Source organism: Leptidea sinapis, chromosome 7 (genome assembly GCF_905404315.1).
Source record: "Leptidea sinapis chromosome 7, ilLepSina1.1, whole genome shotgun sequence".
Taxonomy (NCBI): domain Eukaryota; kingdom Metazoa; phylum Arthropoda; class Insecta; order Lepidoptera; family Pieridae; genus Leptidea; species Leptidea sinapis.
This window is the reverse complement of record NC_066271.1, coordinates 15,852,474-15,908,271: the sequence shown is the minus strand read 5'-3', so window position 1 is coordinate 15,908,271 and position 55,798 is coordinate 15,852,474. Positions and strand designations below refer to the sequence as shown.

Here is a 55,798-nt window from a genome sequence, read left to right as displayed (position 1 = left end):
ACAAAACTTCACACACACACACACACGCGCGGAATGTGATGGTTTACTTTATGGCAAGGAGGCCAGATTCGTCTTTTCACAGAATGATGAAATCAAATCTATCAAAACTAAAGCTACCAACGCAATTCATAAGAAACAATTCAAAATTTATAAATTTTATTTCAAAGAAGGACATAATACAATATTATACGACTCATTGTGGTTACTGTTATAATTCACGAAGAAATCAAACGGCCTTACAAATAAAATTGGCATTAAGTTATAACTAATCATAAACCAAGAATATGTAAAATGTTTACAAATAGACATTTTGCTGACGAATGGTTTGTTCGGACGCATAATGTTTCCCGCGTTTATTTGCAAGGCAGCTTGTCATTAGGAGAACTTCAGAATTATTGTATTGACGGTGTTCTCAACGATAATGTAAACATTTTGCATTTTCTTTGTTTATCATCAGTAATTATAACTTTATAACAAGTATATTTGTAAGGCCGTAAGAGTTGTACAAAAACATTACCTCTGTATTTCGCAAATCGCCTATTGTTCTCAGGAGGAAACTTATAACTCAATACGAGAAGAATCTTATTATCCGAAGGTTTCCCAGCTCTGTTTACTAATAATTGACTAGGATTTAAAATTATTTATAAATCACAGAGATGCTGATCACTCTACTGGGGCTGAAGAATATATTTAACACTAGCTGACGCGGAAAGTTGTTTTATCATATAAATTATATTTACAGTTAAACCGTTTCTTGGACATTGCAACATTACTTTACTGTATCTAAAATAAAAGATTTTTTCTAAAATAAACGTAGATACCTAAGTTACATCATTATTATTACATCAGCTACCTGCCAATAAAAGTCCCGTCAAAATAGGTCCAGCCATTTCAGAGATTAGCCGGAACAAACAGACAGACAGAGAAAATTGTAAAAAAAAAGATTTTGTTGTATGTACATATTTATATACACGTAGTCAAAAGACGGTTATTTCAATATTACAAACAGACACTCCAATTTTATTTATTTGTATAGATATTGAATGAATTTAACAAAAGTACTTACACATTTAATTCTTTTACAATTTACAAACAGAAATATATGTAGATATGGTGTGGTATAATATGTTATGATACCATAATTTTGTTTAATATGTCTGTACTCGTGTTGTAGTCGGCCGCTACTAATTTCATTTATTTTCTTAGTTCGGCAACAAATCCAATTTTTTGTGTCTTGGAATTCTTTGACTTTTTTCTTTATTCATTCAGATTTCTCCATACGGTACTCTAAAAAGGCATAAAAGGCATTTATTTCGTCAAAATTGATTTCTTTACAATTCTTTCTGATGTCATTTCTAATATATGTAGGTACTAGATACTACTACCGCTTCGGAAACAAATGGCGCTCTGAGAAAGAAGAAGCGGCGCGAGAAACTCTCCCAGCATTCTTTTTTACGCTACTTTTTACTAAAATATATTGCTATTGCCATAAAATAATCATAATCTAGTCCCAGGATGTCCGATCACTTAGATATTCAGCTGTGGAGTAATAGGACTTACGATTTATAATCTTGGGTCTCATTTCTTTGTCTATGTTTTATTACGTATGTGTAATTTTTGTGTTTTACTTTGTAATAATTTTTTTAAATAACAGACTAAGAGTAATTTTTTCCTAGTCGTCACACCAAGGGTTTTACTACACCCCGTGGTAATTGATATTATAAGTGATGTGTCAATTTCTATTCTCATGATTTCTCGAAATTCTCGATAGTTTAGATAACGAATGACTATGGACGGAAAATGTTTTTTTCCTCGTCTTCACACCACGGGCTTAACTGCACCTTAATTAAAGTAGTATTTCCGTAAAATGGCCTTAACATATATAATTATTAATAAGTTTCATTTGCGTATTAATAATAAATTTATGTTTTTAAATTTTCTCTATTTCCTTTTTTTTATGGAATAGGAGGACAAACGAGCGTACGGGTCACCTGTTGTTAAGTGATCACCGCCGCCCACAATCTCCCGCAACACCAGAGGAATCACAGGAGCGTTGCCGGCCTTTAAGGAAGGTGTACCCCCTTTTTTTGAAGGTACCCATGTCGTATCGTCCCGGAAACACCTTGGACTTTTTCCAATGTCAATGACCACGTCCTCTTTTAAGACTAGTTAGTTAATAATTTAATAACTATCACACAATTTTTGTTAATAATATTGTTTAGTGGGGAGTGCCTGCAATGAAACTTTCATGTTTGAGCCAGTATTTATTCATGTACGTTGAAATAGTAGATTGTTAACCTAGGGTCGAAATAATCAATTCCCGAGGTATTTAGACGGCTATAGTCCGAGTAGGAATTGATTCTTTTACCCGTGTTAAGCACTTTACTTTTCATTTCGAATATGAGGAAAATAAAACTAGTTGTTTATCTAAACTATTTATGATATTAAATCATAATATTAGTAGTACCTATTTAAAATTAATTGTCAAAATAGGACAATTTATGACGACTTTTTAAATTTTAAATATGGAACTCTCCGCGTAATTGTTGCGGCTTATTCCGCTCAAAGAGGTTTGCGCTAAGTTCACACTGGCTGTTTAGAAAGTCACATGGCCGCAGCTTTTTTTTAATTCGTTTTTTTTTTTTTTACATAAAACTCTTTACAGCTGAAAGCAGTTCTATTTTGGAAGTTCATTCCGGCCCTTAGGTGGAAAGTAATTTGTATGAGTTTTTCCCTCTCTATGGAGGGAAGCAGCATTTTCCACCCAATAATCAGATCAAGACAACATTACTTTCCAAGTATGAGAAATGAAAAATCTTTTACTTGTGTGACAAACTGGTGTGACCACGAGCCGGGAATGGTGATAATTACGATTCTTACATTTGTTAACCGTTTGCTAACATTACATCATTTAACATTACATCACTCGTTAACAATTATGTAATTCCAAAGACAAAGAACCAGGATAAGGTTTTATCAGTCTTATATGAATGGAACGTCATTGGTCACGCTGTATTCATTATATTATCGATATACTTATGTTTTTTTTTTGTTTTTTTTTTTTATGGAATAGGAGGATAAACGAGCGTACGGGTCACCTGCTGTTAAGTGATCACAATCTCTTGCAACACCAGAGGTCACAGGAGCGTTGCCGGCCTTTAAGGAAGGTGTACGCGCTTTTTTTGATGGTACCCATGTCGTATCGTCCCGGAAACAAGGAAGTTCATTCCACAGTGGAAGAAAGTTCCTTGAAAACCGCACTGTGGAGGACCGCCACACATCCAGTGGTGGGGATGATATCCTAACTTGTGGCGTGTCGAGCGAAGTTGGAATTCGGCGGCAGGTTAAACAGCTTTTCGGACTCCCCGTGATAAATGCGGTAGAAGACACACAATGAAGCGACATCTCTACGCAACGCCAAGTGATCCAGCCGTTCACAGAGCACTGGGTCCCCGACATTCGAGCTGCTCTACGTTGCACGCGGTCAAATGGATCGAGCTGATACTGGGGTGCGCCAGACCAGAGATGCCAGCAATACTCCATGTGTGGCCGGACCTGCGGTTTGTAGAGCGCTAGAATGTGGACCGGCGTGAAGTATTGCCGTGCTCTATTAATGACGCCCAGTTGCTTCTTATGTATATTTTTAATAATACTCAATATACAAAATAAAGATGCTAGGATTATCTTAGTCTCTGTCGATAAGTCCGTCCCAACTTAGAAAATGTTAAAATAATTGTACTCATATAATTTGGTAGTTAGTTAAGTATTTTTATTTTTTTATTTGGAAACAAATATAGGTACACATAATATCTACTATTTAAATTTACGTAACACCTAAAAGCAAAAAACCACTTAACAAAATTCAATTAATTTAAGAATGAATTTACTATTGAGCGTAATAAATATTAATTTTTATTATGTTAATTCGTTTGAAGGTTAGGAAATTTTAATATTTACAATTAACATGACGTGTCATTTTAATTTGCCATTCTTCATTTGCGAAATTTAACATTGGTACTATTCTTCATAAATTATAAAATAAAAATATTTCATAAATTCTCTTTTCTAAATATTTATTAGAAAAAAATAATAACTAAATTATTTCTAATGTTCACAGAAACCATTAAATTTAGAGAACAGATTAGTAGTTAATTAGTTTGCGAAAGAAGTTTCACTTCTAATTTGTACTCACGCCATTTTTTTAGATCATATTTACTTTATAATATAATTTTAATTTTAATTATTCTCAATAGATTCGCGGATATTAAGTCACAGGCCTGCTAAAAATCAATTTTTATTGAAACGGGGTTATAAATTGTTATGATAATGAGTATTACAAAATATTGTAAAAAGTTTCACATCATTTGATTTTTGCAATTCAAATTCAAATATTTTTATTCAAAATAGGATTCAAAATCACTTATTATCAAAAACTACCACCCATGCAATACCTATAGATTGCCTTAGACCTGAGAAGAATGGGCGCAAGAAACTCAGCGGGTTTTTATTAAATAAAAAATATGGATTAGAATGTAATATCGTACAATAAATATTTATAATTAAAGAGCCTGAGGGTGCCCGCTTCATTCCGTCTGTGGTATCATTAAGAAAATGGTTTATGTTATAATAACCTTTCCTACACAAACGATTTTTTAACAATTCTTTTAAATTTCGCAACACATTTGTTTTGTACATTTTCTGGGATTTCTGGGATAATATCAGCATTCTCTTGAAAGTAAGATTATCATTATCTATGGAATGTTGGCTTCCCTGTCCGAAACTCTTCTATAAAGATTTAATAATTTACTATGCTTAGCTGATTAAAGGATTTTCTAATAATTATGCGCTGAACAATTTCTCAGATTGCGGTGGGGAACAGATTTTGTCTGAAGGTCCAAACATTCTGGCAAAAGCTGTGTGTTCTGAACCACGATCCAAACGCAAACCAACGAGCTTGGCTTATTACTACGACCCCTAAGCAGGCGATATTGTTAAAGAATTAAACCTTTATTAGGGCCTCTGTAAGGAAAGTCAATATAAATGGACCAGTGGGAGGCTCCTTTGCAAGGATGCCGCCTAGATTATGGGTACCACATGGCACCTATTTCTGCCGTGAAGCATTATTGTGTTTCGGTTTTAAGGGCGCAGTTGCTAGTGAAATTACTGGGTAAATGAGACTTAACATCTTATGTCTCAAGGTGACAAGCGCATTTGTACATAGTGCCGCTCAGAATTTTTTGGGTTTTTCAAGAATCCTGAGCGGCACTGCATTGTAATGGGCAGGGCGTATCAATTATCATCAGCTCTCTCTAGAGGGACTTGCTCGTTTCGTTCCTTGCTCTTATGAAATAAATAAAAAAACCAATACCTAATAATCAGTGTGAATTCTTTCCTACGGCATTGGGCCTACAGGAAACGGTAATTCGAATGACTGGCACAACTATTGTTAGGCCAACAAGCCTTAATCGTTGCCCAACCTAATCTGGGCCCAACAAATAGACTATTCAAATTCCTACTAGGTCACTGAATTCGACAATAATTACGAAAAAAGAAACCTTAAATAAAGAAAAAGCTACCAAATATGTCTGTTTCGGTGCGCTAGGGATGTAACCTCTGGAACGATATTTCCATATACTGAGATCTGCTGAATGTTTAGACTAAGGATGGGTATTCGCTGAGCTCTACCTAGGTACCGTACTACCTAAGAACAATAGCTTTTCTATTGGATCAACTATTAGATGCTTGTGTGCGTGGCATCATGACACTCAATGGCGTCTTTCAAATTTTGTAACATACGCTTCGTGTTATATTATATCGAAATTAATAATATACGAAATATTTACTGATGATACGTGATCCCAGTGTTTCTTGTAGTTTTATTATTACAAAGTTTTTAGTTACTTTTTTTTGTTTTAGAAACCAATTTCAAACAACAATTCTTAAGAATGTACAAAACATGAACAAAAAACTAATAGGACATCTGGATTTGAACCGGGGTCTTCTGCTTTCCGGATCTACCCATCTGAGCTATTATAGTATATATATATACATACAAACGTAATTTCACCACTATATAATATATATATATATATATAAAACGTATGCTAATGTTATTGTAGTTGTTTCTCATTAAAACAAGGATAAAACTACATTTTTTTCAATTTGAAACCTAAAACTACCTGTATGCGAAATTTCATTAAAATCGTTTGAGCCGTTTCCGAGATTCAGAATATACAACAAAAACATAAACATGTATCCAACAATTGCTCGTTTAAAGGTACACAAATTAAATAAATTTGATTTTCAATATAATATTTTATTCACAATCATTATTCGGCAATATCGTCATATTTTACAACGGACTTTAACTTTTTGCTTACTATAAAAACCACAGAACAGAAAAAAACTAGTTTTCTGTTCCGTGATAAAAACTAATAATTTTTGTTCGATTTTTTGAATTTCTGTCAAATTCAAATGCAAGACGTCAAAGAGGACTAAGTACAAAAAAAAGGTAGTAGGCAAGTTTTTCATACAAATACGTCAAAGACTTGTCAATGTCAACAGTGACGCGAACTTATAAGTTTTTCTCTTACCAAAAAGAGCTCAGCGCGGCCACAGTAGGTATACTAATAGAGTAGGTACTAAATAAGTAGATATATCATATAACCACCTTGTTAGAAGCCCGACGAAATAGCCCTTGTCCACGCCTTTCACAGTCGCACACACTTGCAAGCTCACTACACAAAATAATCACATACACACACATACATACATTCACACATAATCACTAATATACCTACACACATCCATACATGCATACATCACCGCACTAGCGGGCAAGTGGGATGTGTTTTCAAAACTAGAGTCCAACGAACTAATAGATATATTAGATAGTTAGTGATTTTCTCTCCATCAAGCCTAGCGAGCAGGCGGTCCGAGGTTCGAACTTATGGGCCTATGAACATACATTATAAAGAATATATTGAGAAGCAACAGTCAAAATGTTAATTTCAATTAATTTTGCTCTCAATTATTCTTTAAGACCTAGGTTATTATAAATAGCGCGAATAACCCTCTTCTGCAGCACAAATATTGTATTAATATCGGCAGCGTTGCCCCATAGCAATATACCATAGCACATAATACTATGGAAATAACTATAGTCGCGCCGCATCTATGTCAGTTAATTGTCTATAACAGCGTACATGCTGCAGAACTAAGCCTGTTCGCCAATCCTTAAATATGGGGGCCCCATTGTAATTTGGGATCCAGTTCACCTCTCCGTTCAACTAAACACTTGCGGTACGGATACCATCGTCTGCGTATCGGAATAGCATTTGACGGCTTTTAAAGAGTAGATACTTATTATTAGATATTTAGTTATTATGTAATATCAGTTTGTATGAACCGAGACGAAGCCATTAAATTTACTAATGTGCCTTAGCTATAACTGTTATAATATTACGCAGTCTTTTGTCAAGGCCGGTTGGTTGAATGTACTCACTACTCTGTGGTTGTATTGTGAGAACGAATACACTTCCAGCTGGCCAGTGCTCAATGTGTATTGTTACCAACTTACCAGTATTGTTAAGGAGATTGTGATAATGTCGGGCCAACAAGATAAGGATTCGGAGTTCGATGAGGTATTTTATTTTTCCATAATTACATTTATGTATTGGAGGAAATTACTGACCTGCAATAATTCGGTATAATTTATTAATTGATATATTAATAATTGAGAAATAATTAATATCGTTAGAAATTCATTAATTACACCTATCTCAACCAAGTGATCTACTGAACACAAAACAAATATCTACAAATACTATGATCAAGAATCGGGTTTCGCGTTGGATTTTATGTTATGTGGCGGCACTTAAATTATTTTAGATTTTATAATAGACTATAGATTTATAGACGACTAGAAAAAACGCTTTGGCATGTCACAATGTTTACACTAATTCTTTGCTATGAAGGGCTGCAGAAGAATCATGTTCATAAGCACATCGAGGAATTTTCTAGAAACTGTGACATTCATCATTTTAACACGAGGAACAAACATCAACTTGCTGTGCCTACTACTCGGTTGGGTCGAGTTAGTAAGTCGTTTGTTGGGCAATGTATATCCTTCTACAATATGATCCCAGAAAATGTACAAAACAAATGTGTTACGAAATTTAAAAGAATTGTTAAAAAAAGTTTGTGTGGGAATTGCATAAACGATTTTCTTAATGACACCACTGACTGGGAATAAAGCGAACACCCTGAGGCTCTTTAATTATAAATATTTATTGTACGATATCACATTGTAATCCATATTTTTATATAAAAAAAAGCCCGCTGAGTTTATTGCGCCCATTCTTATGAGGCAGTCTCTTTTGAATGGGTGGTAGTTTTTGACGTTCAATAAGTGATTTTATATATTTTTTATATTTTGAATAAAAATATTTGAATTTAAATCAGCATATAAGGGGATCACCAAAATCGACCTAAATCATTTATTTATTTATTTATTTCACACACATAGCAACTATCATTACAAGTATTACCTAATGCGACAGTTACAAACAAACAAGAATTACAAACACAACAAACAACAATCATATCAAACTTAAACTAATCATACAATCAAAGTACATTACAAATAATATATCACACCAGAAAATAGAAAAAACTTAAACATACTACTATTTACCATAACATACTAGATGTAACAATACCCTTGTGAGTTCACTCCACGTACACTCAAAAATGTCCACTTTGTTGTGGAGTTCGTTTATATGATGAAGGGCTCTAGTTAGAGACGACTTTGCCAACACATTTATTCTCGCCATCGAAATGGATAGTAGTGGCGGATGGAGGCGCCTCCACACGTACCGGTCCGGCACACGAAGACTCAAGCAGCACAGAACTCCCGGGTTGTGCTGCTTCCCGCGCAACAACTCCACCACATACGCTGCTAGAAAAAAATCCCTACGGACGCTCAACCCAGTATACCCAACCATACCCAGCACAAACAGTGTCTGATACATAAGTGGGTAAAATGGGTATACTCCATATAACTTGAAGTATAGCCTAACGAATTTGTTTTGGACACGCTCTAACATCAACCTGTACTGTCGTCATAAGGGCCCCATATCGCCGAGTTGTACTCCAGACGACTCCTTACCAGTGCATTATTTATTTATTTATTTATTATAAAGTAAAGTAGTACCTTGACTGTTGTGATACTAGTGAACTCTTTAGAGTGCCTATCTTGTAGTTATACAATATAGGTTTACTAGCTCGGGTAAAACTTAAGACACAAATCTTAGCACGATTGAAGTTCAATTTATTCTCCCTGCTCTAGTCTATCAATTTTGAGATGTCGTCTTGCAGGTGGTCGCAATCCGATTTTTCTCTTATTTGGAGCATTAACTTTACGTCATCTGCAAAAAGGAGACATTTGCTGTGCCTTAGGACCTCCGGCAGATCGTTTATCGTTATGATAAATTCGAGAGGTCCAAGGTTACTGCCTTGACTTACTCCAGATCATGTTCCTATTGAGGTACTTACCTACTTTATAAAAAAAACGGACAAGTGCAAGTCGTTAGTAATTTTCATTTCACATGTTAATTATTTTTAATTCCAGAATAATAATTAAAAACAAATCACGAACTTTTTTACGAAAGAATTATGGCTTCATTAAATTTGTTCAGTATCTATACAAATATGCCAAAAGACATTGTTTTAAAGTGTATAAAATTAAAAATGTATTCAGAAGAAATAATAAAATGCTAACGACAATAAAGATGGCGTGGGCTAACTCAATGGATCAGTAGAATATTTTAATGTCACGGCCAAAAACATTGTGATTCTCAATGTATCAATCAACCTTGTAGCTAAAAATTCTCATTAAAATACATAATTACAGATGTAATTAATATCATAAAGGCGCCTCTTCACAATCGGCGATTACACGCGAGCACGATCGTGTGGACGGCTTATTCGCTTCTAGTCGCCGTTCATCGTCTATAATCGTCGTACTGATCGCGGCGATCGGTGACTTGTCGGTTTTTCGGGCATACATCAAAGGGAATTCGCGTGTAGTTGAGTGCGCGTGCCCACTCGATCACCGGGCATTCATTCACTGGAGGACACTGGACAGTGAGCGAAGCCGTACCTACTTCACCTCGCGGTATTGTTTTGTTTTCCTTTTATTTACATAGCGCGAATACGATACAATGACTACTAGGTGTATATTCATATAACTTTATCAGATCTACTCGGAAATATGGAACCCTTAACATAAATATTGTATACTGAAATTAAATGAATAGTAGCAGCAGCTATAAAGTCCACATCCATCTTGAAAGACTGTCGCTAAATAAATGATCACGGACGTTCGTGTGGAATATGGATGCTTACACTATGTTCAACGATTAACTGATGACAGACAGACGATGACAGGCGATCATACAAGTAACGATCATCGCCGATAGTGGGAAGGAGGCTTAAGAATTTTTTTCTGCAATATTAAAGGAAATTGTTTTTAATGTCGCATTGGCAAATCATCATATTTTGTTGTTGTTTAATTTACTGAATTTAATACAAAATAAATATTTTGATAGTTGATGTACCAAGATATTCAATAAATATTATTATACCCAATGATATACTTAAGAATGGAAGGAGCAGATCTTATGTCATTATGGATGGTGAGTCAGATGTCAGCGAAAATGAAATATTTATATATTACTAGCTGACCCGACAGACGTTGTTCTGTATATAATAAATAAAATAATGTTTTTATATGAATTTGTCAATAATATATCATAACATCAAAAATTACTTCGTAAAATATGCACCCTGCTGTCGTAATAAAATTGTTTCACAACAGAACTGTCAAACCGTGCGTCAATAAATTCTCTCATAGAAATTATGTATAGACACATCAAAGGAAAAACAAATATGTTGTTTTTATTTAATTTAGCAGCATTTTCCTATTTATTCACCTTTTAAACCTTCTCTGGACTTCCACAAATAATGCAAGACCAAAATTAGCCAAATCGGTCCAGCCGTTCTCGAGTTTTAGCGAGACTAACGAACAGCAATTCATATAGATAGCTAGCATAGGTATGCTGAAAATACTTGAGACACTTACTACCATCGCCTTAGAATATACTAGTGTACCTATAGACGGCCTCACAGTCTGACAACGCGTGATACATTTTGATTACTCAATGTGTGCGTTAGCTACTGGCCTGAGGCTATGGTCTCCTATTCTATGCCGTACGCGGCGTCTGGTGTTAGCGTCAACGTTCAAATCCGTGGCTTCCACCGTCTGGCGTGACGCAGGTGGCTCAGTGGCTACTCGCGAATCGCGAGCGGTCACATGCGGTACTGTTTTTGCCTTGGATTTGGTGAAACTTTTAATGGTATATTTGTTACTAGAAGAAGAGGCAGAAGACGACCGTATAAGGACAAAATTACGGGAAGAAAGAAGGATGTTTCAAACTCTTGATAAACAAACACTTATTAAAAGACAACGACTCCAAATTTACTGAATATCTTCGTGTTAATCAAGAGCAATTTAAATATTATATTGTAAGTTTAGTGCAAGGAGATATGATAAAAAAAACAATGGTGTTATGCTTCTTGTCATTTTTATCATACACTGCATTATATGATTTTACTGATTTAATCAAAAACTCGTCTTTTCCTTTATCAAACCTCATCATTTTGTGTGACGCGAGCGACGACCTTCACGCTGCAATAGTCCGAAATGACAAGAGACGTGGCGCACGGTGTTCGGATGCCGCGTACGGCGTCCACAGTCCACACGCCAGCGTCGACGTGTGAAAGAGACCGCAACAGTACATATTTATATAGTTAGCATTATGACGCAGCGTACGACGTAACAAGACGCCGTACGGAGTTAAATAGGAGACCATAGCCTAATATGCAAAATATTTAGGAACTAATTCCAAGCGTGGCGTGTTTACGACTTTTCAATCAAAATCAGCTGAATCAATAGATTAGCATTCATTTTCTATCGTGCTGTATCCCTAGTATTAGTAGTAGTACACATGAGATAGATAATATGATAATACCTACAGTAAGAGTCATAATTTAATTTTTAACACACAAATTTTAGTAAATATTATATCACAAACACATATTCTTAATATTTTTTACACAGAATACTAAATTAACGCGGATATACATTAAGTATTGATTATTAGCAAATTTACCAAATATCACCACCAATTCTTTGAATATCAGTTTACCACACCACCACAGAACAGAAAAAACTAGTAGAAGTGGCATCATGTCATTTTACTATGGAAACCGATGACGCCAAACTCACACATTTATCTATTAAATATGTAATACACACACTTAAGTTCGGCTTTATGATACGCCTAAAATCACAATCATGAAAAGACATAACTACAAATTTATTTACATCCATTTCGAACTTAATACAATTGGTTACGCTAATCTCATATTCTTAAAGTGATTATGACAACCTCAGAACTTTTTCTTAAGAACTTGACGTAATAGGAACTCTGTAAATGGTTACAGTTAGAATTGACTTCTGTTAAAATACCTACTGCTGTACGAAATTGAATAAACATATCGATAAGTTAATGAAAACTGTAAATGAGGTAATCAGGGTTAGTCGTCACGTACGTCGTAAGCTAAAATAATAATAGGCCAATATTTTTTCTAAGGTATAGTTTTATTTAAAAGGATGGACAATATTTTGCTCAATTTAAATAAAATCAAGGCAGCGTATACGAGTAGTCTTGGAAAGATAAAATATCAATATTATATTATTGATATTGTAACGTATCGTCATCAAATTTTGTATGCTTTGTTCGACTCTCAGCTTGTGGCTTCATCATCAATACGTCACTCGAACGGTTAGCTCAGTTGGCAGAGCACTCGCACGGAACGAGAGAGGTCGTGGGTTTGGGTCCCACAACGTTCATAGAATTTTGTTTTCAAATTTTATTTATGTATTAATCCTAGAAGAGAGTGTTTTAAAAACATAACAAATTGTTTAGATTTACAAGAGCGATACCTCAAATCAATATCCTAATATGCCAATATTGGTTGAGCAGGTTATCAACATTCAAGTAGATTCTGTTGACGAAGCCACAACCTGAGAGTTGAACATCATAACATAAGGTACATCGATTAAACGTAAAAGTAAATGAACCATACATCATTATATTATGGTTTATTTTTAATTGTATATTTTGCAGAACACAAAAAATAATAATTGTATTTAAATCGCAAAATTATCCCTTCGTTGGATATATTTTAAGCATTCTGGGAGCAAAGCATGTTAAGTCCTTTTAAAGTGAAACTTTTATGACATCGTCTCAAACTTTTTCGTCTGTGTGTTGCATGTCGCATCACGGTCGGGTGTATAGACTATTACTCATTTGTGCCAGTGCTACACGCTATTTTGTTTGTTTTTGTCAGTGTTTAATGTAAATGTTTTATTTATTAATATGTGTATACAATCTAAATAATTGTTAGTATTATGTATGTCGAACTCTCCCTGATTAAAAATATTGATTGAACAGTATTGGGAATCAGTCAACCCATGTAAACTGTATATCTATATATACATGAAGAAGAATTGAAAGTATTCACTAAATTAATTAAAATCATGGAGAGCATAATTAGCCGCCAGCTCTTGGTATACCTAGAGGGTCACCAGTTGATCAACGACCGATAGTACGGGTTTCGCCATGGTCGGTCGGCAGGTGATTTTCTGGTATACCTAACACATAGATGGGCTGCGGCTATTGAAAGCAAGGGGGAAGGCCTGGCAGTTAGCCTGGATATAGCGAAGGCCTTTGATCGTGTATGGCACAAGGCGCTCCTCTCTAAACTTCCATCATTTGGGCTTCCCGAGAGCTTGTGCAAGTGGACCTCCAGCTTCCTCACTGGGCGCAGCATACAGGTCGTTGTCGACGGACATTGCTCGAACCCGAAGCCCGTGAATGCTGGAGTGCCCCAAGGCTGTGTGCTATCTCCTACGCTGTTTCTTCTGCATATCAATGATATGTTGGACACCTCCAACATTCATTGCTATGCAGATGACAGCACTGGTGATGCCGTATACACGGGCCATGCACGTCTCTCTCGGGAAATCGTCGACCAGTGCCGGGAGAAACTTGTGTCTTCTATCGAGTCCTCTCTTGAGAAGGTCGCGGAATGGGGTAAATTGAACCTTGTCCAATTTAACCCCCAGAAGACTCAAGTTTGCGCGTTTACCACTAAAAAACCCCATTTGTCGCATCACCGCTCTTCGACAACACTTCCCTAAAAGCCTCGCCTAGTATCGGAATACTGGGTCTTGAAATCTCGAGCGATTGCCAATTCCGTGGCCATCTGGAGGGCAAAGCCAAATTGGCTTCAAAGAAACTGGGCGTCATTAATAGAGCACGGCAATACTTAAAGCCGGCCCACATTCTAGCGCTGTAAAAAGCGCAGGTCCGGCCACACATGGAGTATTGCTGTCATCTCTGGTCTGGCGCATCCCAGTATCAGCTCGATCCATTTGACCGCGTGCAACGCAGAGCAGCTCGAATTGTCGGGGACCCAGTACTCAATGAACGGCTGGATCACTTGGCGTTGCGTAGAGACGTCGCTTCATTGTGTGTCTTCTACCGCAATTATCACGGGGAGTGTTCCGAAGAGCTGTTTGACCTAATTCCTGCCGCCGAATTCCACCTTCGCACGACACGCCACAAATTAGGATATCATCCTCACCATCTGGATGTGTGGCGGTCCTCCACAGTGCGGTTTACAAGGAGCTTTCTTCCACGTACTACAAAGCTGTGGAATGAACTTCCTTGTGCGGTGTTTCCGGGACGATACGACATGGGTACCTTCAAAAAAAGCGCGTACACCTTCCTTAAAGGCCGGCAACGCTCCTGTGATTCCTCTGGTATTGCAAGAGAGTGTGAGCGGCGGTGATCACTTAACAACAGGTGACCCGTACGCTCGTTTGTCCTCCGATTCCATAAAAAAAAATCACATTTCATCATTTTTAATCCTTTTCAATCAATATTTTTAGCCAGGGCTAAGACACAGAGTTCAATAAAAATATTAGTTAGAGACTTAGTCTACTTTTATTATTTCCCACTATCATTCCAATTTTCCAAGCATAAAATTAAGATTAATAAAGCGATTTTTATACCCTTAATGGAATATTATTCCAAAATGTTTAATTAAATGTCTATAATGTGAAATAAAGTGTCACTTTTACCGTGTATTTATAAAACCGCACAATCCTTTTTTATTAGTATTTTAGGGATCTGGTGTCATATAACCCTGTTGCTTAATATAACCGTAGTGCTAATTTTAAATTATTTATAATATCTATGTTTGTAGCAACTCCTACTACCGTTCACCTACGTGTATCAGATGCCAGGTAAGGCGATGCGTAAACGCATCGGAGAGTCGTTCAACCATTGGCTACACGTGCCTCAGGATAAGTTGGAAGAAGTAATCGAAATTGTTGGAATGTATCACCACTGCACCCTTATGTGAGTATAAAGCGACTTTATTGTTAGTAACACAAGGTTCACATTAATGAGAAAAAGCGACGCCTATTACAATGCAGTGCCGCTCAGAATACCTACTTGTAAAACTCCAATTGCTGACGGGCTTGCACTGCCATTACGCTCGTTGCTGTGAGACATGTATTAGTCCCAATTTCACCAATGAAGTAGAAGGCGATTTGATTTTATTTGAATGTAACGCCTTTAATCGAGTTTACAGATTCAATTCGGATTTCACCAACACAAGCTAAACGTAGCTATACGCGGCCCAAACGCGTTCAAATGCTGACTGCAAAGAGTATGTAAATACTACATAATAAGAGGCGGGACTGCCTGAGTAATAATCGAAATTTAATTTAGTATGAAACGTGCAGTAATTTCACATAAGTTTGAAATAGTAGTAATTACAGTATGGCGATTGACGACGAAGCAAAATCCGGCTTAGTTTGAAAGCGAGCAGTTGCATAAAACGTAGTGGATTTCGGCTATCTCCGTTTTTTACAAGATTATAGCCGTCATCTGTCAATCTATCACTGACTGCAAGTTTTATGCAATCGAGTGATGATCGCTTTTTTCTGAGAGTTTCGTTATGATGGCTGACCGATGAATTTTGACAGAGCTGTCACTGTCGTTATCTTTATAGAAACATTGACATTTAAAAATTTTGATTTTGTTCATACTTATAGAATACAGTTTTGACAGATATTTGATACATTCTATTGAGATTACATATACAGTGTCACGAACTTATCTGTGAACTGATAGGTGTCACCATCGTCGTTTCAGTGTTGCTAATTAATTCCAGTGTGCACAAAAGTCGGGTATATTTAACGCTTAAAATTCAGAACAATCGCAATAAAACACACGGAACACTTGAAAGTAGTAGACACTGACAGTCGAATGACATTTCAACATGGCGACCGTAGTTCCATATATAACATGTAATCTCAAGACAACACGCTCTAAAGTTGTTGTTGAAATCGCTTTGTGTTTAATCGAGATCAAGACTAGCATTTGAACTCGTTCACGCAAAACTGAGTAGTTTGAAGTGTCATTGATGATCGGGGCAAAGGAATTAAGACATAGGAATTCATTAGCTACGGAGTCCTTCAAACCGAAACACAAATAGTTGCACATTAATGCTTGGTGACAGAGATAAGTACCATTTGCCATAACAATGACAATACGATCTTTGTCGCAAAGTATTCTTTATCAACTGATCAACATTGCTCTTTACCCTGAAGTAAAATCTCTTATGAGCCCTTGGGTATTTGACACTGGTGCCCATGATATACTTGGATTATTTTGAATCTGGGCAAATATTCCTGTGGCTAAGTAATCATGGCTATGCATCCAACACCTAAGAGACGACTTATTGCTTTTACGCAACACCGTTTCCAAGTATTGTTGTGAAAACTGTGAAACAACGCTAGTAAATTATGCAAGCTGAAGAGTTTTATGAAAATCTTTCTCTGTGTGTTTTTATATTTGGATAGGTATTGCGTACTTTAACAGACTTCGATGCGGTCGAATTACAATTTATACACAAACCATGTGTTCTTCAGAATTCATTATTTTAAAAAAGGCTTTCAAATTACGCATGCTTATAATTTCCGCACTTGCGGAAAGGGCGATTCTACAAGTTGCATCGTAGTTGACGTAACGTTATCATAGAGTTAATCACTGACTATTTTCCGCACACAATATCATTTGACTATTTTGCTCGAAATGTACCTACTAGTATACAGCGTGGAGCTGTAATGGTGACTTTAAATGAATGCACTACGGGGAGACTAGCGGTACTTAACCGTCATCATAAAAAAACTAACTCTGCCTTCATATCCTGCCCTATATCAAAAGGATCGTATGGTGTCTGTCCCAAGCCCGGATAAAGGAGGATGGAAATCCAAGCTAAGTTGTGAGATTGAGTGACAGTGTTGTGAATGCGACTTTAACAACCTCCGATACCTGGGCACCGAGGAGTGTTATTTATGCCCTTCGGCCTGTAAGCGGGGCTCTGCTGGTTTGTGGCCTTTATTTCCCTTGTTTATCGTGGGAATAAAGTTAAAAAGAATATTTTAGACTCAATTTTGACCAATATAGGTGAAAACCTAATTACCATTTCGGAACCCGAGGGAGGTCGGCTAGACACAAAGGAACTGAAACTTTTACTCAGATTGAGAGGTTAATTCCAAGCGATATGGTAACCGTTAAGGAAACCGCAACTTTTGGCTTCGGAAACAAACTCGAGACTGAGCAGTGATAAGACGAAGCCCAAGAACCTATCCAAGGCAGCCCGGAAATGATTAAAAAAGCTTCTTCAAATTGATCTGCCTGTAGAGTAAGCCAAGGCGTTAGCTAAAATGCTTTAGCATGACTTACACAAAGCAAGTCACCGCCCACCATCTGAATTTCGCTTCACGTGGTGGCTTAAAAACGTTGCAGGTTTTTCCGAAGACCCAGCCTGAGTAAAATACCAATTTTTTACTTTCATATTTTATAGATTAACTTTTTTAAGATTACGTAAGGTTACCGTGTGTTATTTAATGTCGCCATTTGATCTTCAAGTCGATATGTGAGGGAAATGGTACTCAATTAACTAAAACCTAAGGTTCTCTCTAAATGAATGTTCATACATTTACAGTGCGGATGATGTTCAAGATAACACCAAGCATCGTCGAGGTATACCTGCAGCTCACACCGTGTATGGCATGCCAATAACTGTGAACGCAGCAAATCATGTCATGATGTTAGTTTTGGAAAAATGTATGCAACTACATGAAAAGGTTATAACCACAATCATCACTATTATTACACCAAAGTACCAAACATTTAAATAAAACAATTTTTAAAGGATTAAAACGCGTGTAATTGTAACCTTGTTTTTACATTAGATTTTTGCGTAAAAGTTATATTTTTATTATTAATTTAGTTAACCCGACGTTTCAAGACCATTCCAGATTTCGTTTTCAGGGGGACTGCCAAAGAGAATTTAAACACTAGGTACGTTGGGACTGCAGAGTGCAGATGAAATGGGTCAAGACAGTTGTTAATTAAGTTTAGCACCATTTATTGCCTCGGAGGTAGTATTTGCTGTAGACAGATGCTTTTTGACAATATCAGAAGCAGTTATAATTACACACGTTTTTATCCTTTAAAAAGTGTTTTATTTAAATGTGTAACACTCGCGTTAATCAAAGGAAATACTACCTATATACCAAACCATTTTCTATTTCTTTTTTTATTTATTTCGTAGCTATTTACTATCGCCAGTAGGTGACTACGTCTTCCAGCGGAATTGGGTCAATAAACCATAATTCATTTGTTGAAGACACTGTGTTATTGCAATATAGTAACTTAAAAACAATAAGGTCTATCTTCAATAGATTTCTCGATCTCGATTTGTATACAAATAAATCAATTATTAAAATATATTGTCATTAATGATCAAGAACTCTTAAATATTTTTTTTTATATCATTTTTTCGGGAAGTGGCTGCAATTGATGTGATAACTTGAGAAACAACTGGGACGAAAATTTATGTAAAACTTTCGTTTCGTTGGCAGAAAATCCAAAATTTTAATTTCTATTTCTAACTAATAAGTAGGTACCTAATAAATAAATAAATGACAAATAAGTGACAAAAGTTAAACTTAAGCCGTAAGCCAATGACTTTTGTATGTGTAGAACGTCCTTGCCGAAATCAGACGATTTTATTCATTGCTTAGGCCTTAGAGTATAGAGACAAAGTTACTTGAAAAAGTTGCAGAAACCTAGCTACTACTACTAACTACAATATTCGCTTATAATTTTTAATTTGATGGGTTCTATTTGACCCAATAATTTATCTTAATGATTTGTAACATTTCAGGAGCCGTGTATCTTTTAAATAACGAGTGATATACAACACTGCTGACCAAATTATTTTTAAGTTTTATTTTTCCAAACTTTTAGGGGGCGTTAATATTTCGCGAGCAAACAATACAAATGCTCAGAGGTCAAGGCAAAGAGATATATTGGCGAGACAATTTTATATGCCCTACCGAAGATCAGTACATGACACATTTGACACAGAGTAAGCATATCTACTACACATTTCTATTAATAAACGAAATCTATCTCGTAGTTAATAGTGTAATGGGAAAAAAAAATTGAATATCGTTAGCTTGTTTTGACCCGACGATATGCAGGTGGAAAAGACCAGTAATCTGAAATATAATTTTTCAGTATTTTGAATAAAATTAATAATATGATGTATGTTATAGCTTTAGATATTTAAGAGAATTAAACAAGTGATTCTACTCTAGTAAACATATTATCATCCTTACCATCTTACTCCAAGACAACTCTCACAAAATCAACGAAATTTCTTAGGAGTTAGGTGTGCCAGTTTTGTTGATTTGTTGCCTTATCTCACTTTCCTAAGCTAATAATTTGACTTTTAATGAGATGGTGATCTGATATCCATGTGGTAATAGATGTTTCAGACATCACATTACGATATTATGAACAATTAAGTATATCAATCATACAGCAAGCAACTTATCGGATGTAGTTATAAAACTTTGGTTTCCTTTTGTTAATATATGAATACTTAATAAAATATTCTCTTCATAGAAACTGGTGACATGTTCCTCTTCTGCTTCCGTTTGCTACAACTCTTCAGTGATTCGACGATAGATTACTCTGGCTTCGTGCGAAAACTCGGGATGTATTTTCAACTCAGAGATGACTACTGTAATATTTGTCAGCCTAAGGTATTTTTAGTTTTGGTAAATACATGCTAAAGAGGGGTGAATACAGTTTTTTTATGGAATAGGGGATAAACAAGTGTACGGGTGACCTGATGGAACCTAATTAGTGACCACCGCTGCACACACTCCCTTGCAATTCCAGAAGAATCTCAGGAATGAATGAAGTGGAATGAGCTTAATTGTGCGGTGTTTCCGGGACGATACGACATGGGTACCTTCAAAAAAAGCACGTACGCCATCCTTAAAGGCCGGCAACGCTCTTGTGATTCCTCTGGTGTTGCATCTATCCAAAAAAAGGAACGTTTCTGGCATTTTAAGTGGTAGTGCGCACTTCTTTTGAAGGCATCCAAATTTGCGGGCAAAAGAAATGTAAAGTTTCTCAGTCAAACCAAGCAGCTCAAGAAATTAAAGCGAAAGGTCAACAGGACGAGAAGGCGAATCCTATACCGCGCCAGTTCATCGTGCAAGTGGTAAAGGAATACCTAAAAGCCGAGAAGACACACCACATCCCACAGAAATGTCGAGCCTCAAATTCGGATGGTGGGCAGTTCACAAGTCTTGTTTTGTACAGATGGCAGCAAAACAAATGTTGGCGCAAGAGAAATAATGGTGTGGACTGAAGAATGAATGGTCATGGAAGTTTAAATAAGGAGATTTCTGCTACGTGTACCAGGTTGAACATTGAGCTATAACTAAACTGGGGAATTTACTCGGATTCTAGAGCTGGACCCGAGTCAGTAGTACTTATATAATTTTACACGCAATTTTGTCACTCGTACCGACGCGGACGGGTGCAATCTTAAAATAATGAAGTTATTTATATAGATCCTTATAATATATATATATATTATAAATAAACGGCTGCCGGCCCGCCATCTATGTAACAAAGCCAATATTTTCAAAATTCTTGGGTGGAAAACAGTCCTATATCCTTAAAATCCTCGTTATTCACTACTAATCTGAATAAATGAACCTACACAAAAAAGTACAAGCTATAAGAATAACTTTTCTGAGAGAAGTACCAAAAAAAATGCGTCACGTCATGCTAAAAAACTTCAAAGAAAAGTGGTAGTTCAAAAAGGCTCGGCAGTGTTAACTATAACCATGAGCAAGCATTAGCAACCTACAAATAAGACTTAAGGATATGTGTAACAGGATTAAGTAGTGTTCATAGCTCGAAATGTTATACTTTCACCACAAAACTTGTCTAAAAACATCATGTTTGCGTGTTTTATGCTTACTCTTCGCCTTAAAACATCCGGTAAATATGCATTGGTTGTGCAGGTGGCTGGCTCTTACACATGAAATCGGACAATATACATAGACTTGCTATAGAAACTGCGTTGGACTCTTCGTTAGTTCGTTGGCCCTCTCATCACCCTCCACCGCAGCGGGAGCGTTTCCCTTTCGGTTCAACTAGTTAAGTTTCACACTAGGGGGTGAAAAGAGGTGCCATTTAGGTACTTAACTCAAAATTCATTCAAGAGAATAAAACTACAAAGGAAAATACAGAGCATTCAATAAACGTTGTAAAAACGAAATTACAACGTTATAAAAAAGGAACAAGGTGAAGTAATCAAGCTATACCTAGATATGATTGAAAAAGAAGAATATTTGTATATTAAAAGTTATAATATAACGATACCTCAGTTCGAAAGAGTAACAAGTCTGAACTCAAGGTAAAAGTACAAAATGTTACTTATTTTTATGGAATAGGAGGACAGATGATCGTGCGGGTCACCTGTTGTTAAGTGATCATCGCCGCTCACATTCTCTTGCAACACCAGAGGAATCACAGGAGCGTTGCTGGCCTTTTTGTAGGTACCCATGTCGTATCATCCCGGAAACACCGCACAAGGAAGCACAGCTTTGTAGTACGTGGAAGAAAGCTCTTTGAAAACCGCACTGTGTGGGGATAATATCCTTACTTGTGGCGTGCCGTGCGAATGTGGAATCGGCGCGGCGGAAGGAATCAGGTTAAACAGCTCTTCGGAACACTCCTTTTGTACTCGGTCTCCCCTAAGTATAATAAATTGTTCCATTAACGATAACCCACCATTACCAACAAGAAACAAGTCGTTAAGTGACTGCAGTTTAGTTGTTACTTCTAATATTTCTTCATACGTCTAGAATATTTTTATTTCAAACAGTAACAGCTCGTTTATTTCTTATGGAACCCCTTTTCTTGTTTGTTCAATTTGGAACTGAAGTATCAATAAGGTCTATAAAAGTAAAGTAACATATCAAGAAATAAATTAGATAACTAGCGATGCTTGGGAAAATAAGAAAATACCCTGAGCGCTATTTTATGTCATCATCAAGCCGGAAGACGTCCACTGCTGCACAAAGCCTCCTACAAAGATCTCCACGACGATTTGTCCTGCGCTGACCTCGTCCAACCATCTTATGTAGTTGTTACTAATAAATTAGTTACTTAAGTATTTTGAAAACTTTATTTAATCTATTCAATTAACTTTTATTTTTCAGGCTCTGGAAGAATGCTCACCAGTTACAAATGAAGTAAGTTATGCTTGATATCTCAATAAAAGTAGCATAATACCCAGGTAGGTATTACATTTTCGTACCGACATGCTTGATGAGTTGATAATGTATTAGTTTTTCTATTATTTTAATAACCATTCAAGATTTCATTAATTCTAATGTACGTAATATTCAAACGGTGACCACACCACATGGAACAACTAAAGAAGTAGGTATTAACGGAGGGAAAATACTTATACCACGACCCAGAATCACCGTGTGATTGAGCAAAATTATTGGCAGAAAACTAACTTGCCACTCAATATAACTCAAGCTTGTTGCTCTGGGCGACATAGACTTAAGAAAAAGGGTCACTTGCTATGTACCTACGCGCTAGTAACATCTCGTTTGTTATACATACAGGGTTATTGATAACTCAACATATTCCCGTTGAGAGGTGATAGGGTTTACTTTTCGCGATAAATTTAACCCAAGTATGCATTACGCAAAAGCGAAACATTTTTGAGTTATTATGTTTTTTAGCTTTTTCCAAAACAAGTCAAAAATGCAACAATATGAAAGTATTTAAAAAACAGTTAACTGTATCAATTTAAATCTCATTTTTTTTCTGACTTATAAAAACGATTAAACACTGGTTATTTATCAACAATTATCATGTTATCTGTATCTAGATTTTTTTCTATTTAGTAAAGTAGGTAATATGATGACTACTTAGATCAGTCATACGTCTAGATAGACTATGACAGCTGTGAAAACGTGAAAAAATCTAACCTCTATTTTGAGCAATTCACGCACACTAATACAAAGTGTCATTCAAATCGCGATTTTAAGACTTAGCTTAACACACACACTAAAATAATATTCCTGGCCTATTATTATCGAGAGCTATCTAGACGTATAAATTATCTGAGGTTGTCTGCGTGATAACCCCACGTATCCTCTGAGGTCTTATAATGTTAATAGGAACTAAAAACCTTTTAGAACTTACACTTAATGTATAAAGTTAATTTGCGTAGCTACTTTATAATGTCTAGTAAACTAACTAATGTGTATCTATTTAATTTATTGCAGAACGCGGGTGAATTTTACGACGACTTAACTGAGGGTAACTTTACGTTGCCGATTATCCACGCTGCCAATACTGCCGGCGGAAAAATTGTCTTAAGTATCCTTTACTATCACAACGCGAATTGATTCCCACGCAAACTTCCTTTAAAGCGGGTTTGGGACTTATAGCGAAACTCTCTAAAAAAAAGCGACTCACTCGATTGTACAAAAAGTGCAGTCATTGATAGATTGACAGATGACGGCTAAACTCGTAAGAAACGGAGATAGCCGAAATTCATTTTAAGCAACTGTTCGCTTTAAAACTTAGCCGGATTACCTATATTTCGTCGCCAATCGCGATACTGTAATTACTACTATTTCAAACTTATGTCAAATCACTGCACGTTTTATACTAAACTAAATTTCAATATTTACTTATGGCTGTTTTCAATAACCTTACCCCTTAACCTAAGTTTAACTTACGGATACATTGCTGTCACCGTATAATGACAAGATCTTATGTATACCTACATAGATATGTCCAATATAGCTATAGTCCAATGCTATCTGTCAATAGGCTTTTGAAATGTAAGTAAGCGTAAGAGGATAGATTTGTCTACGTCTAGTAAGTTAAGCTAAGGATAGATAAGTTATTGAAAGCGGCCGTTAGGCAGTCCATGATTTCTGAACAAAAAAAATGTTGTGCTATGTTAACAGAACATCCTTTGTTATAAACAAACAAAGCAATTTGGTATTTTTTTTTATTATTTTAAGCTTTTTATATACTCAGCCATTGTACAAGTTAAAAGAATACGTACCTACATGTAAATATAATATTTCAAGATCCCACCGCTTGATTCTGCAGGTATCGGAGTAAGTAGGAAAAGGAGTAAGTATACTATTAGCTATAAATTGCCTATAAAATACTTAGCCTCAAGTACCTGTAATTAATTTTAGTATAGGTAATTAATTTTCTGATGAAATTCCATAGGTTTTTTTTAATTGTACGTCATTTTAAAGGAAGTTATGAATAAAATATAGTTGCCAGCTCTCAGTCAGCCGCAACATAAAGGTTGCCAGGTGTAAACAACTAAATTTTTGGTGATCAATTGTATTCATCTGTTTTTTTTTTATAATGTTAATACAAAATTAATGTTTTATTTTAAGTATTTACTGTGGCCATTGTGGTTCCACACTGTATAGCAATCTTTCAGCACAGTTCAGGTTGCTCAAAATTGTAAGACGGCATTCGATTGTAAGTGAAGAGTTACAGTGATTTTGACAGGTTGCACCACAGTTAGATAATGTTTTGATACCTCCAATTTATATAATTCAGATTCAATGCGAGTGCTACCGAAAAAAGATTAAATACTTGTTTAAAACATATCTACTACAAACATTCAAATATTTTTATTTAAAATAGGATGTGACATCACTTATTGAAAGTCAAAATAAACATCACCCATTCCAAAATGAATGCCTAAGGCCTGAGAAGAACGGGCGCAACAAACTCATTATTTAATGAAATATGTAACCTGAACTCCACTCTCAGATATATTAAGGCAAAAGACTCACGACATTTCACTGAAGAAGTATTGCAAGTCTCTGTTAGAACAAGGTGGCAGTCTGCAGTACACGCGGGATGTCATGAACAACCTCGACTACAGCTTGCGAGATGAGGTACGGAACACAATTTTATCAAACTTCTCTAATGGACGGTCAAGCGCAATTTTCCTACTACCTACTGCTATAGATGTAAGAATGTATATCATAGGTACTTGGTATTGAATCACACAAAGGCAATTGTATAAAATTTAGCCACAATTTTATAGAATGGTTTTGCTATGTATAAATGAATGTTATGCAAGTTTGCTTTAAGTGTTCAGTATTTCTTACACATTTGTATCTGTCCCTGGACTTAATTTTTGAGCCCAAGTAGACGCTGAAAAAAGTAAAAAGGCTCCTATTGCATATCACCAGAAATGGTCCAGATTCTCAGGGAACTAATGCACGCCCGACAGATTGTCTGTTCTGCCATCCTTCATGTTGTATGTTATTCGTATTGATAACTTCATCAGCAATTGCACAGGCAAATCCTTCATTATTATTATTACTCTTATACTTTTATATATTATGGATATGTTCCGATATGCACTGCGACCACTGTACAGTGTGACGTCTATTTAGCATACTGTGAAGCCGTTCCTTTATAGCCAGTTATACTGGTTACTATTTAAAAAGGGACGCAATTCCGTATACTTTCAGCCGCATTTTTTGACGCAGCATTCAAATGAGTGTATTAAAGTTTTCTTGCAAGAGGCTCACGTGACGGGGGGAGTGGTGAGGCAACCGCCCATGGACATCCACAACAACAGGTGTCAAGATATGCGTTGCTAGCCTTTAATTTAGAAGTTTGCTCTAAGCTTGAAGGTCCCTTAGTCGTATCGGTTCTGGATAAATGCAGCTAGTAAATTGATTCCAAAAAAGTAGCTGTGCTAGGCAAGAAGACCTAGGTAATTGTATTATGAAAACAAAAGGGAACCATAGTTACATAGACACTAAAGCATTAAGAATACCTAAAGCTAGTTTTGATTTTGTTTTTTCTGCAGATTGCTCGGTTCGGAGGTAACCCGCCGCTTGTGGCTGTTTTGGATGAAATGCTGAGTTGGCGCGACGCGTGATACCTGCCATTACTTGTTTTTGTCATTTAAGACTTTAATTGGTACCTAAATCAAGGTTCATTAGTGGAGTGTTCATTTCGGTGTGGGGAATGGTGCAATATCCATCTGTGAGAGTCTAATCTTAATCTACAGACATTAAAAGATCTTAAGTAAATTATTTACTGTCCTTATTTCTTAAGTGTGCTTAGACATGTTGTCTAAGAACCGGGTTTGAATCCTGGTACGTGTGCAACATTGTACTAGTGTGTGTTTATATGATGAATACAGATTTTTGTTTCCAAGACATGGATGTTTCTAAATGTATTTATGTGTGTTAAAGTATATATTATATACTATAAAATATTTATATCGTTGTCTTGCACTCATAGTACGGCTATGGCTATGCCTAGTTTGGGGCAAGATAATTTTGTGATTAGTGTGTCAATAAAATATTTTTAACAAAACCGCCGCCCACATTCTCTTGCAACACCAGAGCAATCACAGGAGCGTTGCGGGCCTTTAAGGAAGGTGTAGGCAATTTTTTTAAGGTGCCCATGTCGTATCGTCCCGGAACACAAGGAAGCTCATTCCACAGCATCGTAGTACGTGGAAGAAAGTTCCTTGAAAACCGCACAGTGGAGGATCGCCGCACATCTATATGACGGGGATGATACCCGTGCTAAGGTGGAATTCGGCGGCAGGAATCAGGTGACTCAACTCTTCGGAACATTCCCAGTTATAAATACGGTAGAAGACACACAATGAAGCGACGTCTCTACGCAAAGCAAAGTGATCCAGCTACTCTGCGTTGCAAGCGGTCGAATGGATCGAGCTGATACTGGGGCGCGCCAGACCAGAGATGACAGTAATAGTCCATATGTGGCCGGACCTGCACTTTGTAGAACGCTAGAATGTGGGCCGGCTTGAAATATTGCCGTGCTCTATTTATGATGCCAAGCTTCTTCAAAGCCAATCTTTCTTTGCCCTCCAGATGACTGATTCTAGGCGAGGCTTTAAGGGAAGTGTTGTCGAAGAGGAGTGATACGAAATGTTTTTTTTGTTGTGGTAAACGCGCAAACTTGTCTTTTGGAGGTTAATTTGGACAAAGGTTCAATTTATCCCACTCCGCGACCTTCCCAAGAGAGAACTCGATAAAAGACACAAGTTTCTCCCGGCACTGGTCGACGATTTCTCGAGAGACCTGCATGGTCCGTTTATACGGCATCACTAATGCTGTCGTCTGCATAGAAATGTATATTGGAGGTGTCCAACCTATCAATGATATGCAGAAGAAACAGTGTTGGAGATAGCACACACCTTGGGGCACTCCAGCGTTCACGGCCTCCTTGCTTTCTATAGCCGCCGCCCATCTATGAGTTAGGTATACCAGAAGATCGCCTGCCGACCGACCAAGGCGAAAACCGTACTGTCGGTCGTAGATCAACTGGTCACCTTTTAGGTATACCAAGAGCTGGCTCTTAATAATAATAAATGTTTTTACAAAATTTCAGAGATCCTGTATACATCTCCAAACAAGACTCGTATGCATAACAAGTTTATATTTGTTTATGGTGTCATCACTGATAATGACAATCTTGAAAGATCGCTGTCCCTTTTAGAAATACCGATACTCTCTGCTCTTGTGAGTTCTCCTGGTGTTGTCCTCATATCTTATATCTTTAAACGAGCAATTCTTGTATATATATAATCTGAATCTCGGAAACGGCTCCAACGATTTTCATAAAATTAAGTATGCAGGGGATTTCGGGGGTGATAAATCGATCTAGCTAGGTTTCAATTTAAAACAAATGGTTTTGTCCATGTTTGAATGAGAAACAGCTACAATAACATTAGAATACAAAGGTAAATTTCTCCACTATATACAAGACTATTATAGCTCAGATGGGTGATCCGGAAAGCAGAAGACCCCGGTTCGAATCCAGATGTCCTATTAGTTTTTTTTTGTTCAAGTTTTGTACATTCTTAAAAATCCGAGCAAGGCTCGGTCGTCCGGATATTTTGGAAAAAACACAGACTGGTCTTATTGAAAACACCAGAGGGATTAAATAAATGTAAGAAGTAGAATACTTTATTCTACAAGAATGATGCCATTTTGATGATATTTTGAAATGAAAAATATTTTGAATTCTAAATAGTAAGCATCTATAATTTGAGATTCATTGAGTTTATTTACATAAAACATCCACATTTACTGTATTCTTATACCTTTTTTTTTTTTTTTTTATGGAATAGGAGGACAAACGAGCGTACGGGTCACCTGATGTTAAGTGATCACCGCCGCCCACACTCTCCTGCAACACCAGAGGAATCACATGAGCGTTGCCGGCCTTTAAGGAAGGTGTACGCGCTTTTCTTGAAGGTACCCATGTCGTATCGTCCCGGAAACACCGCACAAGGAAGATCATTCCACAGCTTCGTGGTACGAGGAAGAAAGCTCCTTGAAAACCGCACTGAGGAGGACCGCCACACATCCAGATGGTGGGGATGATATCGTAACTTGTGGCGTGTCGTGCGAAGGTGAAATTCGGCGGCAGGAATCAGGTTGAACAGCTCTTCGGAACACTCCCCGTGATAAATGCGGTAGAAGACACACAATGAAGCGACGTCTCTACGCAACGCCAAGTGATCCAGCCGTTCACAGAGTACTGGGTCCCCGACAATTCGAGCTGCTCTGCGTTGCACGCGGTCAAATGGATCGAGCTGATACTGGGGTGCGCCAGACCAGAGATGACAGCAATACTCCATGTGAGGCCGGACCTGCGCTTTGTAGAGCGCTAGAATGTGGGCCGGCTTGAAGTATTGCCGTGCTCTATTTATGACGCCCAGTTTCTTTGAAGCCAGTTTGGCTTTGCCCTCCAGATGGCCACGGAATTGGCAATTGCTCGAGATTTCGAGACCCAGTATTCCGATACTAGGCGAGGCTTTAAGGGAAGTGTTCTCGAAGAGCGGTGATACGGCAAATGGGGTTTTTTTAGTGGTAAACGCGCAAACTTGAGTCTTCTGAGGGTTAAATTGGACAAGGTTCAACTTACCCCATTCCGCGACCTTCTCGAGAGAGGACTCGATAGAAGACACAAGTTTCACCCGGCACTGGTCGACGTTTTCCCGAGAGAGACCTGCATGGCCCGTGTATACGGCATCACCAGTGCTGTCGTCTGCATAGCAATGCATGTTGGCGGTGTCCAACATATCATTGATATGCAGAAGAAACAGCGTGGGAGATAGCACACAGCCTTGGGGCACTCCAGCGTTCACGGGCTTGGGATTCGAGCAATAACCGTCGATAACGACCTGTATGCTGCGCCCAGTGAGGAAGCTGGAGGTCCACTTGCATAAGCTCTCGGGAAGCCCAAATGATGGTATACCTACAAGGTATATAATATAAAATGATTCCATGAAAAATTATGTATAATATTTTTCACATAATTACTTCTTAAAATATTATAATAAACTAAGTACACTGACAGTGTTTGCTTTAAACTTAATATTTTGAGAAACACACATATTCATCTTCACCTTTGTTTCGTTCACGTTTGGAAAGTGGTTGCTGAGGGGTTCTCATATGGTCTAAGTACCTTCCACTTTCTCTCAAAAATGATACATTCTATAGACACGGAACCTTGCATTGAGACATGTCTAAAAAGGTGAGCAGCAAATCTACTAGCAATAGAGTTAGCTCCTGGATTACAAACTTTTGTGTTACACTTGGCCTATTACATTATAGCATTCTTTCGCAGCATATTTCTAAACCCTCTTACCACATACATAAACAGCGGCAGGTTATACAGAAGACGGAGGAGTATTATAAGAGAATTTGAGAAAGCCTTTGATTCGATCGAGACCTGGGCAGTGCTTCAGTTTCTCCAGAGGTATTGATTATCGATATATCAAAGCATTGAAGTGTATGAAAACGCCACCATATCACTCCGTTCCAGGTCAGATCTCGAAGCCTATCGACCTGAGGCGTTAGTCAGACAAAGCGATGTCTTATCGCCGCTGCTGTTTACCGCTGCGTTGGAAGAAGACTTTAAGCTGGGTACAGACTGGGTGTCAACATCAACAACGAATATATCATTCACCTTCGTTTCGCAGACGATATTGTAATCATGCCGTAGATCATGGAAGACTTAAGCCTGCTCAATGGCCTCAATATAGGTTCCCAAGGAGTAGGAGTATGAACATGGACAAGACGAAGATCATATCTAATGTCCATGTCGCACCTACTGCCGTAAAAGTTGGGAGCTGTATTCTTTAAATGGTAGACGAGTACGGCTAACTTGGACAAATAATCCAGTTGAGCATGAAAAATTAGGAGATCCGTAGGAGAACCAAAGTCAGCGAAATAACAAAGGTGGTTGCGAAACTGAAGTGGCAGTGGGCTGGGCATATAGCTCGATGGACAGATGGCCATTGAGGAAGATTACTTCGAATGGCGACCACGTATCCATAACTCCCCCGCAAGATGGACCGATGATCTGGTCAAGATCGCCGGAGTAGGTTGAACTAGGGCAGCGCAGGACCGATAGTCATGCAAGATCTTTGGGGGAGGCCTTTCTCTAGCAGTGGACGTTTTCTGGCTGAAATTCTGATTATGATGATATTCCAAAACATCTATCTTCTTCTTCCACTTATAAGTTATACCCAAATATGACATATATTATATTAATACTAATACTGAAAATACTGAAAGATGACCACGCTGTACAGGTTTGAAGTTCAAGCAAGATTTAAAAAAAAGACGACCTGGAATCTAATCGTTCAAATATTGCCGCAAGCAATAACTTACAATAGGCACATAGACACTCAATCCTAATAATCTACTTTGTTAGTGTTGTGGATAATGTCCCCACGTAGGAGCCATACCGACTCCTAAATGGTAGGGATTATTCATCATAATTCTGGCCCTCTTGCTGGGATCTTCATGCAAATAATGCATCTGGTTGACTGGTTGTTGAGGAGCTTCTACAACTCTGTCTCTTTTCACATTACGTTTCTTCGGAGCACTCTCATTTGAAACACTCCGTTCTTGCCACAAGATTTCTATTAAACTCATTCTAGTCTCGACACCTTTAGGGTCCTCAACACGTTTTTTACTTACTGGAGCGTTCGCTACCTTCTGTTTCATAAGTTCCAACCGTTCTTCAGCCTGAGTCATCTGTGGGACAGTTAAACCTCTCTTGTTACAAATGTTATGCAGGATACAGCATGCTGTTATGATCTTGGCCACTGTGTCTGGATCAAACTGCTTGTTGCACGTAGCTTGGAGACATTTCCACCTGGATTTTAGTTGTTTAATGGTTTCTAGAACGATGGCATGTGTCTGTGAGTGCAGGGTAGTGTAATGCTTTTCTGGTGATATGGGCGATTTCTTTGTGACTTTCGGTATCGGGGTCATTATGTATGGCATTTGGGTGTAATGAGGGCCACCTGAAAGTAAAGGATTAGTAATTAATTCATAAGAAAACAAAAGATGTAGGTATTTATGATCTAGATCTATTGCTCTTAAGCAGCGCATGGCACAGGCCAGTTTTATTACTTAGCGTGCATTTCAGCTACGACTAACACTCGCGTTAGCCACATTGTTTTAGTGAGCTTGCGTTGCTGAAAAATGAGGCTAACAGTTTTTTTTTTCAACGTGTTCATAGCTGTCACAGTATAATAATTAGACGTATAAATTATCAAGGTTATCCTATAGTGTCTGTGGTGCAAAGCTAGGCCGTACCTATATAGCAATCGAACACATTGTTACATCTGGGCAGGGATATCGAACCGGCGTCATTGGTAGTAGCGGTGAAGTAACCTTGAAAGTTGAAGGTGTCTCACAAACTCCTATTATTTTCTGTTATTTATTTGTACATTAAGTGTTTGTTCCAAATGAGTTATTTGGATCAAAAATAGTAACCCAAAATCTTCACCGACGATCAAAAGGTGAAAAAACAAGGTATTCCCAAGACACCAGTTTATTATCTACATATTAACCCTTCACAACTGGAACAATTTCAACAAAATCTATTTTACTAATAAACTCTTCATTAGTCGAAAACACTACGAATGATGGTTTTTATGTCCCTTGAGGTTTATTGCCACCCACCGACAAGCCAGCAGACATCTCTAGCGTAGTTGAGGCTCTGCAGATCGTTCTTGACAGCGTGCCGGTTGAGAATGGCGTCGTGCGACAGAGAGCCGCCCGCTGCGTCCACGCTCACAATATTTAACTCACTGTCACATATCTGTAACATTCAAACATGCATACATTTCATTATTAAAAGTCATCACCACCGGCGCACTACGCCCTTTCAAGCCGCGCACTACGAGCACAAATCCGCAGTATGAGACGGGACGTTATAACGAATGAATATAAATTAAACAATTTATTTCTCATAAGAATTTACAAATTCACTTTAAGAGAAAATTTTATAACCTAAATATAAAAGTGAATGCCGGTAAACTTGTTTAAATATAGTAATAAAAAAAAAAAAAAATATCATAGAACACATTAAAAGAGATAGATATCTAATTAATTGATAAGCCATAATATGCAGCTGATGCGCCAAAGAGACTTAAAATCAAAATGATACGGTTGGTCTTGTAACTTATTAAGATATCACGTCAGCGAGCGAACATAGTCTGACTCGCTGAATATAATAAAATATAAAAAAGTTTGTTACTATTGCAGGTAAGGAAAAGTTACACATTAAACATCATATAACTCAAAAAGTATGGACATTAGATAAAAGTCTATATCTAAAGTTGTAGACAATGTTACAGTAATAAAATAACCAAAATTTTATTTACTACAATAATTTTTGCCCTAAAGTGCAAAGTTTCCAAGATATCAGCCAAAAACACTTTTTCAAGAGCTCCACCTAGATCTAGCAGCATTTTGTGATGTTATGCTCATTAAGTGACCCCATTAGACCTTACCAAAAAAAAACATGAAAATTTGGTGCGAGGTTAAATTCTATTTTTACTGTTCTACTTGATTTAAACTGGATTCGGTGAGTTAATCTTGCTGACTGTACTATATAGAACTGTCATTTGAGCTGGGTCCCGAGTGAAGTTGACGGACTTATATATGTTTATGTTACATATATAAGACTAATGAATTAGTTCAGTAATTTTTAAAAAAATTGAAAAAATAGACAATAAGGCAAAATCGCAACAAACTCAATCCGAAACCATTAAAAGCACCTTTCATGCAGTGTAGTTCGTGGGCCACCGGCTTGCTTCTCATTTGGTGTTGATCCTGTACCTTCACACTTCTTCATCCATTTTTTCATGACGCAAATACGCGAATTATATATCGTCGATGAAGTACCAATACCTCCTAACTGACATTTTAGCCCAAAATTACTTTTTTATTACAATAGACATAAAACTCATATTCGCATAGATTGAATTTACTCCTATCCAACATTTCTTTACCAAAAAGCTTCTTGATCTATGTGAAAATATCTACTAAGTGGCAGAATTCATTCGCTCGTATGTATTTTATGGAAATATCTCTTAACTGCACTGACAACCGACTACACTCGGGCGCACTCTGCATTTGACTGATTAACTTCCCACGATCGCTGCTAGCGCGTTCCTCGCCATTTGATAGAGCTAGATAAAGATAGTACCTACCTGCGTTTTGATTTGATTGAGTTCCAGAAAAAACCACTTTGACGGGGGTGTCGTAATTGAAACGGTTTTCGTTTTGCTCTTGGACAATTTATTGTTATTTGCCACTAATTTCAATATATTCGGAGAGATTATCAAAACAAAGATAAGTCAAATCATTTTTATTGTTATATCCAAAGATTTTAATTTTAATTCTCTTGGTTATTCTTAGTAGGTATTTCTTCAAAAGTTTTTATTTGTGACATTCAAAAGTGTTAGTTGGGAATGAAGACTTATAGAACCAGTTACTCTGTTATTGCCAATAGCATGGTATTTTCTTGTATAGTACGTTTCTTAAATCCGTGCCTCTCCGAACTAAGCACTAGTGGCTGAGTAGTACGTCAAAATTTACGTGGAATGGAAGAAGTTAACGAATAGAAACTTAGAATGGAAGGTAAAGAATACTTGGGCTACACAAAAGCTACCTTAAGCAAAATGGAACACAATAAAATTAGACCCCCAAGACAAATAAAAGATAGATGCAAATCAAAATTCTGTGAAAGGAGCCAGAATAGGAAATGTAAGGATGTTAGCAATTAATTTCGTCAGCTTATTTTTAAACATTTTTGGGATAATCTCAATTGGGACCAAAGAAAAATTTACATTGCAAGTTTAGTCAAACGCTCTTTTGAATCTCGAAAAACTTCAACGAACCACTCTAGGCGTGGGGCTACATTGCACTACTTTCTTCCATTTGATCCAAATTCAAACACTAACGTGCAAGTATGCAGAAATATGTTCTTCCATACATTTTGTTTGGGATCTTATGGTACAAACCTGGGTAAAAAAGTCAAAATTTGACATGATACCTTCTCAGGAGGTTCAAAATTCAATAAGAGCTCAATCTGTCAGACGTGGGGAGGAAAGAAAGTTGCTAACGCTTAACTGTTTTTTGGATGATATGCCCAAGCGACCGTCGCATTACAGACGTAAGGAGACAACCAAGTTATATTTAGAACCATCTCTTCTTTCAATGGCTGATCTATATAACACATACAAAAAGTATTGTACAGAAAGCGAAGAGCCTATCGTCTGTAGATTTTCTTTTGAAAAAGCATTTGACGAGAAAAATTTGTCGATATATACCTTAAAAAAAGATATGTGCGACGTATGTAGCAGTCACGCGGTTGGTACAGATGAATACGTACGTTATGATAAAAAACAATCGTGCTAGACGAGAGAAAGAAGAAGACAAAGCGAGAGCAGCAAGGGGCGAAATTATTCTTTTAACGATAGATCTTGAGGCAGTCAAAGTTTTTCCCTACTTGACTGCCAGTTCTCTTTATTTTAAAACGGTATTACGGTCGGAAAGCGGGGGACCCGACTGTAACAAACATTCGGGCCATCAGGTATACTGATGACGGAAAAATTACAATAAAATTAGATTTTGATGATGACTGGGGCGATTTACCGCCGAGGCCTAAAATTTTTGCAGGTGTTAATACCTACTTACAAATGAATAACGCACCTCTTACTATAACGACCACGAAATTTAATCATTTGCAAAGCATGAAAAACGTACTACCATCAGATTACGATACATTGCCTAAAATTTAAGCTTAAATTCATTTATTTTAAAATTAGTATGTACCTACATAAAAAAAAAATTAAAGTCGAGAAGATATTTAGTTACTTTTGTTTTATTTTTTAAGTTTTCTAAAAGAGATTTTTAAAAAATATTCATGTTTGGTTTGAGTTCGATGATTGTTTTGTTTTTGTCATCATAAAACATTGTAAATTATTATTGTTATAAAAAAATTATTAAGTCAATTATGTGTTTTACTAACAAAAAATAACTTACAAAGAATAATTATTAAGTCAATTATGTGTTTTACTTATAAAAAATAACTAAAAATAAGTATTATTCTGTGTGGTTTGTGTTTGTTATTAATAAAGTTTTCATTCATTCATTCAATTACATTAATGAGTGAACCACTGTATAAAACTTATTAATGCAACAGCTCTTCATGGCCTATCCATTGGGACTAAATTTTGGAGAAACTAGCTAGCTCTCCTCGCTCCACACCACTTGTTTTTCAATGGGAAATCAAATTTAAATGTAACCTAACTCAAGGCGCACCCTGTTAAATATTATATTGAATGTGTTTCTCAGTCCTTTGCTCTTGAATCTTTGCAAAATTTCAATAATAGGTAATAAAAGCAAAGATTGCCACTAAAAAGTTTTGATATCCTTTTCAACAAAAGGCAATACTGGTTATAACACAACAGCATTCTGGTCTGGAACAGGAGTAGAGATACCTACTTACACTTTTGCTGAAAGAGGAAACATTGCACTCAAAGAAACGGACAGTATTATTATGCATATAGATCATAGGTTTTCAATGTGTCAGTTTGAGACTTTCGGGGGAAGGGGCAGTAGAAGACTAAGAGAAAATTAGGGGGCATTGAGATGGCGTTTGCGATAGTCTAAAAAAATACACGAAAATACTCTAGAAAAAAACATATTCTCAAAGTGGGTGGTGAGCAAACCAAGGTTGAGAAACTATGATATAGATAGAACACAAGCTGGTTTTCCATAAATTGCAATTTGCATCAAGTAACCTGTGCCCTATCTCCAACAACAAAATTAAAAACTTATATTCGGTTTATAATACAATATTGTATGTATTACAAATTAAAATAAATAAAAATAATTAGTGAGATTTTACTTACAATTTGAGCTTTCTTGGAATGGTAGGACTTATTAAAGTGTCTCTTGTGGTCATCATCTGGCTTTGCAATTGGAACATGCATACAATCTATACATCCAACTACATTTGGTATTTTGTATTTAAATAAAAATCTAAAATATAAAAATTGTTAATAATGATCCTATCAAATAAAATAATATTTTACTTAAGTATATATCTTAATATATATAAATTATGTGACACATTGTTTGTCCCTGATGGACTCCTAAACTAATGAACGGATTTTAATAGGGAATACTTCATCGAGCACAGTTTAGTCCATCTTGAGAGATAGGATAGTTTTTATTTCAATTTGAGACCATAATTATTTTTATTTGTTTTGTTTGGACATATTTTCTATGAGAGAATTTATTGACGCACGGTTTGACAGTTAGGCTGTGAAAAAATTTCATCGTAGTTAATAAGAGAGAGCAATGACATTTTATACATAATATAGAATGTCATTCACAGGGAGCATATTTTACAAAACAATTCTTGGTGTTATGAAATATTATTGACAATTTCATAAAAAACAGTATTTTGTTTATTGTGCACAGAACAATGTCTGTCGGGTCAGCTAGTACATATATACATTTGAACATATTATATTCATTTCTTGGATATGGGTACACATGATAAACTTCATGATAATTGGTATTTAAATAGATAAATAACTGAATTAATAGGTACATAATTTCTTACCAACCTGCTTTTAATGAGGTCTCTCTCTGCCCTTAAATGTGGAAAATGTATATATTTCTTGACAATACTGGTGTGGTTCATAGCCTCTGTGACTTGAGCCACAGCAGTTGACACAAAGTACTGTGTTGTACTCGGATCTGTTTTCCCACCTATGGACTTTTGATATTTCCCAGTGGCATAGAATGATAAAGTTGCCAGAACCTATGGAAGAGTGTATTTAAGTGAGTTGTGAATGCCTTAAATGCTTTGGTTTTTATGAATTTTTCATTTGTAAAATAGAGCAAAGTATACTGTGTGCTGTCCACAAGCACTTACTAGTAAATTATAAACAAAAAAAATTTTGCTCAATAAACATTATAATAAGTCTGATTAATTGATAAACTTGATATAAAAATAAATTTTAGTTTTCACAAGAAATAAATTTCATTCACACCTTGGTCTCAATAGAGAATTCAACTGATTTGTTTGATTCGGGCATTACAGGGGTCAATTCTTCACATAAACTTCGCGCCAAATCTTTCGTCAGTCTATACGTCTCTATAAACGTTGAATCACTAAGATCAAATGGATCCAATTCATCTTTAGAAGTTGGCATACAAGACAAACTACATAATTTCTCAGGACTTTTTGCTCTTTCGAAACTACGAGGCTCTTGTGGTTTTTGAGTTTGTGCGGAATCCCACTTGAGTAACGCAAAAAACTCTGGTTCTTCATCGACTACAGATATATATGTTTCATCTGGTGGCTTTCCAGCCATTTTTGAGTTGAAAATAAATAAGTTTCTATACGATAAAAATCAATTTACAAACAAAACAAGCGCAGCTTACGCTGTTTTTTGCAAAACACTGGTATGTCATTATTGTCATTTGTCAGTCATATTGAAGTTGTCAGTAGTCACTGCCAGTAGTTGTCAATGTTTGTTTTTATTATTCGCTCGAGAGAGCAGGCAAGGGAACTAAGCTATACAGCCTTAGGAGTAGTCAAATATTTACATTTCATTTTATCTATTTCTTTTCATCCTTCAGCACCAGATAAGCAACGACAACTCCAACATACACTGCAAAATATCAAGTTTTAGGCCGTAGTAGGAAGAGCAGAATTAAATATAATGCACTTTTTGTCCTAATCCAAATACAAGATATTGATCTTCCACATCTTATAAAAATATTTATCATAATTACTGCCTTTCCAACTACATACTTCCAGTCATTCGCACTGGTCACATGAAATTTACAAAAAGTGTAAGTGCCCGTAAACTTGCTTAGTAGGTTTTTTGTTTTCATTTGCAAGTTAAATTAAATTTGTAGTACCTACATAGAGAATAATGATTCAGTTGGATATAATAAATTATAAATGTGACTTTGGCATCAAGACCTTTATTGTATAAGCCGATGCGTTTTGTACGATTTCGGTTTTCGTGTCATACCTAGTGCTAGTACATATTGAACGATGATTATTTTTATAGTACCTACCTAATAACGACAATAAAATAAACAAATCGAAGATAAGAAAGTCTAATTTACTCTTATATTGCCTTTATAGTGCTATATACTTAGTCTGGCCATAAATACTGTTACAATTAAAAATAAACAAAATATTAAATTTGAGTTTGGAGTCTGTCATTTTTATTTGATTGTTCATTGAGTTTTCTCATGTTGGCGCCAATACATTGTACAATATTTTACGATATTAAAATGGATATTAAAGAGAACCAGATCGCTGTGATTAATAAAGCAGGTATGGAGCTAAATGCAATTTTTAAAACTCTCCATACGCTTGGTATTAGTAAAATGTATGTGTACCGGCACGGAACAGAAATAACTAGTGGAAGTGGCACGTGGGCGTTACCCTGTCGCCACTATTGTGTACAAATGTACCTACTCGAGGCTCAAGTGAGACCAGTCGTTTGATGTCAAGTGAAGGATAATTATCCAAAAAAACAACCGACTTCGAAAACACTATTCCAAAACAATAGATATAATATGCACTAAAAGGTATAAAATAATTGCGGATTTTTAAACAATCTAATTCTAGTTACGATTATTGTAACTTTTGGAATCGGTGTCCTTCCGCCGCGACCCGCTTTTGCCTCTCACTACGACCAACGACCAAGAATTAGATTGTATAAAAGTACGCAATTATTTTTATACTTTTTACTGCATATTATATCTATTGTTTTGGAATAACTAGTGTTTTTGAAGTCGGTTTTTTTGTTAATTTATTTTTATTTTTTGATTTTTAGTGAATTTGAAGTAAACTAACTAACAACTTGTCTAAATATGTGCAGATATACAAATTTTTTAATGCATCAATGAACGTAAGCACTTAGTTGAAGAGTTCCGTTACTTTGCCATGGATTCCGTAATCAGAACCTAACCAAACTCTTACCAACCTATCTTTGAAGTACATATATTCTTTCCAATAAAAAAATCATTGAAATCGGTTAGCGCGATACTGCGTTATTCGTAAATTTATCATTCAATTTGCTATACTTCAGGATAGCAAATTTAAGACTTTGATGATTTTTCTCATGGATGCCATTGTTAGATCTGGACCAAATTACAAATGGGACCACATGGGAAGCACCAGCTTTCAAATTAAAAAAAGAATTATAAAAATCGGTTCGCCCAGTCGAAAGTTTTGAGGTAACAAACATAAAAAAATACCGACCAATTGAGAACCTCCTCCTTTTTGAAGTCGGTTAAAAATAAAAATATGCCTTATTGTGCCATTATTGGCTGTAGAAATCATTGCCGCATTAAAAATATGTCCAACGAAGGGATTTCCTACCATCGGTAATCATACTTTTCCGATTTAAATAATACATTTAATATTTTTTATGTGTTGTGCAAGATATACACTTATAAATGAACTATAAATTACGACGTATGGTTCATTTACCTTTACGTTTAATCGATGTAACTTATGTTAGAATAATAATTAATGTAAACAATAAAAATATCTTGCTACTCAACAAGTCCATGCATTTACATATCGATATAATTTTATCCTTATAAATTGTATTCAAGTATTGCTCTTTTCCATGCATCATGCGATAAGTGTGTAAGTAAGCAAAATGTTATATACTACTACGATAAATTCAAATTAATAGTTTTAATTGTCTCTTCGGTACAGCTAATTATTATTTAACAAATATGTGTAAGATTCCAGTTAAACTAAATAAGCGTTAATGAAAAATATTTTTTTTTAAATAAAGACAAACAATTGAAGTAAAACTTCATTAGGCGTGACTTGGGGGTAATTCAGAATATTATAGAAAAAATTCAATTGAAACAATTTTTAACCATTATAATTTAATGGTTTAATAAATTGTTTCAAATTGGTCAGTAATATTTTCTGAAAATCTCCAAATGTATTTGTTCATTTATGACTACGTTGTATTAAATAATAAATAAAAGTTCTCAGTTTGTTGTTTGTGACATTCGTTAATTTTTCTTCGAACATCGGACAGGCAAAAGGCCCGAGCCCATAGAGCCATACTCGTTAATATTCAATAACAACGTTATATTGATATGTTTGACATTAATAATTTAATAATTTTTATTCAATTTTTTATTCATAACACGGCTTTAATTAATCCTACTAATATTATAAATGTGAAAGTTTGTATGTATGGATGTCTAGATGTATGTTTGAATTTCTTTAACGCAAAAACTACTGAATGGATTTTGATGAAACTTTACAATGATATAGCTTACACACCAGAATAACACATAGGCTACAATTTATAAAACTATAGTGTGAATTATCCAAAATATAAAAGAAGTAAGAAGTAAGTACAAAAGAACTCTGTAATCTGCAAGATATTCATGCTTGCTCCTGAAAAATCACAGGAGTTACATATTTACTTAATAATGTTTAATGAAAATGTTTATCTTAAATAATCCTACAAAAAAGTGAAGGGCAGTTGGACGACTGCGGGCGGGGTGCGGGGAAGGGGTCGCTCATAGCTGAGTGCACGACCCGAACGCATGATGCAAAAGCATGTAAATATTGACGAACGCGGGCGCCGGGTAGACAGCGTTGAAGTTCTTTAATGCGAATTAATGTATTGTAATAGTTTTAAAGGTTTTTTTTTGTGGTTAGGAGACACGTATAGAAAGATACTTTATTTTTATAAGATTACATTGGTAGGTTACTTTACTTTATACTTAACAGTTACTTACAAGAATTCTACGACATCTTAAATGTTTGTGGTTGTTACTTATAAGGAGTTAGAATTTTTATTTTAATTAATTAGGTTGGTATTTGATTTTTATGGATACTACTTATAATAAGACCACGAAAGCGAAATTTGTTTGTGGTGAATGGTTAATAATAAGGGAATACTTCGTTTTTATTTGGTTTTCTTTTTGTTAAATAAGAATGCGAAAGTTTGTTAGTGTGTGTGTATGTTTGTTACGTCTTCACGCACTAACTACTGAAGGGATTTTAATGAAACTTTACAATAATATAGCTTTATAATTTTACTCTAAAATTCTTCTAATATAATAAATAGGAATGTTTGTGAGTATGTGTGTGTGTGTGTGTTTATTACTTCTTCACGCAAACATGTTTGCCGTGTAAAGCCCGTAGGAGTTACAAAAATGCATATTATAATGTATATCGGTGCAAATACTACAACACATATATTATAAAAACGAAAATAATAAGATTAATAATTTTACTGTAAAATTACATCATACATCATCATGTGTTTACAAAGTGATGTAAAATTATATTTTTAAAAAGAATTAATCGAAAACATGTCCACGTGCGCTGATAATATAAACTAATATTCCTGGCCTGTATTTATCGGTTTTCTAACAGCAAGAGACTCTATCTAGATGCATAAATTATCTTAATAATTATAAATATGTGTAATCATTACTAGTAATACGATGCCGGAAGCATAAATTGAAGTAAAAAATGTCTCGATCATAAGTTTTCACTTTGACGAGTAGTCTGCGTCCAGATCAAAACTTTTATAAATTAATAAAGCTGGTAAACACAATTTCTGGAGAAAGTATTAAAAAAAGAATTTAAGAAAAAAAAAATTAAGAAAGTATTGAAATATTTCTAGTGAAGTGGTCGGCGTTAAACGAATGAAAATAATCGCAAGGTCTTGAAAGTGAAATGTACTAAATATTAAAGTGGTTAAGAAAAATATGTGGATAAGTGTAACGAGTATTTAGCTTTCAAACAAGAGCTTTTAAACGTAAAACAATTTATGTTTGTGCACAGCTCTTTAGACCTGTAGTTTGTCATAAAATTTTCGTTGAACAAAGTATTTGCATTCAAAAACATTTAAATAGTGAAGCACTGTTATAGTATGTTAGTGTATGTTAATACGACTGGACAAATGAATTTTACAGATTCAGAATCATTAGTCCGTTAGTTTTAATATCCCCATAGTGACTTTTACAACTAATACTACAGCTAGTTCAACGTAATTGTTATCAGCTCATTGGATGAATGGGGTTAAACTTAAGTTTACTTTATAAACTTCCTTAAATTCACCAGGCTGAAGCGCCACTTTATTCAGGGACTAGCAGCAAGATTTGTGGACAAGAATTGAGAGACTTCTCACCGGAAAAGCTTCTCCTAAACACAACGCCAAAATACAATCATTTTCAGACAGCTTAATGGATCATTGTTGAAAGACAGATTGCCAAGACGCAGAATACAAAAAGAAAAAAAAACGTTTACTTTATTATTAAGGACGGAACTCATTACCGCGACGCTGCGCAGCGCTGCACTGCGCGGCACTAAGCGTCAAAATATTGTTTCAATCATAATATTGTATGGAGCATGTCGCACTAGAGCGGTGCTGCACTGCGCGGCGCGGCAAAGTTGCCTCCGAGAGAATATATAGACGCGCAGCGCCTCGACGAGCAGTGTAGCGACGCTCAGTGCGATACAGGAAGCGGCGCGTCACTTCAATATGCATACTGTTAAATTGTTAAGCTTATAGAATTCTGTCTTCGACATTCTGAAGTAAGTGTGTAATCGTGCAGAATGATTAAGAAGGCGAGGAAATAAATAGTGATAATCGCCTTCTTGATACCGTGACCTTGGTATTCAGCAATCAATTTCTTCTTATTTTTTTTCTCTTCTATAACTCGTTTTTTTTCTGCACACAAAACAGAAATAATGACCAAATCCTCGTTACTATCGCTCATCTTGTAATGTTGCTCGCACGCAAACTGCTATAGAAATGACGCGAGTTGCCGCTTGCTGCAGTTGTAATGCGATAGGTACCGTCTAGTGACGTGAAGCGACGCGCAGCGTTGCTCTAGGCGGTCCGGCCTTTATTGTATACGCTAGAACAGCAAGTACATAATAATAATCTACAGTGTACAATAACGAGTTGCACTCCGGGAGTGCCTGCAGAAGAGAGAACTTGAACATTTTTGAATATTTTGGAATTGTTAGGGGATAATTTCGCACGAATTGCTTTATTTATCAGTATAAAAGTATATTATTTAACACTTCAGAACTATTACAAGTATTTTACATCAAAAATTTTGTGTCAGAAAAAGCAACTTTTATCCATAATTGCAGCGATTCTCTTACGAATTTTCGTTCAGGTCACGTGTCCTGTGATTATATTTAATACCCATCCCTAGAAAAGTGCTCAACGCCGTTAAAGAAGTTTTCACTTCAAAAACAAAATTGAAGATTTGAAAAACATTGTTACTAACGAAATATTTTTATTAAAACAACGAAATATCAATACATACTATACTACTACTAAATTAAAATTTATAAGAAAATATCTAAGAGTATGGATGTAAGGAGATAAAGCTCTAAATAAAATAAATAAATACACATTCTGCTGAGTGAATGTAGATAAAGCATTCCTTATTATAGGTAGATACATATTTATTATCAAATACTATACATACATTATTATTATTATATAGGTCTAGGATCCCAATGAGCAGTATTTCTTTATCGCAGAGCTAACTTAATGCGGATAGGATCATCGGTTCTGAGGACCAGGTCTACTTTCATGGTTGGCTTGAAGTTCTTGACAGTGGGGAATAACTTGAAGTTAGGACCATCTCACTCAGCATGTATTTTATCTCTTGCATCGCGAAGCGCTGACCTGATCAGTAAATCAATAAGCAATTGTAAATTTAATTAATGATGATGTTCATTAAGACCATCTGAAACCTATTAGAATTATTTAATATCATACATCGGGCACACTAAAAGTTTTGCACTTCTAGCTAATCGGAACTATTTGAATTTCGAATGTTATATTTTTTGAAACATTGCAACCTTCTTAGTGATAAAAAAAACAATTGGCTGGAAATCATTTGTCAATTGTTTTTATTACGCGTCAAAGTTCTACGTACGCAACAAAAATGGAATTAAGTCGAAAAGATTTTAGAGCGATGAATTTTTATGATTCTCTCCGCAAGACTATGCCGCTCGTCTTCAAAATGCTTTTCGGAAAGAAGCACCTTGGTTGAGCACCGTGAGGCGATGGTTTGCTGAATTTGAGGGAGGTCGGGTTTCTTTACATGACGAATTTCGTGAAGGGCGGCCTTCAACTGCCGGCCACGAAAATAATGTGGCTACTGTTAAGCGGCTAATTGAAGAAAAACCTCGGATTACCTATGAGACAATTCCGGTGTCTGTGTCAATGATTTCTGTTTTTCCCCAAAATCAAAGATTTGATGAGAAGTTTCACTTTTACCAATTCCGAAGAGGCAGTAATAGAGTTCACTCAGCACGTAGCAAAAAATGCATTCAGATCTGTGGTCCTCCTGTTTTAAAAAATGGTTCGATCACCTGAAAAAACGTTTAAAATGTAAAGGAGAGTATTTTGAAAAGCAATAAACATAATATTTTGGTTACTACTTGTTGTTTTTTTGAGTTACGCAAACTTTTAGTGTGACCTACGTAGAAGAGTTGAAAGTAGTAATTCGTATAAATTTTACGTAGTCTTAGGACTTATGTAATTTTAATGGCTATGTTGACAAGTACTTCCCCGGGGCGTAAAAAGAATAGGGGAGTCCCAGGCACAATGAAGGTGGATGACGTAAGGGGCGACTAAGGGCCTTTTAGAAGTGGGACAGTCACGCTGCCGTCTTATGACGTCAGCACAATCGGGCCAGACTCGTCCGGATAACTGTCTTATTAATAACCCTATGAAAAGTTACTCCAAAATTAAAATAACTTCTCAATGTGATGTAATTCTGTAATGACAAAGGTAAGATTAAGAAAAAAGTTTTAAATTTGGAATAACTTTACTTCGCGTTTATTAATAACACAGTAAATGTAAAAATATGTCATTACGGCGAACTTTTTTTTGTTTTTGTTATAAAGTCAAAGTTATAATGTTGTGTTGTGTCCTGAGCGACACTGTACGCTGATACTGATACGCCCTAACCATTACACATGGTTAGGGCGTATCACGAGGACGACTTGCTCGTCTGGTCACTTTTTCTCGTAAAAAATAACTTGCCTATACAGTTTCAAGGGCCAGCACTGAACGGTATGAATGTGAAGTTCATCTTCTCCCCGCTCAGGAACCGCTCAGGCCTGAACTGCTCGGGCTCAGGGAACAGATCCTCGCGACGATGGAGGTCGTAGATGTGAAGGATCACTTCATCACCCTTTGTCACTTTAATGTCATCTGAAAATATTTAAGAAAGGAGAAAATTTTTTTGTTCGACGAATGGGCCCACCTCGAAATCTGGTGTAAAGTATTGAAACATATTGATTTATTCCTTTAGTTCGAAATGGTCTGACCGGAATACTGAAAAATACGAATGTGAACGTCAAAATAACCTAAAAATCATAAAGATAAAATATGTTAATAATAACATATTATGTAATATATTAAGCAAACACAAAGGGCTATAATTAAATAGCGACTATCTGTTATCAAAATAAACAGAGCCTGTAGGAAGAGTAAGGATACAGCTGATAAAAGATGATTTACAATGATGCACAGAACAAATGTTCACCACAAAAGTATATTAATAGTCCCAGGCGTGTGCACACCCCAATATTTCAGTTTAGCAGTTATGGCACTAACCATAACCACTAAACCAGAAAGCTTACCAAATATACTTAACAACCATCATTATAATAATTTCAAAGTCGTGTCTTAAAATAAATATTTCATATAAATACTATTGAGGTAAGGTTTTGTACACTGTTTATCAAAGGAAGAAAAAACACATTGTCAATATAGTATAAATATTTAGTAGTAATCATCATTTTCAAATCATCTCTTATAATTGGAATCTCATCCAGAAACGATGTAGGTGGCTCAATCTCTACTTGATGCCGTGCCCTAAATACACAACAGACATTTCATCTGCACAGCAACCAACAGTACATCTATCCACCTAACAATTGCAACAGTATCCGCCAATCTAGTATCAGAAATCGATGGGTCAACCAAAACATATGTTATAATTTTTTCTACTTGTGTGCCCTGATTGTAATTTGTTTGCTACCCCGTAGAAGATATTTATTTTGACTAAACTCATAGATGATAAGTTGCCAGAATTCTTAAATTTTGTATTCTCTGGAGGCGCAGTTCAAGTCTCCAGGTATCTCAGACGCTAAATGTTTCCGCACATTACGATGAAATCGTACAGCACTGTTTACACAGCGACTCTCTGTAGAATAATATGCCGTAGATGCGATATTAAAATCTATGAAATAAACCAAATAATTATAATAATGCAAAGAAAACTTTCACGCAACGGAAAATACAGAATTCTGTTTTGACAACATAAAAATCAAAATGACATGCACACATCACAATCTAATATATAAAATTCTCGTGTCATGGTGTTAAACATTGAACTCCTCCGAAACAGCTTGACCGATTCTCATGAAATTTTGAGTGCATATTGGGTAGGTCTGAGAATCGGACAACATCTATTTTTCATCCCCCTAAATCTTAAGGGTGGTCCACACGATTTTTCTTGACATTTTTTTTAAATTGATTTGATTATGAGTCAGCATTAAAAATACATACAATCCATCTACGATCAACAGTTACTTTTGTATCGCGATTTTAATATCGGCAATACAACGTTTGCTGGGTCAGCTAATATATTTATATAGACTTTGCCTATGTTAATTTATTCCATTGCACGGTAATATTAGACTATATACTTATTGCTAAATTAGTTAAACCTCTAAAACACTAATTAAAATGAGGTTCATGGATCTTGGATTCAATAGATATTTGTTACTTTTCAAAAGCCTATAATCACTGTTACCACCACTGTTTTTGCCATAGTCCATAACTGGACATGGATACAAGAAATGTGTCAAGTGTTGCCTTTTTATTATAATTTTATGATCCCGGTTAGATTTTACAATAAAATATGGCCTGTTGACAATAGTACATTAGTTACAATTTTACTAACATAATACGATTAATAAACATCACCATGTCCGGTGAGCCCAAAAAAATTATCTCCTTTATCGAAAACATACTACTTATTTAGAATCCCGATAAATATACGAAACTGAATAATTGCTCAAGCAAAATTAAATAGCTCAAATGCCGAAGTTATTGCTAACTATGAGACACAGTTCGCTGACAGACAGTCTTAGTTTTACGCGGTGTCCTACGTGGGCGAATCAACGCGAACGCGAAGCGGCGCGGCGCGGCGCGAAAACAACAAACATTCGAAACCTATTGAAGTGATCTACGTGACCAAACGCACGTGGGGTGCGGTGCGGAGCGGCGCGAAATGAAGCGAACGCGATCAGTTGGCTTGATATTTTCGGGCGACGTGGACGCGTCGGCCATATTTTTTTCAAGCAAAAATTAAGTAGTAATGTCGGAAGTAGAACATCTTATTATTGCTATCCAAGAACGTCCTACATTATGGGACAAAAGGAATAAAAGTTACCACAACCGTTTATTATCGCACCGCGAATGGGAGGCTGTGGCTAAGATAATTGGGACTACAAGTAAGTACAACATATTTCATTCTTAGCAAAGGATGTTGCTCAAAATACAGTTTAAAGTTTTCTCTTGCCTGTGCGGCTGCTCGTGATGTAGCATTGTATCTTCTTTGAGAATTATGTCTTTGTGTTTGTGACATATTTTCATATGTTTTTCGGAAAGACATTAACTCATTCTCATTTATTGATTCAAGATCCCTTATAATATTGTGTAGTAAACATATGGCTTTGACGATATGAACTGCATTTGTAACATTCGTTTCGATAGATTATGTAGAATTCTGAATTTAGAAGTTATTGAACCAAAAGAACATTCCACCACCATTCTGGCTCGAGATAAGCGATAATTATAATTATCTTTGGCGTCCCCTTTAACCGTTGATTTTTCTGGAAAAGGTCGCAATAGGTATTTCTTTAGAGGAAACGCCGCATCTCCAAGGAGCACATACGGAGCTATGATATTAGAGCCCGGTAATACTTGTTCTTTAGGTATTCCTTGTTCTATTGCTATTCGAAAGGGGCATTCCTCAAAAACACCGGCATCGTTGTCTTTTCCATAGGAACCCACATTTATCATTACAAACTTATAATTTGCGTCAGTGACTGCTAACAACCCAATCGAAAAAAAGGATTTGTAATTATAATACATGGAACCACTCTTTTTTGGTTTTATTATGCGAATGTGCTTTCCGTCAATACATCCAATGCAATTAGGAAACTGCCATCTGTCCCAAAAACATTGCGCTATGTTTTTAAAGCTATCTTATGAAGGTTCGGGCATGTGTTTCCTAACTAATTGAGTCCATATAGCTTTGCAAACTTGTGGTACGATTGTAGAAATAGCAGATTTTGAAATTCTGAACGAGAAAGCGAGTTGCCGAAATTGTATACCTGTGGCCAAATACCTGAAATAATGCAAAATATTAAGTTATAATTCCTATTCTTTTTTCAGGTGAAATGACTAAGAAAAAATGGAAAAATTTGAGAGACACGTTTAGTAAAGAATTAAAAAAAAATCCTAAGCCACGTTCTGGGACTGACGCCGATAATGAGCCGAAGTATACAGGCACATGGCCACATTTTGAGGCCATGTCTTTTTTAAAAGTAGTTCTGAAAACCCGACAAACAGAAGGGAATATTATATCACAAGACTCCGAAAGCAATTCAGTAGATCTGTCAGTGTATTCAGACGCGGCTAGTCCAGAATAGATATTCAACATGAACGCATCTGACAATGACAACACCCAGCTCCCTGAATCTGCGTCTATTTTAGAAGAAATACCACAGAACATGTCCATAGATAACAGCCTTCGACAAGATCGTCCACCTTCGCCCTCGTTGCCAGGACCTTCGCCTTCATCCTCGTTGCCAGCTATCACAAGGCAAACACGCAAAAGAAAAGATATAAGTCTCGAAGCATTTCTCGATATTGAGAGAGAAAAAATGAAAATTCTTCGCGAAGATCAACCAGATAATACTGACGACGACCTTCTTTGGTTCAAATCAATATTACCTTACATGAAACAGTTGCCATCACTCAACAAATTACATTTTAGAACGCAGATGCAGGACCTTCTTCTAATGGAGCTGTCAAAGTTAAACCCACCACAATCCAGTGCTCAACAACATGGCTATTACACATCTTTGTGAAAGTATTGCAATTATGTACATACTTACTAATTAAACTTAATTAATATTATATATAATCTCTAACATTTATTTCATAGTTTATTATTTCATAGTTTTCTTACCTCAAAGTCACCATAAGTCGTTCTCTTACAGAAATAGGTTCCTGAAAATTTGTTGTAGTAAATTGCAGAACAGGTTTAATGGCTTGTACAATATAGTCAAACGTTGTAGGTAACATTCGACAATATTCCTTGAACAACAGGGGTTGAGTACGTAAATCCTGGTACAAATTATGAAATTCCCCATGAGTATGCCTTTCTAAGTACACAGTATTAGTTCCACTTCTCTGCTTTATACACTTCTTCAATATCTCATATTTAAGATATGAATTTTCCAACAACATTAGCTTCCGTCCGTCCATGGCAAATGATTAATGCTAACTGAACTGAACGGCGGCGGAGGGCGCGGAGGGGACGGTTCGCGCGCACGTAGGACAGAGTAGCCGCATCGCTCCGCACCGCATTAAATTCGCATCGGATCGCTTCGCAATGATTCGCCCACGTAGGACACCGCGATAGGGTTGCGCTAGCAACCCTTCGGATGCGGAACTCAAAGAAAGAGTAGCCAATCAAATTTTTCAGGTAGATTTATAAAAAATAGGTCATAACACTCCCGTACAAAGACACGCCACGTCAAAGGGGGCTGAATGGATCTCTGTTAAATCACCATTTAGAGAGAAAAATCATTAAATTTTCCACATGAAGTCTTGATAAGAACTACATTTGATAACATATTTATGAAAATACTTTTTTAAGTATCCACGGCATCCATATAAGGCATCCACACAGATGGTTATAATGTATAAGCGTTTTTTGGGAAGTTTTTGGTAGGGGTCCAAATCATCCATCAATGTCTCTATGGGTTATTCTCGGAGCATTTGATGTTACAAATTTTCACAAATCTGGATGGTAAATGCTTCTTAGTCTATTCACAAATTGAGAAAACCTGCGTCAAAGTGCCACGTAAACTTGCATCATAAACTGCATAAATATTTTAGTTTTACCTTGATTTACACACTAAACACTCTTTCTATTCTAAACTTGAAGTTTCTATATCTGCTAGAAATGATTTTAAGTTTTGGTGATCGGTCAGTCAGTCAGTCAGTGATTGACAAAATTAAGAAAGTTGACTAGTTATAATTCTTAAGCTACTGGTTCAAATAGAATTAAATTTGAAATATACCGTGTTTAAACAATGTCTACTTGTTTACTGGAAATTCAGGCTTCTAATTTTTTCCACAACAAAGTAGGGGGTCGATAATGGCCTGAATTGCTTCGAGAAAAGTTTGGTACGACCGTGCCAATATGTGTCATATTTTCATTACTGCTCTCAGGTATTCCCGTGATATCGACGCTGTAAAGTAATTTTTCTTGTTGTGAATCATTTAACTTTTTTTTTATAATCGTTAATGGTACTAGTAAGCTCTTTGTTAAATTGCATATTTTGTTCTTGTACCTGTACTGTTATGGAAGTTGAGAAACTCGCTCCTCGATACTGTCAAGCCTCGTACTGAACTAGCTAACAAGTGTTGACAATCGAGTCATATCTTGCCTGAAGCTCGTCAGCACGGTACGCAGTAGCTTTATTTCCTGCACTAGTGAAGACCCTTCCCGCAGCTCCGTATCCAAGTAGACGTCGTCTTCTTCATCCCGGACGCGTTTTCTCCCTATTGGTCTGCAAGGCTTAGGCTTGCAAGTAGTGCACATCCACTGCTTGTTTGTTCTTGCATCCGGGCTCAAATTATTGCATTGTTTGGGATAAGTTACCCCACATTTATTACATTTAGCGCCATCTGTGCTGGCGAAGAATTTTCCACATATATTGCATTTGTTTGTCATTGTAAACGGTCGCTCGATATATTGGTCTCGTATCTAGTAGATTACTAAAATGTCACTAGATGACAGTTATTGGCAAACTGTATTTATAAATATTTTATATTAGTAATATTTACGTTAATTGTTCGTATTTAGTGGAATTTGTAAGAACAGAAACAGCACACAGAAACAACAAATAATGGAATCAGGGACCAAAATTAACAGTTAGTGGATGTTCAAAACTTTAAGATTACTTATGTTTCAAAACTTGAGGGTATATTAATTAACAGCTGATCAATTATCAGATTTATATAGAACTTTTTACACATAGATAACACTTCACGTACTAGTAATTGCAATATAAATTCATTTTTAAACAGGTTATTTTAATGTTTTAGTTACTTTAAGTAATTTTAATAACAACTTAATCGGGAACTGCGTACCTACTGTCACTAGAACTGTCTGTTTGCTTAGGTGTTTTCGTAAAAATAACGACTTATGAACACCTCCATTGATGTTTGATTTGACAGGAGCACATAGTACAGGTTTTTAATTTTGATTTTTCTCTCCTGTTTGGGGTGGAGTCCGCGTTACTATTATGTTAAGTCTGGAAAGAGCTCAAAGAGCTATTCTAAAGATAATGCTTTATAAACCTATCTTATACTCTTACAACCTACTTTACCCAGAATGCCAAGTTTTAACGGTCCGGCAACTATATATTCTTCAAGGTATACTAAGAAAATATGCGACCCTACCCCTCAACGTGACTGTTCTTGAACGACGCCTCACCTAAATATGTCCCATAATAAAATGTAAAACGGCCTTCGCGAAACGTCAATATGATGCTCTCTCCTCTAAACTTTAGAATAAGATTCATGAGAAGACTTTTATCTACACACTAAGCAATTTTGAGGTTAAAAAGAAAACCACCGCCTATCTTAAACAATTATCATATTCAGAAACGGAAAGTCTACTGTAACCTGCTCACTAAGAATTACACACAATAATTTTTTCAATAAAATGCATGAAAAACATAAAACAACGTTGTGAAACTTGGCTTGCAGATTATTTACAAAAATGACCGTTATTAGGTCTCCTAAAATGTATAAAAATTTGGAACTAATTCAAAAAAAAAACTGATAAAAATAATGATCACAAAGGAAGCAGGCGGGAAATTCGTATTCGAACTAAACTTTAAATTTTCAAAAAAATTATATAATATAATACCCAGTATAAATAGAACGAAAAATACAAATGCAACATACAATAATTAAGAATCAGTAATAGTTTAGTAGTAATAACAATTAACAATTAATATTGCCAAAAATATTGGCTTTTTTGAAAATGCCTAAAAAACTTCATAACTCTAACCTGGTTCACTTTTGCATTATGCATATGGGGGTTTATTAAACTTATCGCTTTCTAACGGTAATCGTCGAATTACCAATAACCCTGTATAGAGAAGAGAAAAACGAAATACTTACATAGCTTTTCCCAGAAATCATGACGTTGTAGAAATTCCATAACTTATTTTGACTCGATGGTGCGATGATAGATGGAAAACTATCATACCTAACATAAAATCTTCTTCAATTATCCTCCCAATGAAGGGTACGCTAGGGTACAGCCTCAGTATCTCTTTTATAGTGGCCTCCAAATACTTCATCTCAGCCAGATCGCTCAAAGTTGCAGTTCGCATAGAATCACCAAATATACTTTTGCACTCATCGTGTATAAGATCCTACAAATTATTTTATATATACACAAAATCTTATATTATATTGTGATAAAACCAAACCGTAGGCAGAGTAAGTAAAAATGTATTAAGGACATCTTCGCGAGAAATAAGTGACGAAAAGGCGGTACAGTGCGGACAGAGGGCACTGTTGAATTATAATAGTTTAATAATATCATGAGTTTATTTTAATCTTCCTTTTAATTACTTATGAATTATGTTCAATTAGTTCTGTTAAACGTTAAATTTATTTTTAAATATGATTGTTTTCTGTTGTTTTAAAAAACGGTTTTAAGCTGCAAAAATTCACGTGTGTCATATAGATTTGATCGCAGCGAGGCTACAAATAAGAAAGATCGATCGAAGATTCGTTCGTAAATCCGATGTTGACATGCCTACCTCGAGGCAGCACGCACCAAGTATTTTGCCACAGGTTTTATTTATATAAGAGGAAGCAAACGAGAAGGAGACTCACAAAAAACAGATACCCTCTCTAATATAATTGTTCCTGTTATTATTATGTTAAGTACGCGTAGTGCGACATTTACGTAGACTAGTTAGTTAATGTTATAGTCACCTGCACTTCCTCGTGGTCAGCTAACAGCATGAAGCCAAACGTTAACGCCATTGCAGTGGTGTCGTGACCCTGAAATTATTTAAGTTGAAAGTCATGGAAGAAATGATGAATAAATTAAACTACGTCTAATTAATATCAGCATATGGAACGGACCTTGTTGAGTGGACCATATTATGGGACAAAATTTGTGAGACAATGCAGGGGGCGGGAATTCATTGCAACAATTATAATTGTACTACAATAGTATGTCAAAATTAAGCGGTAGAAGTTTACAGCGAGGTAGCTCGCCAGCTACACGAGGCCCGAGCACTTGTGCAAGTAACAGTTTCCCAGGTTGGTGCGATACGGGTGCAATTAAATAGGTGTGAGAAAATTATTTTATGAGCTTGACTCACAACCGTTACCTTTGCAATATTTAGGGAAGCGAACGACCTGCCCCACCACACTACCACAACAATCACAGTTAATCGATATGACATTGACGAGGCCTGGCATGGTAATTAAAACCAAATAATAAACTCTACTGACACCTCTACCTACACCTACGTACACCTCTTGACAATTCTCAAACATTGATGTGGCAACCTCCGAAATAGTGAAAAGAAATAGAAAATAAAGAAAAAGTACGTGTGAAAAGTATTGTGAAATGTGCATCAAGGTAATATTTTTAGGTTATATAATGATCTTCATCCATAGTCATTCCATTCACTTACTGCCCGAATTCTTGCGAAGCTGTACGTATTAACTCGCTAGAGTTTCTATAGTATTTGTTATAGGACTACTATCCCGACATGCCGTAGGAGTCCTAACCTTGAGTCAACAGTAAGCCAAACGTTCTCCCTCAATTTTTTAGCCTAAAAGCCGGAAACGCTCCCGTAATTCATCGGAGGAAATGACCATCTAACATCAAAGCATCCACATGCGCCTTTATTATTCTGTTTTACAAAAATAGTAACACTCACCTCAAACATAAACGTATTCACTTCCTCCTTTATCCCGCTTAAATCGATTTCACCTTTACTTTCAGCATCAAGTAATAGGTCAAGCAACATCATTCTTCTTCTACCACCATCAACTTCTTCTTCTACCACCATCAACTTCTTCTTCTGTGTCTCTCCTTTTCTTCCTTCTCTCTTCAATAACTCTGTCCGTAAATGAATTATTAGCTTCAAGACATTTTTTGAATCTTTTCCCAATCGGTAGATTATTAAATATTAATTCGGGGTGCAACCAAAATCTTGTTAAACGTATCATTATTATAGATCCGATATTTAAAATGGATTGCTTGGATTCCAATCTATTTGCGTCAATTTTATCACTATTTAAGTTTGTTCCCATTGCAGTTTCTGTAAGTAAATATATTTTAAGACATAGTACACAAAGCAACAAGCTTATAAAGTAGACCTTTCCATATAGTGTT

General features: G+C 36.0%; 3 protein-coding genes and 1 long non-coding RNA gene across 4 annotated transcripts; 1 reads left to right on the top strand and 3 right to left on the bottom strand.

Annotated features, from left to right (window-relative positions):
• The first annotated feature begins 7,471 nt into the window (after positions 1–7,471).
• On the top strand, positions 7,472–26,710 carry LOC126965307 (terpene synthase-like). Its single transcript, XM_050808845.1, has 9 exons — positions 7,472–7,643; positions 15,400–15,554; positions 18,214–18,355; positions 19,524–19,644; positions 20,187–20,326; positions 22,811–22,843; positions 23,897–23,990; positions 25,425–25,552; positions 26,482–26,710. Exons 1-9 carry the CDS (start codon positions 7,605–7,607, stop codon positions 26,551–26,553), a joined length of 924 nt encoding a protein of 307 aa, XP_050664802.1. The 5' UTR covers positions 7,472–7,604; the 3' UTR covers positions 26,554–26,710.
• Positions 26,711–29,943: 3,233 nt separating this feature from the next.
• Positions 29,944–38,440, bottom strand: LOC126965297 (putative nuclease HARBI1). The gene is made up of 5 exons (XM_050808825.1): positions 38,041–38,440; positions 37,612–37,808; positions 36,889–37,018; positions 32,645–32,783; positions 29,944–31,980 (listed from the first exon to the last, which is right to left on the bottom strand). Exons 1-5 carry the CDS (start codon positions 38,362–38,364, stop codon positions 31,379–31,381), a joined length of 1,392 nt encoding a protein of 463 aa, XP_050664782.1. The 5' UTR covers positions 38,365–38,440; the 3' UTR covers positions 29,944–31,378.
• A 5,981-nt stretch (positions 38,441–44,421) lies between these two features.
• On the bottom strand, positions 44,422–45,377 carry LOC126965351 (uncharacterized). The gene is made up of 2 exons (XR_007729528.1): positions 45,234–45,377; positions 44,422–44,718 (listed from the first exon to the last, which is right to left on the bottom strand). It is a non-coding gene; the product is annotated as an uncharacterized LOC126965351 (long non-coding RNA).
• Positions 45,378–46,096: 719 nt separating this feature from the next.
• On the bottom strand, positions 46,097–55,458 carry LOC126965336 (cytochrome P450 4C1-like). Its single transcript, XM_050808880.1, has 4 exons — positions 55,341–55,458; positions 54,379–54,447; positions 53,639–53,807; positions 46,097–46,257 (listed from the first exon to the last, which is right to left on the bottom strand). Exons 1-4 carry the CDS (start codon positions 55,431–55,433, stop codon positions 46,097–46,099), a joined length of 492 nt encoding a protein of 163 aa, XP_050664837.1. The 5' UTR covers positions 55,434–55,458.
• Between the last annotated feature and the right edge of the window lie 340 nt (positions 55,459–55,798).

Coding starts and splice junctions, on each gene's coding strand:
- LOC126965297 (XM_050808825.1), bottom strand. CDS start 38,364: ATGGCTGGAAAGCCACCAGATGAAACATATATATCTGTAGTCGATGAA. Junction 32,784..36,888: donor ATTCCAAGAAAGCTCAAATT/GTAAGTAAAATC, acceptor TGAATGTTACAG/ATATGTGACAGTGAGTTAAA. Junction 31,981..32,644: donor AGATGTCTGCTGGCTTGTCG/GTGGGTGGCAAT, acceptor CTTTACTTTCAG/GTGGCCCTCATTACACCCAA.
- LOC126965336 (XM_050808880.1), bottom strand. CDS start 55,433: ATGATGTTGCTTGACCTATTACTTGATGCTGAAAGTAAAGGTGAAATC. Junction 53,808..54,378: donor CTGACCACGAGGAAGTGCAG/GTGACTATAACA, acceptor AATAATTTGTAG/GATCTTATACACGATGAGTG. Junction 46,258..53,638: donor TGAAGAAGATTTTATGTTAG/GTATGATAGTTT, acceptor AAATATTTTCAG/ATGACATTAAAGTGACAAAG.
- LOC126965307 (XM_050808845.1), top strand. CDS start 7,605: ATGTCGGGCCAACAAGATAAGGATTCGGAGTTCGATGAG. Junction 15,555..18,213: donor TATCACCACTGCACCCTTAT/GTGAGTATAAAG, acceptor ATACATTTACAG/TGCGGATGATGTTCAAGATA. Junction 20,327..22,810: donor GTAATATTTGTCAGCCTAAG/GTATTTTTAGTT, acceptor TTTATTTTTCAG/GCTCTGGAAGAATGCTCACC.